Source organism: Anticarsia gemmatalis, chromosome 4 (genome assembly GCF_050436995.1).
Source record: "Anticarsia gemmatalis isolate Benzon Research Colony breed Stoneville strain chromosome 4, ilAntGemm2 primary, whole genome shotgun sequence".
Lineage (NCBI taxonomy): Eukaryota > Metazoa > Arthropoda > Insecta > Lepidoptera > Erebidae > Anticarsia > Anticarsia gemmatalis.
This window is the reverse complement of record NC_134748.1, coordinates 10,113,194-10,185,282: the sequence shown is the minus strand read 5'-3', so window position 1 is coordinate 10,185,282 and position 72,089 is coordinate 10,113,194. Positions and strand designations below refer to the sequence as shown.

The window sequence follows — 72,089 nt, the reverse complement described above, 5'->3', positions numbered from 1 at the left end:
GAGGTATGAAGTAGAGAAGCAAGGCACCAACCGAATCAACCTGGGTGATATTTGCGCGCGCCTCCGGCTAGTCGCTCAGTCCATTCAGATAAAAGGGCTCGTGTTCCTCTTGTTGTGGTTCACTCTAGCATATACCATCGTGCAATTCCTATAAACACACGAGCCCGTCGCGTGTAACTGTGAAAAATGGTGAGCGCGTTTTTTCATGTGAATGTGTTAGTGAAGTGATATTAAGTGGTTTTTTTTTTCATTTTTTTTTCGACGAATATGTTATGGATGTTTTACTGGATATTTTTGTTAATACCTGATTTTTGTTGGTGTTCACAGGAGGAACTTGATAAAGACCAGATCGCCAGTGAGTACAATTCTTTTTCCTATTTCTTTTTGAGTATTTTTTAATTATTCTAGTAATATTCTATTGTTTTATTTAATTATTTACTAAAAAAATTTTTTTGGATCTAAAGTTTAAGTTCTAAATTTAAAATATTTCTGCCGCTGGCCAGTATTCAAAGACTTCTTTTATTAAATTGGAGTTCCACATTTCCAGTCTTGAAGAAGGCCTTCGAGGCTTTCGACCAGGAGAAGAAGGGATGCATCGGCACCGTGATGGTCGGCACCATCCTTGGCATGTTGGGTCACCAGGTCGGCGACGACACACTCAAAGAGATCATCGATGAGGTTGATGTTGACGGTCAGTAGCTATCCTTACTTGTTTAATTAAAAATAATTTAAAATTTTGCTGCTGAGAAAAAGTGACCTACTTTAGAAATGAGGTCAATCAAAATTATACTTTTTAATCATTCCAAAAAGTTAATATGCAACACAACACTACTTTTAAAATTTATATGAATTTAGAATCTACTCCGAATCCTTTTTTATTACACGTTACTCGTGACATGTAACACCACGTGGGAAGTGTGTGGGATGAGACATTACAGAACATTACCCACGACTTTTATATTTGATAATTCAAATTGCTTAATTCTTTATCTACCGTTAGCCGATACTAATTCTAGTTTATTTTTAACACGATTTATAAAACGTAGTAAAGTTTATTTTGCGAAGAAAATTTGAACTAGATTGGAACAGTTAAAATTATTAGGAACGCTCCCCGTGTTTCAGATGCCAATTTATACGAACGTTGGCTCACTAAATTACCTAAACATCTTAATTCAACGATCAATAAATTGTTTCTTTTTAAACACATTAGCTTTCCATTTGCGTTCCATTATGGGACAGTTAAGAAGTGGAATGTCAATCTATTGTTTCTTAACTCTTTTGTTTTGTCTCACTGATGCGGAATTCAAGAATATAAATTCAATGTTTTACGAGTTCGTTAGTTATTTCGTGGTCTATTTGGGATCAAGTTTTCACGATATGTTTTTCCAAAATGTTAGTAGAGATGTTTTCATACGTTTTTTACCGTAGTTACTGTTAAAAGTTTTGATTTTCCTTCTTTATATTTCAAGAGATGTCCTCCATTTGTTTGGCCGAAGTTTGGCGCTTACGGAACAAAAATGGGCAACTTAAACAAAACTCGTTACGTGTATTTGGATGATTTATTGGAATTTGCTGGAATCGTTGTTACTTCAGCCGGCTTACATCTGTTTGACGACATTGTTTGAGGATTGTCGCTTTGTTTGAGAAGTGTCGTTAAAATACAAACGAATTTCGTTCGTTCAAAATGTACGTCATTATTTTGAATTACTATGCGTAAAAATCAAATCGACATAGTAGTTCTAAAGTTAACAAAGAACGTAAATACTGGAGAATAGTACATTAATAAAGAAGACAAACAAAAATATAGTATTCTAAAGCAGTTTTCTAAAGGATATTAAGAGTCATATAGACAATGTTTTTCTCAAAATGCTATTGATGTACATACTTTGTTTGCAGGCTCCGGCGAGCTGGAGTTCGAAGAATTCGTCACCCTGGCTTCCAGGTTCATGGTTGAGGAAGATGCTGAAGCCATGCAGCAAGAACTTAAAGAGGCATTCCGGTTGTACGACAAAGAAGGTAACAACTCAACAACAAAATGCTGGCACTCCATTACTTTAGGCCCTTTTGGAACTGGGCGTATTTAGAGCGTATACTTCTTTGCAATAACGATTGTTTAGTACTGCATTATACACACAAAGAATCGCTGTAAAGACGCTTAGTTTCAACTCACTATTTTCATATGAAAGTAAACATTGAGCATATACTCATTATTATTTATTCCTCGTTCTAGAATATACAATTCAATTAGTAGAAAGCAAAGCTAATACTACATTATAAAGCTTACGCATGTCTATAGTGGCCTAAGTACTAAAGGCATTATCATATTAAGTTGGTTTATTTCTCTTACTGGTTTTGAACTTTGATTTTCGATGCTGAAATTCTCCTGTCAAAGCTTTGAACGTCCAACATCTAGGTTTTTACCGCAGGACAGTGGGTTTCCAGAACCGGTCGAGTTTTTCCCGATGTTTTTCTTTTGCCGGTAAACTGAACGTATCTTGAAAAAACAAGCAAAAAATCACTTTTCATCAAAAGCGAAATAGAAATAGAGAGGTTTGGGATCGAAATGTTGGTTCGAAAAGCTTAAGACATGTTTCATTTTATAATACAAGAGCATAAACAATATTTGTTTATATATTTCGTTGCTTAAATTCTGTGACCAATGTTAATTAATACAAGTATTTACAAACAGCAACAAATAACTCTGTTAAATAGGATCAAAGAGACATTTTCAGTAAAAGTATTCAATGAACTGAGACAGAATTTAGTGAGCAATTTCTTTTAGGATTTAACATCGTTATGAAGATTAGACTTTCAGACGTTCAGTCATATTTAAACACTAGCTCTTGCCCGCGACTTCGCCTGCGTCTACTATAATCATATGGCTTACTACCCGCAAAATTCCCCTACGGGATTACCGAGAAAATGAAATCACTGCATCCGTTCGAGAGTTATGATGCCACAGACAGACACACAGACAGACACGTCAAACTTATAACACCCCTCTTTTTACATCGGGGGTTAAAAACTATAGAATGTGGTTTTTAAGGTACAATGTTTAAACACAATCAGTTCAATGTTTTGGGCATAAAGAATAGACAAACAGACAAAGGTTCGCATTTATAATGTTAGTAAAGATTAAGCTGTAGTACAGTTTGCAAATAGTAGAATCTTGTTGTAGCAATTTCATTAGTGTAAGTCGGGAATGGAAGTACATTCTCGGTGAATGCGTTACAGTTCTCATTTACCCAACACCTTATGTGCTCGCTTGTTTCTTGTTAATCAGATAATGGTTTGTTTTGTTTATAAAAGAAGTAATTAAATTAGCGCTGTACTGATTAACTTAATAAAAATAAATGTATTTGTAGTAATAAACTGTTTATTCAATCCATTAGCAGCATAAAAATAATGAATATCTTAATTGACTTTTGCTTTACACCGGAAAAGCTTTCAGTAAAAAAATCATTTGTATGTAGTCAATAAAGTAATATTAACTCGGTACACTTAGTGCACTAATGATTATTTTTACAATTCTGTAGCGCGATTCTCTACCACTACCGACTTTTGCTACCTGGCTAGCTATCGATAAATTTTGTATTAAAATCTGATCAGCGCCTCTAGCGGGCACCTTAGGAACAATTTTGCAGTACATTTTAATTGTCAAAATCTCGACACTCGATAGTACTGACAGCAGAAAATCTCGCCACTGTATTTGGTTATTGGCAAGAAATTTTGCTATAAAAATGATGTTATATGATTTCAAAACCAAGGTAGACACGTGGATTGATTGAGCCAGTGGCCTGACCTCCCGACATGACGCAAGCTCGCCAGACAAGAAGTTACCTTTGTCTACCAATTATGTATACTATTTTAAATGTTGGCAATGTACTTCATAATAATATGTACAATTTGGCAATGTTAGATTTTCTTATCTGGTATAATACAATAAATCGTTGCGTTGACAGTCTAATGGGTGTCGGATCAATCAGAATTAATTTATCGTCTATCAATAGTGATGAAACACGTGTAGATTATAAATATGGCTAAGAGAATTGAGTCGAATATGTTACCGGCTGCTCTTGAAACTTTCGATAATGTTTACATGTCAAGTATCTATATCTATATGACATCAAAAAACTGATTTTATTGAAAATTATCATGATACGTAATAACATACATATGTATAATATGTACATAATTTGACTCCTGTTATACCAGATGGTGTAGGCAGAGGTATATAAAATACACACGCGTTTTGCGATTAATAATTATAATGTAAGTCTCGTGTTATAGGGAGCGAGAGTATTGTACATACATATATTATTATGTGTATTTCAAAAATAATTATATTGATTTCTAAAGATAATAAATCGAAATCCTGAGACATGCGGTTAGAATTTTAGATTAGAGACCGGTAGACTTTTGTTAAATTTGACTAATGTATGCTCAGATTTTATATTTTAAACCGGGCCTATAAATATTCGGAATAGTAAAAAAGACTTTCCTTTCATTCCACGTCAGTGAACAAAGAGCTGCCAAATTTTTGAAGTCATAAATCTTACTTGCGATTACCAGGAAGGGTTTGCTTTATTTACAAATTCCTTTTATGAGCTACTGAGAACGTCTTCAAATTGCTTCCACGTGGATAAGAAAAGCTCAATTATTTATTATTTTTTCGTTAAATATTTATATACAACAATATTTATTGCTTGACTGACTTTTACCATAAGTAATTATAATCATTGAATGACATGCCTATAGTTAAATAGATTATTTCTAATATTAATCAGAAGTATTGTCACGTGCCCGGTGTAAAGCTAAAGGTTCGCCGCCTTTTACATGGGATTAACGTTTAAAATGCCAAAACGCGGTTGTATTAATCGTATATATACACATTTGCCTAGATCTTACAGTATAACAGGCGTCATATTATATTACTAGCTGACACGCGCAACTTCGTTTGCGTCACATAAGAGAGAATGAGTCAAAATTTTCCCCGTTTTTGTAACATTTTTTACCGGTACTCTGCTCCTATTGGTCGTAGCGTGATGATATATAGTCCATAACCTTCCTCGATAAATGGGCTATCTAACACTGAAAGAATTTTTAAAATCGGACCAGTAGTTCCTGAGATTAGCGCGTTCAAACAAACAAACAAACAAACAAACTCTTCAGCTTTATTATATTAGTATAGATAAATTATATACTTTTTATACTTAATGTTGTCAGTAACAATGTATTAGGGCCAATTTTGCTGGGTCATGGGCTCGATGACATTACCTTTTGCGGGGCTTGCGAGTAAATCTTTTCCGTCGGGCGACCGACCGTGTAATAGATCTGTATTGAAAAGTACTTTTTTAAGATAAATTTCCACCCTGTATCGTCAATAAGAATGTCCGTTTTTTATTTACGAACTTTATTATTAGGAACAAATCATTTACTATTTTTTTATCGTAAATTAGGGCTAACTAATGACTTTTAATCTGAGTCACTATTGTTTTATTAGTATCTTTAGGAATAACCTTCCTTGCAAGTAGAAAGTAAAACCGCTATTTGTAGCTTCCTACCCGTTATGAAGCCCTTAATCGCATTTGTTTAGAAACATCAAACTCACAAAAAAAGTGAATGTAGAAACAACTCAGATAATATCTAAACCATAAAATTTTCACGCACAAACCATTTCGACATCATGTAAATAAATAATTAATTGGCACCGAAAATCTATTCGCTTACAAAATATCTCTACCTATCATATAAAATTCAAGTGAGGTTGGATCCACGCGGCTGTAAACCTTCAGAGATACGTTATAAATATGAAATTAATACAGGCAAGGAGTTTTACTTCACAGCCCTATAAATTAATTTTAGACAACCTTATTATTATTGTAACAAGGTTCAAAATTACCAAAATTTTATATTATGTACTGTACTAATATTGTTACTATTTACCTTTTTGACCGTCAAAGAAACAAATTGAGTTTTGAAAGCATTTAGTCCACAAATGTCCCTATAGGTTAGGGTCAGATGTTGGAACGTGTCTGGGCATTACCTGCGTCCTTATATGAATTTATTATGTAGTATTAGCTATCTGACCGTATTCTGAACATGTATTTTCATTCAATTTACTATTTTTTCTTAATTTTTACAAGGTCTAGCAACTCTAAGCAAATATTGAGAAGTATTTCTGTTGCTACAATACACGTCAAAATTTAGAATAACGAATACAACACTATACTATACTTTTTAATATCTACCAGATGACTTATTGTGTGGAATTTGACAGTCTTTATTTAGTAGATAGATTGTCCTATCTAACACTAATTTAACTGTGAAACAGATCCCGAGAGTTGCATAAAGCCATAAGAAGTTGTTAGATAAATAAATGGAGGAAGTCTTAATTTCGTAAAAACTATAAGCAACTTGTACTTAAGGTTGATTATTTTATTCCAGGTAACGGTTACATCACAACAGCCGTGTTAAGAGAGATCCTGAGAGAGTTGGACGACAAGATCAGCGCCGAGGAACTCGACATGATGATTGAGGAAATTGACTCCGACGGCTCAGGAACTGTTGACTTCGATGGTATGTACCCAATTAAATATTTTAGAACAATCTTTCATAATTTACGTCTAAAACATTAATAGAATCTTTTAAGTGATTAATGTTTCATAGTTTTTTATCTTTCTTGAGTTCGATTATTTGCTAATTTCACTATTTAGTTAGAATTTCAGTTATTATTTTAACGGTTTTCATGTGTAAGTATTTTATGTCATTCCGCAAGTTTCTATTTAATTCAAACGGATCTAGATATCTTTTGAGAGCTTTTATTTATGTAGAGTGCTACTCCCAAAATATATGCGAAAAGATAAGGTTTCTAGTATCATTCGTGTTGAACTAATATACATATTTTTTTAATTTCATATATCAAATATTGTTATTTAGTTAATCTATTATCTATTGTTATTAAAACAATAGTGATGAATCATTGAACAAAAAATCATTTCGACAGTTTGGTAGTTTAGTTGTATTTATTGTTTAAATCCGATGAAATATATTTATCTCTTAATTTCTATTAACATTCCCGAATTTAAATAACTCTAGTTTTTAACAGAGTTCAGTGAATTGACACTTTGATAGATGATGTTTATTTTATTTTATTAATGTGATAGACGCGTGTGGACACATAAATTTGTATACGCAGTCACATTTTGAAAACGTACATCAATATAAACTAATGTGCTTGACTCAGAAGCAGAGGAATTTTTGAAAACTACTTAAAGATGTAATCAGTTGAAAACTCTATCAATAAAATTAGTTTAGATTATTACCTACGATAGCGAGATAGAACAAAATAACTTTAGAAATCATAATTTTAGTATGAATACCGACATAAAATAAAAGCTTTGATATTACTCGGTTTAAAAAATAATCGGTTATTAGAAACACATAACTATTACATTTAATTATATTAATGCATCCAAATTCACTAATAAACAGATATAAAACTATTTACGCGTCTCCAAAGAAATAATTTATCAGCAAAACAGTTTTCCTAATCGTTTTATGAGTAAACATCCGTTTTAAACGTGACAGTGTCAATTTATGTTCGCCTCTGAACATTCAATAAATATAAAGCGAAATTAATTTTAATAGAACCGTTAGTTCTAAACCTAGTGGTAATTGGAGAATTTAGTTTAAATTAGACATGATTCGTATTTTAGAAAAATATATGAATATAATAATAATTTCTTTCATAATTTTAATATGAAAAAATTTAGGCATCGATTTCATAACTTTTGAATAAGTATTAAAAGTGATTTTCGTACATTCCCTGTCACTTTATCTATAGGATAGCTTTGCCGACACTTATTCGTGATCCGTAAAATGGCGTTAAAATCCCAATAAACCACTAGAGTACCTACTTACAATAGTTATTTCCAACCATATGTTCAGTTGTGATCCCGGTCATACTGTACGTAGCTGCGACATGTCAGCATTACAGCTAATGCTATTATCGTTCAATGACAACAAACTAAATAAATCATAAACATTCACAAATGTTGCTGCTCATCACTTGTCTCACTAACTTTTGTCCCCGACTTCGTTCACGAGAAGAGATTTCAAACGATCTTACTTCTCGGAATAAAAAATGTTTAGAAAATCCTGATATTTTTCAGAAATTTATTTGCATCGTGTAGTGTATTATGATACTAATGACAGTTATAGAGTTCCCAGGATTCGATTTTCGTAATACACAAATATTGGAGCATAAATTATAGTTTTTTGTCGGGAGATTCTTGTTTGTATATTTCCCTAATTGACTTCCGCGTTGCGATCTAATATATTTTATCGCAGGAATAAACTACAATTGTTCTTAATGCGGAAGTATTTTCTATATACAAACATTAGCTACGACATTTATTATTAGATGCGTCTTAGAAACAGCTATACTTGAACTCATTAAATGAAAGTAACTGTAGTACTAAAATAAACGAGTAGTGCATGCTAGCGACAGATACTCAGCCAATCCTATAAATAGTGTGCTATTACTGTTCATGTTACAAACTTGTTGGTTTGTAAATAAATTCATTAATTCTTGTTAATTTGCTGGCGAAATTAAACATGGCAATAAGCTTAGATTTAAGGAGATACGACGTTCGTGTCGAATTATCAACGTGGGTTTATATTTGAGGAAATTGTAGCTATAACAGTTTGTTCTTATTAAGGAGATAATATGATTAGTTTTTCCTGGTCCTTATTTCTATGTTTAGTAAAGAAGTCAATGCAATTGATTTAAACTCCTGTGTTGTTATTTTCCACCGTTATTTGACCAGCACGGTAGATCTAAAACAAAATCCCTCTCTCTTTTCAAGAGTAGACTTTGAAGGGCACAGATATAATAGCAAGCGATATTTCATAAATTCAAGTAGTAAATTTTTACAAAAACAATAAAAAATATATCGATACTCAACATTTAGATCCAAATACAGCTGAGCGAATAACCTCCAAACTTCCTACGAAAACGTAGGATATATTCTTACATGTGAGCACCCCTTCTTTCTATATCTCTCCTTTAAATGTTTGTACTAAATACATAGTATGAAAGCACACTCATTCAGGTCACAGGCCACCGTTTAACTTTGATAACCTGTATAAAGCAACTGGAACTACTGCACCGCGGTAACTAACTTTCGATGTTATCGTATTGCCCTCGTATTGAACGTTTGGCTTCTGCATTTACCAGTTAAACACAGTAATTTTAAGTAATACATTGCCGGGACGTCTGATTTCCGATCAAACAACAGTTTTATCATAAACACGAAAGTTACTTCGTCTGCAACCTTTGAGGCAAGAGTGCTGAACCGATTTCGTTGATAGTTATAGGTAGATAGGTTAACAAAGTGATGAAATAAATCCAGAGGAAATTCTACGCGAATATTTTGGAACGAAAACCCACGTACGTGCAGCTGCAGGCATAAACTCCTTTCCAGTTATAAAAGTATCGATAAAACTTGAATCCCAAAAAGACGATAGCTTATAATCACATCCGTAGACCTTTCTAAGGACTGTTTGCCGTAATATCTTTGTAAAATGTGTACTAAATGTTATATTTTCTTTGTCTACAGAATTCATGGAAGTCATGACTGGCGGCGATGACTAAGCGACTGACTACCACCTAAGGGTTTGCTCATCCAAAAGAAAAACATATCTTCAAGGAATTTGACATGAATCAGGAACCATTTTGACATGTCACCGGTGCTAATTACATTTACTCTGTGAACCTACAACATCTCCATTCAAACTATTTTCTAAGATAATAATAAATACTTTTTGTTATAAAACTCCTCGTCATTCTACCTATGTTTATGTCCTTGTGTTTTTAATATAAGATTGTTATGTTTCATTGTATATTTATTGAGCAACTTTGAAGCTGAAAGTTTCGGAAAGTAATCGAAATGACACGAAGCTTTGAATTTTAAAATACTTATGATATTAAGGACATGGTTAAAATTCTGTTTAAAAATTTCGTAATGCGATTAAAAACAATACAGTTTCATGACCGATAGAAAACTATGAACATTTTATGTGACAATGAATAAATTTAAAACACGAACAAATAGCAAAGATTGTGAAACGTTATATACGTCTGAATACAACTTTGACACACAAATCTATTTATACAAGAAAAAAAACAAAGACATCAAGTCTATACAAAATCTTTGTAAATGAGTGTTAAAAAAACTAATCTACGAATTTTGTCAGCGCCTCAGCCGAGGAATACATAATTAATTCGGTAGGTATCGTTTAAAAAAAGTCTTCGTTGCCAACTTATCTTTTATCTGAATACCCGGGACGCCCTAGAAAACGGTTTATATTAGAATTGACGAAACGTTGATAGTTAGTTCCTATTTAATTGTGAGTTTTCCACCTGTCACGTCATTTAAAACTGAGAGATATCACAATACTGTTGGGTGGTCTTACGCTACAAGTAGGCCAGTTTGAGTTGATTGTTATCAATGAATAACTGAACGGCATATAATATAAAAGTATAGTAATTAACGATGTAAATATACTACATTAGTAAAGCTATTTATTATAAAACACGACGTCCTCATAGTATTTTAGTGACGGAAACTGTAAACGTTTCATTACGCACTGTCGACAGTCGGCGGAAAATTCGACGATCGTACTAACATTATAAATGCGAAAATTTGTGAGCATGGATAGATGTATCTTTGTTATTCTTCCACGCAAAAACTACTGAATAGATTAAAATGAAATTTTGTACACAGGTAGTTAATAACCTTAATAATAATATGTGGGCTTTTTTTTTCCGGAAAATGTTTTAACGCGGAAAAAGTCGCGGGCAGAAGCTAGTTATGTATAAAGTATTTTTGCTGCTATATTCGTTGGAATTCTTGTAGATAAATTGATTGTAAATACATTTATAAATGTTATATTAATACTACTAATTAGACGAAATTCTACGTTTTCAACTAGGCTTTTCCAATTGTTACTAATGTACTTAGTGTTCTCAATAATGTTCACGCTCTATTAGACCTCAATCAAACATACTGTTATGTGTTTAGTAGCGTAAATAGGTCCAATGTGGAACAATTATTCTATTAAATAACTCGTAACTAGCATGATATTATTAACAGGTTTCACGAATCACGAAATGCAATGCGCAAACAGTTAATATTACTCCCATCGCTGCATCGGTCCGTAAGCGATCAATGGGTTAAGCAACCATAGATAGGTGATGGAGACGCCCAGCTCAAATACCACTTTAACTAAGCGTTTCATTGCTTTGGAGGGCCGGTGAAAATTCGATCCCGATTGTATTTAATAAGACATTAGTCGCTAATCCATCTCAAACGCCCTCGAAAAGCTTGAACAACTTTGGCACTAGATTGACCACTAACTTAATCATAAAAGTAAATAAATACAGTTTTTAAAGTACTGTAAAAACCAAACTCAAGTAGAGACGAAACCATAAATCCTTAAAACAACATCACACGGTTTTTGTAGTAGGTATATAACATCAAAAACTTTATTTATACACAAACACGGAACTACTTGTACCTCGTAATGTAGGTAAACCCCATGGGACGTCTTTACGACTCCCCTGCGACGAGGGGTCCCTCAACAAAACCATAACTATGGCTATGACTGACATGTTATAACTATTTAAATTATTTTTTTGTGTTTGTAACGGCCAGTGTAGACTGAAAACTTTTTCTGACGTCATATGTATATTTGCATACTATTCAAATTCGTTGGTTATTCATTTAAAATGTGTAAATTTATTCTTTAAAAGTAAAATGTCTTAGTGCTGTTCAAAGATTACAATAATTTATGATATTAAAGCCAGCAGCTATGTTATTAAGTATTGAATTAGGTAAGTAATTAAATTCTCTTAAAGTCGCCTGCCTGGCCGTTTCAAGACAAAAGCAGGAAAAATATCTTAGAAATAAAACACTGTGCCAAAATATATTCAACATTCGGATCTTAAAGTAAACAAAATTCCCACATGAATGCATCCACAAACGAAGATGGAAGAAGTTTCGATATATTTCTTGAAAATAATCCTTTCCGAAACACAATACCTAATATTACTGTCGAGCAATAACGTAAACGGATACCCAGGCGTTTTCTTTAATACAAAACCGACAAAACCATATACAATGACATACATTGCGGGATTACTGAAATGTGGTTTCAGTCTTCTTTGTAGTAACGCAGTAATGTATGCGAAAGAAGTCATTTTCTTCAAGTTAAATTTGAGTTTCTCAGTACAAGAGCAGGTTCTTCGAAGACAGCGCAGATGCTACGTTTCCACGGCAAGCATCGAAGCAATTATAACAAGTTTGCAAATGGACGCAATGGGCTATAAACATTACGAATGTACCGGAACGCTGTACTCACTAGTGGAGAGACATTATTAATGGTTCGTAGATGGACTGTTTACGTGGAAGTCCTGGGTGGTTAAGCTTGGCCTCGTAGTATGTTATTTTGTTGAAATGTTTAATGTGAGTGTTAATGATTACCTGTACAATTACGAAATTACAGTGAGGGGAAATTGCTTATCAGTATCAAGTTGCTATTGTATGGAGCTCAACAGCGCCTCTACCGTGTTCCAGAGGAACTAATTTTCATGTAATATATTGAAAGTGAAACTTTTGATATGGAAGATTACGAATTTTAGTTATAGGAATTTGCACTACATAATATAATAAATGGAAATAGGTACCTATACATACGTAATATTACGCCTGTATTACCCGAAGGTATAGGCAGAGTTGTATGAAACACGCCCGTACTTAGCCATTCTAATGTTAGGTCTATCCAATAAGTATTGAAATAGGTATATCGATCGAAATAACGAAAAAGAGATACAAATGCATGCGGAAATTGTGCCTAAAAGCTTAATCCAACCATCGACGTTTGGAATTCAAAACGTGGCGTTGAAATAAAACCTAGTCGATAGTGTTGGTACAGTGCACGTGTAAATTTATCATTCCATAGTTTCATACCTTTTGTTAAAACAAATATTTTCATGTTTTTACAATCACTCATAGTTCTTTGTTGACTCAGTTTGATGGGTGTATGATACAAGATAAAATTGCGTTTTATTCTTGTTTTCTCTGGGATAAAAATAGTGCTAAGTTCTTTATCTAGCATTTATGGTGATAGAGGGGCAATAAATTAACAAATAAACGACGATCCGGTAAGGTAATGGGACACTCAATAGTTCTATCTAAACTTAAGTTTGGAACTGTATGACCTAAAAACTAAGGTAAAAAAATACTGCAGAATACAAATTAACAAACATTTAACCAAGTGAGTAGTAATGCAAAATTCGAGAGAAACTATAAGTATGAGATTTTTCTCGTCTGTTACTAAAGGTTGAATAACTGAAAGTGCCTAGAAAAAAATTATGAGCAAAATAATGTTCGTAAGACAAGCTGTAAAAAAATAGGAGTCTTAATTATACATCTGCTGAAAACAAATAAGAAAAGAAACACTAAAACCGGTGCACTTTTGTCACAGCTTTTAAGTAAACCTTGGTGTGCAGTATTGGGGTGTATACGTGCGCTTAAGAATTGACTTTCAAGCACATAGGCATAGTTCCTAAGCGTGCTAACAGTCACAAATTCGCCGCCTAGACCAAAGCAAATGTTCAAACCGTTTGCTGGCTAGTATTTCAGTTTCTTTTTTCACATACTGGAGTGAAACAACATGTGATGTTCCTTTTGTAAGCTTTAACAGTTTTCCATTACCCTGTGTCGATTTACTAGGTACTACTGTCAACTGTCAACAATCGGCTAGCTATCCACAAATTTGTTTGAAACCGGCTGTAGAAAATCGCGCTATTATTATTAAAAGTAAAAGTACGTAATTTTTACTATCGTAAACTTAATTATAATATATATTGTAAAAGTAACGGTATCTAGCAATGAACAAAGTAATCCCATGTAGCTCCAGTTGGTATGAAACTTACTAAACATAATATTATATGAACGGTTATTCTGTTTTATTTTTGGTATATATATCTGATTTTATGTATACAGTACATTAAGCGCCTCCTTCCTAGAGAGGTAAACAGAGACTAAATAACGCCTCTCGTTACGATCCTTAATTATTTATTATTTTTATTTATTAGTTACATATAATTTACCTATTACCAAAAAATATCGTTCAATTCGATAGTTTCGTTCAGATTGAATCTAGGTTTCATAATAAAAAGGATAACTGTGAAAATAGCTTTGTGATTTAGACGTTATAGCAATTATGTTTTAACGTCTGAATCACGCGACGGCATTGATTATATTCTAGGAAGGGGACGAAAGCTACTTTTTGCAGAATTAATTTTATGCCGTCGAGCTGCGGACAATAGCTACCATTAATACAACAAGAAAAATAATGTCAAAACAACAAATTAATATGACATATGCAGTTATTGTACAACTTATGACATGTGGTATGACAATCAGCGCCTCTAGCAGGCGTCGTAGAAAATATTTTTGCAGTACATTTTAATGTCAAACTTTCGATACTCGATTGTTCTAATTGTAGAGAATCGTGCTACAGTTGCATAGACCAAAACAACAATACGATAATCACCGCCAACCTTTTACCTTTGTCCAATAATATGCACAACTTTTGGCTCAAGCGTCAACAACAGTTAGCGTTCTATCAAATAAAAAACATATCACAAAATATACAGAATCAGCCTGTTCTAATATCATACAACATTAACCGAGTATCGTTCACGTAAACGTAATATACACGACATCGGCGCTCAAGGAATTCCGACTTATAAATTATTGAAGCTTCCTATAATCTGATTGGAGCAGACTTAGGCTCACTATCTCTCATCTAATTTAAGATAAGCCTTGGCTACACGAAATCACGTTATTTAAGAAATCCGGCAAAAATTCGCGGAATTGCGATCGGAATTAGGCCTTTGTATTAAGTTCGTTTTCGTGATGCTGTTGTTGATCGAGATTTGATTGTTTTCTCGATTGTGTCTAAAAAGTTTCGCTGTGGTTGTAGCTTCAATTTTTCTTTCTAAGAAATTAGATTTATGTTTTACTAGCTGACCCACGCAACTTTGCTTGCGTCACATAAGAGAATCATAATTTTCCCCGTTTTCGTAACATTTTTCACTGGTACTCTGCTCCTATTGGTCGTAGCGTGATGATATATAGCTTATAGCCTTCCTCGATAAATGGGCTATCTAACACTGAAAGAATTTTTCAAATCGGACCAGTAGTTCCCGAGATTAGCGCGTTCAAACAAACAAACAAACAAACTCTTCAGCTTTATAATATTAGTATAGATGTCATAATGGTTAAACAGATTTGCATAATTTTGATGGGTCATGCACATACAAGTTGTGTGGCTGTGATTCAATAGGTATAGATTTATATTGGATGAGCTTAAGTCTCGATATATTACGCTAAATTAGGAACAATATACCGAAATTTGGTTACAAAGTGCCTATTTTCGTGTGGTAAGATATAATTTACACAAATATTTATTTACGAATTTATAAGAATATTTTTATAATATTTATATTAGTGACAGACAACGAATTGAAAATCCAGCAAAGTATCCAAAGTTATTTCTTAAATAAAGATATCATTGAAAAATCTCCCTTAAATCGGCTTTTCTTTTCAGTCAGTAGCAAAGTGGTCTGCAAAGCCCTTAATTTTAGAATACCGCATTGCATCGTGTTTATTCAGTCTCTCTAGAAATGGATGTCGATTGTATATTCAAATTAGTCCTGAGTAACGAATATTGCAACACTGCCCAAGGGAATACTGAAACTATGGAAATTGCAGTATAATTAATGGACAAAATAGTAAACTAAATTATATTTAGATGGTAATTACGCTTTGAAGTGAAAACTAATTAATTATCTCGTTAGACGGAAAATGTTACTGTAATTTTATTATCGATTTTTCTTTAAAAATACACAGCTGCATACACAACCTGGTTTAAATTAGTTTATTTACTCCAACATTTTAAAATTTAAAAGCAGAGGCAAATATATATTGAGTTTTATTTTGCTATCTTTCCATTTTACATTCAGTTTTCAAAATATATTTTGACCAAGGTATAAAATTCTATATGCACATTCACACACAAGAACCGAATGACTTATGCCCGGTTACTGAGGCACATTTAGCGGTAGTACATCTATAGTATACAGTAGCGTTTAAACTCGTATAAAAAGACGCCATTGAATAGATAAACTACCGCTAAATGTACTCAGAATCCGGGGCTAAATGGCTCAAGCAAATAATCCGAACTGAAAAACATTCAACATGAACACAAAACTAATACATACTAAGTTATAATAATGTCAATTTCCAAGCTCTCTATTCATTACCATCAATTATCGAGTTATGATACTACCTTGTCTCCACTGAGTCGGTGTACGGGAAGCGGAAATTACGTCATAGCAACCTAGCCACAGGCATCCGGTTCCATTGACTCTTCATTACCGACGCCGGTGTGTAAATGGCTTAATGTCTGGCTACAAAATTAGTCTAATCTATGCTAGGGTTATAATTGAGACAGTTTGTTTGTCTGTCTGTCTTTTTGACTCCATTCATGTAATGCTTTCGTGGTTAGGATGCTAGTTCGATTTTGATAAAATTTTACATTGAAAATGTGAAAGACTGGGGATCAAACACAAGCACTGATTTTTTTTTATCAGCGCATATTATTTTTGTTTACCCATATAAAACGCGAGAGGGAACTAGTGTATCATAATATTATCTGTTCGTCCGTCTTCTACACTTTTCTGGTCAAACAGAAAATACAGAATCAATTTAGTTGAAAGTCTCTGATCCAGCATAGGTTATTTTCTCAAAAAATCGGTCCCTAGTCAGCAGCTGAAATTGGAGTAGGTACGTCACAGTCGAAAACCTCGGATCCAATAAAGGAGACATAAATTAGGGGAAGTTTTCAAATATCAGTTGAAGTCCCTATTGAGCAGTTGCAATAAGGGATGAAGCGAGTTCCTACGAGTGAAGTCACGCGACTAGTCTAGTAGTATTACTAGTTCAATTATTCAAGGAATGTTATATTTAGTGTTCGTCGTGGGTTGGTAATGAGTCCGTGTGATGGTTGACAGATAATTGTGTGGATTTCCGCGTCGATGTTATATGTTGAACACAGACATTTGAAACATCTGCTAATGTATTAAGACTGTTGAGTTTCTCGCTTTTTAAATATCCTGTGATTATTTTATTCTTTACAATATAAAGTAAGTAGAAGTACCTATATAGGTATTTGTGTAACAAATGAAATTGTAAATGATGAATGAATTATACCTTTAGCCACCAACTTTAGCCCTTGAGTGGAGCGATCGAATCAAGCCTTAATCTCTCCTTCTCCCAGAGGGGTGAAAATACTTTAAATGTATTTATTTAAAGATGACCTATTCTTAGTCATTCAAGTTACCTAATGAGAAAAGAACTGAAGGTCGATTCTAAACTCAACTTAAGGCCACGCCAGGTAGGCGGTCGAAGAAAAAGGAAAGTGTACATTTCCTAGCTCTCTTTGAATCGTTAAGAATATAAAAGAAAACACATTTATGCAATGGAAATATGCTTAGAATCAAAGGAAACACGATAGTACAAAGGTTAGAGTTAAAACACCTACATTCATAAAACGCTTGTGTTAGCATGTAACGCTTCAATTAGTTTCTAATAAACACACACACATAATTGTATGTACGTTTGTGTCTTGAACTGAAAATAAAATAAAACATCTGTTGATAGTGCACTGTATGAACATTCTATTCCTACATACGTAATATCACCCCAATTATCCCCAAAGGTTTATACAGAGGTATGAAATGTACGCACGTTTCACCGTTTACAATCTTAATCCGCAATTAATTAATAGGAGGCGAGCCTATTGCCGTTACGCGTTATCAACTGCTCTGCTACTTGGATTAAAAAAGAGCAAAACTGGACCAATACAAATAATTGTAATCAATAACAATAGGTAATCAATATAACCTTATAATTAGTAGTCGTTCACATGATGGCCTAGACAGAGGCAGTCAAACTTGTCTAATCAGTTTTATTCATATGACACATAAAATATGTACATAGATCAACAGTATACATATGCATTTATGTATTTATGTGTGTATGCATGTATGTATGTTCCCAAGAGAATGTTAAGCCATTAGCTTCAATGGTCAGACGGACATCTGAGACAGTCGTTACACTGAACTTGAAGCAACAATGACGACGTACCTTTTGGTAACAGTAGTGCACATCTGTCTCATTCTAATTGGACTGATTTCAATCAAAGTCAAGACAAAGTATGGTATACCCATTGATTTCAGCGCCTTACGTGATGTTTGAGAGTCGTACGTTAAATATTACAGACTACAAGTCCCTACCACTATCCACTTAGCTATAGAAACATTTTGTATGGAAAATTAATCAGCGCCTCTAGTGTACTTTAAAGAAACTATTCTCTTTTATTTTCAAGTATTCAAATATTCGTATCACAGTTAATAACTTCTGGTAAGCGTTATCCAATGGTTAGCAGTGGTAATTAAAAATAATAAAGTCGAGTTGTAAGACATTTGCCAAAAGAGCCTATGCCAGGCATTTTGTTGAAAATCTACTAAAGATAAAAATGAAAGAAGCTGTAAAAACATGTTTCACACACAAAATAAACATACATATTTGATATTCATAAAACCTGAAATCGGGAGAGAGACATTTACTTCTAAAATCCTCCAAATATGAAATGAACAGATACTTAACTACACAAACGCAAGCATGAAATTTACTCAAGCTTGAAATTCAAAATAATGCCTGTCATTCGCTGTAAAAAACTTGCCTCTTCAAATACACTGCCTTATAAATAAAAAGAATGTGTTTTGTTATTTTCAGTTACAAAATAATTCAGGTGTATGTGAAAGTGACAAAACATTAGCTTCTCAAATAAAAGATTCTCGATAGCTAGCTGGTTGTTAAAAATACTAATAGTTCAAAACTGTTTTGTTTACCTTATGAAGTAAAAAAGGAATAAGTAAATGCTATAATTCATTATGTTGTTAGTGGTAACAAAACTTTTGCCATCTAAATGCCAACAGGTAAAAGTTTGTTTCTACTCGTGTTTCTCCCGTGTTTTATTGCTAGGAAAATGATTTATGTACATAATATTTGCAAGAAACAGTATTTATTAAGCAAACTTACTTGAAATTGTTTCATTCGAAAATCAATGTTATTAACTGAACTATTGAATTAAAGTATTACACTATACTTAATTTCCGTACATTTGATACGAGTAATAAAGTTCATGAAACTAAAATGGCTGCATTCGATTTTTTAAAAAGAACATGCAATCCTAATTCGAAAAAAATAATTTATCTACACAGTTGCAACCTCTAACAGAAGCGGTAGTATGCGGAAATGCAACTACTAATGGTTGAAAATTGAAACGCTACCGAAATTCAAGGAGCATTTATGATTCATTCTGTCGCTACAATTGACATGAAAATGATAGAGACAGCACGATATTAACGCGTTCCTTACAACGAAGTGACGTTTGGACGTCAACTTTTTTCTTCATAAATCAGCTACATATCTGACGTAATGAACTGTCATAATTTAATTAGAGTAACTTTATTGCTGGTTGTTAGTAAACAAAGTACTAATTAGAGTAATGCTTATGCGTATGATTTATTTATAGGATCACATACTAAACGCGGCCCTGTCGATAACATTGGGCGCCACGATCCAGAGATTCCTAGCTTCGTGAATGCCCGCATGACATACAGGTGTAATCAACATGTTGCGTGCAAAAAGGTTTTTATTAATTACTCCAAATTTAAAAAATACGGAATACTGGATGGAAATCGTGCTGTTGTTTGGTTTAAAAATAAACCGAAGTTGTTTTTTTATTTCATATATTGCAACAATCGGAGTTGGCACATGTTAAATATTGTGCCAGTGTCGATAAAAAGAAGAGTTCATTTGATGATCAATAGTTGAAGTTTCAAATTCTAAAATAATTTTACTTAAGGTTAGAATTAAGCAAAAATATTTTTAATTATTTCAATAAAAATTTTGTAAGTCCAAATATTTAAAAAAAATATATTTTCAGTAATTAATCGTATGAAACAAAAACAAGAAGAAATTAAAATAATGCCATTAGTTACTTACTCAATTTTAAATTGGGCTGATGTGAAAATGATAAACCATTAATAAAATTAAAGTGTGTGAAAAGTTAATGTTTAATTTTGGACGCTAAAAAGTATTAAAGGTCAAACATTTTCAGTTAAGAGATACGTGTGCTTTTAATGCATTATGTAATTAAACTTGTGTACGAAAATAGCCATTATATTACACCGGTGCTTTTCTTTTGCGAATGAAAGACCCACCTGATTTTTTACAGTGAATCATTTTCTCATCAATAGATTTTCATATGCCAATTTGGCAGTTAAAAAGGCACTAGAATTTTGAGGTATACTTAAAATAATTATTTTTTAAAAGTCGGATGTATATTATTGTTTAGTTTGTCTTGTATCTATAACTAGCTGACTCGCGCAACTTCGTTTGCGTCACGTAACAGAGAATGGGTCAATTTTTTTTCTGTTTTTATAACTATTTTGACTGGTGCTCTGCTCCTGTTGGTCGTAGCGTGATGATATAGCCTTCCTCGATAAATGGGCTATCTAACACTGAAAGAATTTTTCAAATCGGACCCGTAGTTCCTGAGATTAGCGCGTTCAAACAAACAAACAAACAAACAAACAAACAAACAAACAAACAAACAAACTTTTCAGCTTTATAATATTAGTATAGATATCAACCAACGCTCTTCATTATTTTTGCAAAAACTTGAAAGCACCTGATCATTTACGATGAAAACTAAGTACATATTTGGGGACGGAAAGTAAAATTAAATTAAATGTAAATAATATCGCTCCTTCAATGCAAAAGGGCCACAACTCAAAAAAAAATGAAAATCGTTTTATTGCAAAAATGACACCTGAACCGACTATATTTTATAGTAAAAAAAAACCCCCATCATTTTTGCTTATATTATGGCTGCACTGACTTACTGCCCTTTTTGCATTAGCTCACTTTGACAGGTAATGTCAGTGCAAAACAGCCACTTTGTGACTTGCGCCCGGAGATTCAACGCAAATGCTAGTCAGTTGCGTGAAAAAGTGCCACAATCCAAAATACGTCTGTGTTGGATGCGAAATTTCAAGTTAATGTGATTATATTTTACAATACAAAACTGCCATATTTTGGAAAACGTCCTTTTTGCATTCTAACTATAGTATTTGTTACCATATTTTGTAATACAAAAGTGCCATATTTCTGAAAACGACCGTTTTGCATTCAAACACTACTATTTGTTATTATATTTTGTAATATAACAGTAGCATATTTTGAAATACGTCCCTTTTGCATTAAATTATTGTGGAATAAATAATTATTTTTAGCATGCTAGAATGGGAAGGCCATAAATATGGCCGTTTGGCATGATATTAATTTTAGTTTTCGTAAAAACTTTCGAAATAAAATTTAACATTTTGATGCAGGGGAAGGCAAGGGGGGACCCTTCCCTTTCAAATCGCCCTTTTAGCGGCAAGATCCGACTAGTCCTTTTCAAATGCGTCTAGGACATCCCGCCATCTCCGTTTAGATCTCCCGCGTCTGCGATGACCATCCTCTGGCATCCAGTTGGTAGATATGCGGGCCCACCTTTCCGGATACATGCGGATAATGTGGCCGGCCCAGTTCCATTTCAACCTGGCGGTCTTCTTCCCTAAATCGGCTATGCGAGTTTGGGAGCGCAGTATAGAATTTTGGACGTGATCTGTTCTTATTACATCTGATATACTACGCTCCATTTCTCTCTGGTAAACCTTCGGTTTCTACTTTTGGCTTTCCGCAAGGGACCATGTTTGGGCACCGTAGGTTAGGACGGGTAGTATAAACATTTCGACGAGCTTCCGCTTTAATGACAGTGGAAGGTACCTTTCATTAGCTCTTTCATGGACCAGGAGCTCTTCCAGGCACTTGTGACACGTTTGTCCAACTCTTTGTCCCGTCGGTTGTTAAAAGAGGTTATCTCAGGCTCAAGTAAGTGTACTCGTCGACATAGTGTATGACGTGCCCGCCTACCTCGACCCTACGTTTTGTGTTGTTGGTCATAACCTGGATTTTTGTACGGTTCTTACTTAGTCCAAGTCCTCAGATCTTTGAGCATTGATTCGAGTTCCAATGCAAAGGAAGAGAAGAGGACAATGTCGTCTGCAAAACAAATGTTTGTTAACTGTTTGCCACTAACAACAATGCCTTTTGATTGCCGCCAGGCTCCTGAAAAGGGTGCTGGTAAGTAATTTGGGAGATAGCGGGTCTTCCTGTTTCACGCATATTGCTTTGATGAGTTTGATGTATGTAGCTTCGATTCTACATAGTATCTTTAAGAAGGTCTTGGTTATGGAGTGATGATTCTATGGCGGTATGACTGATGCTGCCAAAAGCTTTGGAATAATCCACGAATGCTAAATATAAAGGTTTATTAAACTCATAAAACTTTTATATTATCTTATTTCTTTAATACTACTGCTGCACTCAGTCTACCCGTCACGTTACCCATTGATTGATCATGATGATTGATGTTTAATTTTACTGAATAATGAAAGTTACGCACAAAGTTGATCTCTATTATATTACTTACTTAATAATAAGTAAAGATTTTTTAATTTAGATTGTTTAATACAATGTTTTCCTGGTGTCTATTCACTTATGGTTTTATATACTAATAAGATTTAACTTTTTGATACGGTTTTTTACCAAAAAATGTACAATAAACCATTTTTATTTGCAAAACTGTGTTTAATTTTTGACATATTTTTCATGATATTGGTTCAAATTTTGAATGCAAAACGGACTTATATGCTTTTTTTTCTTAATAGGTAACAGCTATTACAAAGTTTATATTGTAGATAGATAGAGCTAAAAAATACGCATCTAATGATATATTAACATCTTATATTTAATTAATAAATTTATAAAATATTATAAAAAAACAGTTTCAAAAATTTGTTTTGGCTGTCCTGTAAAATTTATAGTTTTAGATTTGTGTCCCTTTTGTATTCAAGGAGCGATATAATTACGTAGTATTTTTATTTCCACCTGCGTACTTATTAAAAAGATTTATTTCCTTACATAATGTATCGAGAGATATAGTATATTTAGTATTCACAACATATTTTACATAGATACGTGTTGTACTACATAATGCGAGCACACCAATCATCTGTCACGTCAAACTGTCTTCGAGAAAAAGGGCTCTGACGTGCGGACAGACATACGCTGAATTGGTTCCACAAATATTTGGATATTTCTTATTTTGTACTTACAAAGTTAATATTAACGTTTCGACAGAGGAAAATGTAAGGCGATGATGCTGATCACGTTTATTTTAAAGAAAAAATAAAGTATTTTTAAAATATCCCGAATACTCTCAGCCAGAAAAAAAATCCTTGTCATCTATTAACACAAAACGCTATAAGACGAAGCCGTCTGCTTGTGCAAAACTTAACAATGTCTGAATAGATTTTCATTCTGTTTTCACCAGTAGAGTAATTCATAAGTCGTAGTGGTCGCCATGGCCGAAATCGGTCGCATAGATTACCTATCTTATGAATTTGATGATCACGATCTTACAAATTGATGATGATGATCATCTCAAATCATAAGGATCGTTTGGGTTTCGATTCGTCTAAGTTTAGTAAAAATGGCTAGTGCGGCTACTATGTTTGTAGTACTTATAACAGCTAGCTGATAACAGCACAGCGCTAATAGGTAAATATATAATTTGTGGTGAGAAATATTAGCCGGAGATGCTCAATCCAAAATAAATCTTATATTATTATTAGGAAAATTCCTTGTAATTATAATACTTATGGATTATACAAAGTAAGGGACTCTCAATGAACTTTTTAATTCAATTCTCAAGCAAGTTAACTTTGTAAACTGCACTATCTATAATTTGAATAAAAACCACTATCTTCGTAATGAAGTTAGTAAAAACAAACCGTGCACCTGTTTATTTTCAAAATGTAACAACGTTGCAAAAGAAATGTGTTTTTTAAGTCGTTTTGTTTCAGACTGAACAATAATATCTATGGAGCTTTGTACAAGATGCTCTGTTGTTTCTTTGTTTGTACGTTTGCTTGTATTCAGTGAAATTTTAAGGAGCAGAGTATTATAGCAAGTTTTATAATTTTCTGTACTAAATATTTCTAGATAAGAAACGAAAAGATCTGGGATTCGGACGATTATTTTGTTAAGGAGCTCCATTATGATTGTTATGATAATTTGAAATCAGACTAAACACGGTTAAATCTTACTAATCATTTGCATATAATATAATTGCCATTGTATGTTTTGACATAAGAAATATTGTATGAGAAAATAAATCATTCTTCATCTTTTATTTAATTTTAGTAAGAATGAAAGAACCAAATTGTGGTGTTTGTATTTTCATGTAAGAAAATATAGTTATTAAAACCAAAATTGTATTTGTCTAATTAATGTTAAGTGATGTTGACAAGCTAAACGGCTTAATTTCCAACACGTCTTTAAACAATGGACATAGCATTCAATATTCAGGACAAAGCAGTGTGAGGTGTTTACCGCAATTTAAACAAACTTGTGCTTTATTGCTATGATTATAAAATCGTAGATAGTTACGCTCACCGGTTTGCAAAAAAAATGAGTTAAGCTACCTTTGGTTCAGACTTTCTTTAGACGGTAGGCCGCTTTCTGGTATTCGAGCTGAGCAATTCTGGAGGGCATGATTTGGATCAGTCATGGTTGTTGACTCCTAAGACTACAAAAGTCATGTTGAGACCCAAAGACGGGTCAAACAAATTTAACAAAAGTTAGTTCACAAGCTTTTATATAAGTATTTTTTTCTAATCTACTTAGTCTATCTCACAGGGAGGAGACTCTTGCGATAGGCAAGAGTCTCCTAAACGAAGGGCCTTAATAAATAAATAATAATTAATTATTATGTACCAAGTTGTGAATAAACAACAAAACTTAGTGTTAATTAATTAGGAAATAAGCTAAGTGAAGTAATTAATGCAAAACCGTGACCATTTTAATTATTGTGAAAATGGGCTAGGCCTTGAGTTAATAAAATGGTAGCTTTATGCCGTATTGTTGCATTTCCTTATCTAATCAAATACCGGTAGTATTTCTACATACAAAAATTTGGTTAAAGAGAAAGCCTTATTCATAAAATAATTAGATAACTTGCGTCTAATTTACATGAATATAAATAAGTAAAAAATTTTGAAATTAAAATGATCTTAAAATGAGAAATCTTTGTCTAACAGTGGACCGCTACAAAAATATGTTTTACACCAATTGTTTTTTCGACCATTATTAATAATTTAGTCAAGGGGTACGGCAATTGCCATGCTAATAGCAAAATTCACCCGAACGAAGCGGGGTTTTGTGACACGTTTGTCCAACTCTTTGTCCCGTCGGTTGTTAAAAGAGGTTATCTCAGGCTCAAGTAAGTGTACTCGTCGACATAGTGTATGACGTGCCCGCCTACCTCGACCCTACGTTTTGTGTTGTTGGTCATAACCTGGATTTTTGTACGGTTCTTACTTAGTCCAAGTCCTCAGATCTTTGAGCATTGATTCGAGTTCCAATGCAAAGGAAGAGAAGAGGACAATGTCGTCTGCAAAACAAATGTTTGTTAACTGTTTGCCACTAACAACAATGCCTTTTGATTGCCGCCAGGCTCCTGAAAAGGGTGCTGGTAAGTAATTTGGGAGATAGCGGGTCTTCCTGTTTCACGCATATTGCTTTGATGAGTTTGATGTATGTAGCTTCGATTCTACATAGTATCTTTAAGAAGGTCTTGGTTATGGAGTGATGATTCTATGGCGGTATGACTGATGCTGCCAAAAGCTTTGGAATAATCCACGAATGCTAAATATAAAGGTTTATTAAACTCATAAAACTTTTATATTATCTTATTTCTTTAATACTACTGCTGCACTCAGTCTACCCGTCACGTTACCCATTGATTGATCATGATGATTGATGTTTAATTTTACTGAATAATGAAAGTTACGCACAAAGTTGATCTCTATTATATTACTTACTTAATAATAAGTAAAGATTTTTTAATTTAGATTGTTTAATACAATGTTTTCCTGGTGTCTATTCACTTATGGTTTTATATACTAATAAGATTTAACTTTTTGATACGGTTTTTTACCAAAAAATGTACAATAAACCATTTTTATTTGCAAAACTGTGTTTAATTTTTGACATATTTTTCATGATATTGGTTCAAATTTTGAATGCAAAACGGACTTATATGCTTTTTTTTCTTAATAGGTAACAGCTATTACAAAGTTTATATTGTAGATAGATAGAGCTAAAAAATACGCATCTAATGATATATTAACATCTTATATTTAATTAATAAATTTATAAAATATTATAAAAAAACAGTTTCAAAAATTTGTTTTGGCTGTCCTGTAAAATTTATAGTTTTAGATTTGTGTCCCTTTTGTATTCAAGGAGCGATATAATTACGTAGTATTTTTATTTCCACCTGCGTACTTATTAAAAAGATTTATTTCCTTACATAATGTATCGAGAGATATAGTATATTTAGTATTCACAACATATTTTACATAGATACGTGTTGTACTACATAATGCGAGCACACCAATCATCTGTCACGTCAAACTGTCTTCGAGAAAAAGGGCTCTGACGTGCGGACAGACATACGCTGAATTGGTTCCACAAATATTTGGATATTTCTTATTTTGTACTTACAAAGTTAATATTAACGTTTCGACAGAGGAAAATGTAAGGCGATGATGCTGATCACGTTTATTTTAAAGAAAAAATAAAGTATTTTTAAAATATCCCGAATACTCTCAGCCAGAAAAAAAATCCTTGTCATCTATTAACACAAAACGCTATAAGACGAAGCCGTCTGCTTGTGCAAAACTTAACAATGTCTGAATAGATTTTCATTCTGTTTTCACCAGTAGAGTAATTCATAAGTCGTAGTGGTCGCCATGGCCGAAATCGGTCGCATAGATTACCTATCTTATGAATTTGATGATCACGATCTTACAAATTGATGATGATGATCATCTCAAATCATAAGGATCGTTTGGGTTTCGATTCGTCTAAGTTTAGTAAAAATGGCTAGTGCGGCTACTATGTTTGTAGTACTTATAACAGCTAGCTGATAACAGCACAGCGCTAATAGGTAAATATATAATTTGTGGTGAGAAATATTAGCCGGAGATGCTCAATCCAAAATAAATCTTATATTATTATTAGGAAAATTCCTTGTAATTATAATACTTATGGATTATACAAAGTAAGGGACTCTCAATGAACTTTTTAATTCAATTCTCAAGCAAGTTAACTTTGTAAACTGCACTATCTATAATTTGAATAAAAACCACTATCTTCGTAATGAAGTTAGTAAAAACAAACCGTGCACCTGTTTATTTTCAAAATGTAACAACGTTGCAAAAGAAATGTGTTTTTTAAGTCGTTTTGTTTCAGACTGAACAATAATATCTATGGAGCTTTGTACAAGATGCTCTGTTGTTTCTTTGTTTGTACGTTTGCTTGTATTCAGTGAAATTTTAAGGAGCAGAGTATTATAGCAAGTTTTATAATTTTCTGTACTAAATATTTCTAGATAAGAAACGAAAAGATCTGGGATTCGGACGATTATTTTGTTAAGGAGCTCCATTATGATTGTTATGATAATTTGAAATCAGACTAAACACGGTTAAATCTTACTAATCATTTGCATATAATATAATTGCCATTGTATGTTTTGACATAAGAAATATTGTATGAGAAAATAAATCATTCTTCATCTTTTATTTAATTTTAGTAAGAATGAAAGAACCAAATTGTGGTGTTTGTATTTTCATGTAAGAAAATATAGTTATTAAAACCAAAATTGTATTTGTCTAATTAATGTTAAGTGATGTTGACAAGCTAAACGGCTTAATTTCCAACACGTCTTTAAACAATGGACATAGCATTCAATATTCAGGACAAAGCAGTGTGAGGTGTTTACCGCAATTTAAACAAACTTGTGCTTTATTGCTATGATTATAAAATCGTAGATAGTTACGCTCACCGGTTTGCAAAAAAAATGAGTTAAGCTACCTTTGGTTCAGACTTTCTTTAGACGGTAGGCCGCTTTCTGGTATTCGAGCTGAGCAATTCTGGAGGGCATGATTTGGATCAGTCATGGTTGTTGACTCCTAAGACTACAAAAGTCATGTTGAGACCCAAAGACGGGTCAAACAAATTTAACAAAAGTTAGTTCACAAGCTTTTATATAAGTATTTTTTTCTAATCTACTTAGTCTATCTCACAGGGAGGAGACTCTTGCGATAGGCAAGAGTCTCCTAAACGAAGGGCCTTAATAAATAAATAATAATTAATTATTATGTACCAAGTTGTGAATAAACAACAAAACTTAGTGTTAATTAATTAGGAAATAAGCTAAGTGAAGTAATTAATGCAAAACCGTGACCATTTTAATTATTGTGAAAATGGGCTAGGCCTTGAGTTAATAAAATGGTAGCTTTATGCCGTATTGTTGCATTTCCTTATCTAATCAAATACCGGTAGTATTTCTACATACAAAAATTTGGTTAAAGAGAAAGCCTTATTCATAAAATAATTAGATAACTTGCGTCTAATTTACATGAATATAAATAAGTAAAAAATTTTGAAATTAAAATGATCTTAAAATGAGAAATCTTTGTCTAACAGTGGACCGCTACAAAAATATGTTTTACACCAATTGTTTTTTCGACCATTATTAATAATTTAGTCAAGGGGTACGGCAATTGCCATGCTAATAGCAAAATTCACCCGAACGAAGCGGGGTTTTCATCTAGCATTATATCTAATTTTAATTCAGATATATTTGACGGTTCTGTATATAATAGCCATCTGAGAGATAAAAAATAAAGGTATGGATCAAATTCGTCGTAATTCCACTTCCTGCTAGTAATTTTTCAGGAGTAGGAAAACCAGCTATAAAACTTTATATTTTAATATCTTGCTGGCATTCTCACCTCAGTTATAAGTAAAACAATACTAAAAGTAAAATTCATAAAGTAGAATTCTCTGAAAATTATAATTTTTGTTCAGACAAAGGCAAGTTCCTAGACGTTGTTCTACTTCAAAACGCTGACATTCGTAATATTGAAACTTTTCACGGAATGGGAACCGTAAAAGGTTCCAATTCTAAAATAGAACTGTGAAATGTACAATTTTTGTATCAGACGAATCTAGAATATTTGTTCTTTAGTGCCATTTTGAACTCGCATTTGTAACAGAAGAAAATATAAGCGTAAGTACCTGTGACTATTTTCTTAGGAAAGCTAGCACATAAACATTCTATCCAACAATGTTACTCTAATACTTTGTTTTTTCGTTACAATTCATAACTCTTTTTTCAAAACCTACAATCTTAAAAGTATTTCTTTAGCTTTATATATGTAGAGGCTTTATATATGTGTGTGTAAAAGAAAGAAGCGTCACTCATATAAAATACAGATTTCCAAACGGAACAATTATTATTTTGTGCAAAGTGTGATCCACAAAAAAAAATGTTCCGGGTCTTTGTGTCCGTCGTTTGTATGTTTGTTAAAGTCCCCGCGACGCAAAAGCAATGCCTAGTGCGGGAGATGTCTTTCAAACAAAACTAAACAGAAACAAATAAGTTCATCTAAATACGCAACCCTACATGTATCATTAGTAACTTTTGACACACAATTTTCAAAGCAGCACCTTGTAACTTAGAACAAGAGAATAGAAGCAAACTGCAATAAATAACCTTCATAACAATTAATAGAAGACGTGTGCAAAGACCTATTAAACACTAACTACTCTTTGATAAACCAGCGCTAACGACCTAAGTTTACAACTAACTTAGAATTTAGATACATATCAAATTTTACTTGTATTGTTGTACACTGAGGAGAGAATTGAATGTACTGAACTAGGAATGTTATAGAATCTTTTATGATTACGAATGAAGGGTATTTGATACCTATTTCTGTGAATAATGATTCAATTACATCGAAGAATGATATAATTTTAAGTTAAAATTCAAATAGAAACCTTTCAGTGATTAGTTTCTAAGTAAAATGTAATTTCTTTGTTACGGAGAGACAAAAATTACTTACGCTTTTATAATTTAGTTGATGAATAACATGGTCAAGTAACTTCATTACTTACCTACAGTAGTATTTAACTTGATTGGCGACGGATGAAAAAATGCAGTCATTATTGCAGACTATGATGGTTGCAGTCACTCTAGCCCAGAAAATGTAGAGCCGTAAAAAACACTTGTGTCCAAATATATAACTTAATAATGTTTAACAACTTTCTTTGATCTCCAATCACATAAATCATTTGTATTACAAGACGAAACAATACAAGCGAACGCATCTATCCCTGTCTCATTATTGCTATGATTACGAGCGGGTTGGCGACACCTGAGCTATTCCATCTAGGCGGAACTTTGACGATTCAGAGACATATAAAACTGACTACCGCTACAACTTCTGGATCAATCCCTGTTACACAGAACGTGATTTAGTGCCGTCAACGAATTAAAATGGTGTGTTTAATTTATTTGATCAATGATTTAGTGGTTAATCAGTAATTTAATACGATAATTTAGTGTTGATAGTGAAAATTGTGTTGTTTAGGATGTTGTTAGTCAATTTATTAATGTTTTTGTTTCATTTCATGCGTGGTGCTCAGGAGGAACTTGATAAAAGCCAGCTGCAACGTAAGTTTTTTTAAGTTTCATTTTCTAAGTTCCATTTTGATCACAATTTTCGCTATAGCGGAGTTTCAACATAGAAAATGCTTCTATGTTAAAACTCCCCTATAGCGAAAATATTACTGTTTAAGTAATTCTTACACATTGATTGACTATATTAATACATTGTCAATGATAAAATGTAAGCATTATGTAAAAAGAAAAATTAACAAAAATTAAGTTCTACTATTTCATAACTTATATCGTATTGAGGTAGGTCATGTTGGAAAAGCAACTGATTTTATCATTGAATACTTATTAAGATACTCATAAAAATAATTCACAGTATCTAAATACATGATATTATTATCTAACAATATTTTTTCCTTTAGTTCTGAAGAACGCCTTCGATGCGTTCGACCACGAGAAGAAAGGTGTCATCAGCACAGACATGATTGGCACCATCCTCGAGATGTTGGGTCATGAACTGGACGATGATACGCTGAAAGAAATTATCACCGAGGTCGACGTGAACGGTACTTTTTAGTGTTTTTTATTTTTTTTATTTGGTTACTAAAAGTGATAAGAGATGGCGTTGTTTGTACACTGTTTGCATTGAACAAATCATTAGCCTCAGCAGTTCTATTGTGTTACAATAGATGGCGCTGTTATAAAATATCAAAAAGTTGCTCTACACAGAAATTTCATAATTTGCTTTTTATAAAGAAAAAGTAGAGCTAATTATTGTTGTTTTTTACATAAAAAATTTCAAAAAGTATAAATTTGCAAAAATATAGTCTCACCGTGACAATGTTTGCACATTGCCGTGACCAGGATTCGAACCTGGGTTACTACGGCCACAACGTAGGGTCCTAACCACTAGACGATCACGGCTACTGAGACATACTAAACGAACGCCAAATATAAGTATATATTGAATGTTACATGTATATGACGTCATAACTTTGTATTAACAGCGACGGGAGAGCTGCAGTTCTCAGATTTCTGCACCTTAGCCGCTAAGTTCTTGACAGAAGAGGAAGAGGACGATGAGGCCATGTTGAAAGAATTGAGGGAAGCCTTCCGGTTGTACGACAGAGAAGGTAATCTTTGAAAATTATCTAAAAAATAGTTTTATACTCTTAATTAAGTGTTAGTTGGCTTGTCGAAACAATTTCGTCACCTTAATTTTTTTTAGTAAGTTTTACTCAAATTTTGTTATTACATTTTTGCTGTCATATTATTACTTCAGTAGCTTTTTAGTTTTGATATACCAAAACAAATAAGTTTAGTATATTTAAATAACTAATCTGATAATCTAATCTACTATTTACTCTGTAACCTTCGACTCATATTATACCTCTACAATCATATCAAAAAATTATACCGACCTATCGACCTAGCCTTTAATCCAAAACTTTGTCGGAGTCGGCTTCCAGTCTCACTAAATACCATTATTTTACATGGTACGACTGCCTATGGGACCTCCACAAAATCATATCAAAATATTAATAATAGGTAAAGGCGACTCTACATTACTGATTAAATCCTATTCCTTCAGGAAACGGTTATATCACGACAGATGTACTGAAGGAGATCTTCAGAGAGTTAGACAACACATTGTCTGCCGAAGACCTGGACACCATGATTGAGGAAATTGATTCTGATGGCTCAGGAACTGTGGATTGGGATGGTATGTAAAAGTTATTGAATTTTTTTTTACAGGGTTAGAACTTAGTTATTACTTATGTAAGTGTATATTGGTAGAAATTTATTTCTTTACTTAGTAATTTGAATTTATTACTATTTGGTTTGATAGAGTCTATCTTTATAAACTTTATTTAGTTTTAAAGATTTTTGATGAAAGTTTTATTAGTAAAAAATATTTAAGATATACTATAATATTTTATTATATTCTGTACAGTACAATTATTAGGGCCGTCGGAGAACTACACTAAACTGTTATTTTATTTTTAAATGGCTAGTAGGTGATTAACGTGATTATATTGTTTTTTTGTTTTCAGAATTTCTTGAAGTAATGACTGGAGAATAAACATAGCTAAATGAAATTAGAATAAATTATTAAATAAGGTAAAACCACAGAGTAAATGTAAAACATCACAATTTATCGACAGTCAAGAGTCCGGTGTAATTCGGAGACTGTAGGCTCCTACAAGACCCCTACAGGTAGATAATGTGATATTTATAAGTTAATTTTAAATTATAATGTATTAGTTAATAGCTGCGCGCAGTATTTTTCAATAAAAAACATTAATTAAAAATATTGTTTTATTTTGTTTCACGCCACCTGTTGGATTATATTTGAACTAAAACTATACATGACTCTACCATGGTTTTTGATAGTTAAACTAGATGGCAGTAGTAGCTAGAATTCTAAAAATAAAAATATACAGATCAGATAGATACACATTTCAGCGATTCTGTCGAAATTCAACTTGTATTAATAGCTCAAGTTATTTTTTAACAATGCTAAACAATAGAGCCAAAACTACGATTATTCAAAAGATTTGTAATAGAAACCAGAAAAAAAATAAAGGCCGTCTAAAAAGCCTACTGCGCATTTAACAAAAGAGTAAATTAGCGTTAACGAAATCTTAAACCGCAATGTAATTTATCTCTTGTCGTTTTTGCTACACGTTTCTACAAACAGTGAGCTATTTATTGAAGTAGAAAGGAAACTGCGAATTTATTTTCTAAACAAAACCCACTTAGGTATTGACAAAAGTTAGATTGAACGTAACCTGGTGAATTTCTTCACTAATTGTATAACGTTTTTGTTGAAATACTTTTACTTTTGTTGTTTTTAACTTAAATGTTTGCAACAACGGTTATGCTTACAAACTATCTTTATTTACTCATTTAGCCTTTTTCTTTTATACTAAAACACAAAAATTTTGCTAGTTGCTTAAATAACATACATTCTTACCACTTTGAGGTAAATATCAATAACTTTTAACGTACAATATTATAATGTTTTTCATACATCGATCATGGCTCTACCTTTTGCAGCCAGCACTTAAGGCTTAGTCCAAATTTTGTTTTCTTCCCATAGCTGGACAAGGTAATACGATACTCTTTCTGAAAATCATCAAAAGATATCTAACTATGGAAAAATTGGCTCTAGAATAAGCCGAGTGACAAGCATGTCGCATGCCGCATACCACATGCCAAATGTTCTATACTTAGTGAAGCAGGAACGTCATTCACACAATGTAACGACGCTATTACATTGATTGATGGTAACAATGACATTTGTTTGTGCCAAATTATAAATAGAAGATCGCGTACAATGTAGGAATGGTAGTAATTAGAATTCCTATGAGTAACACTGTCACATTCGTGAAATATAATGCTCGTACGTTTCCATGGAAAGTTTTAGTAGACAATAGTAACTGATATTTTTAGATCATACATATATATGTACATAACCGGTTCATGGTCCCGAAGGTGTAAGCAGAAGTGTATGAAATACGCCAGCGATAAAAAGTATAAGACCTGAAAAAAACCGTGAATATTTTTATGAAATCTCACGCTGAATCATCAGCGTGACACATGACCAGAAGGCTAGCCTTTTCATAGGGCAAAGAATAAGAAACTTGCTATTCAACGTGGTGGCGACGTGGAAAGATTTTATAGTGCCTTTTTTTAATTATATTTTCATATTTTTTCGACCATAATTAGATTTTAAACGTAAATTAAAAATAAATTAATACCTCAATGTAAATATTATATTTATTTATTACTACATTACACTAACAGAATCTACACATGTAAGTTACAGGTACATAAATAAATATATCAAATAAATCGTATATTGAACAAAGCATAACAAAATCTTACGTACAATAGTTACGTAAGTAGTGTAGTGTAAGTATCAAAACAGTCCTTAGTCCAAATACCGAGGTGCTCTATCAAGTTCGGCACAACAAACAAGTGCAGTCGTGTTAGCCGTAGGGGAGCTTACAACTTAAAGGTCGAGTGTTGACGTACATAAAACTAAGTACACACATACGGTACTACTCGATAAAGTTTAGCGAGTAACAATATATCAACTGTAGATAGATTTAGAACTATACACAGTGACTGTCAACTTAATAACTAATCAAAAACTACCGTCGATTGAGCAAACACTTCTTAACAATTATCACGCGTCCTGGCCACTTTATGGTGACTGTTGAAGGAACACCGTCAGGTTTTTAGTCGGTATGCCCAAATTTAAAAGCCGGAACGCCTAGCCGGCGGGATAGCCCGACAGACCCCTGCTTCCTCCCTGGATCGAGACATACAGATGCATTTTCCGGACGAAAAAAAAACAGTGGTAGAATCGATTTAACTACATACTACGCCACGAACTTTATCGTTTCCGTGACCTAAGGATACATACACTACCTATGAGATTCTACTATCGTTAATGATATTCGTAATAAAGATATCAAACATACATAAAAGTCTTTTCAGCGCATCATAGTAATGATTGCTCTGATGAATTCTTGGGCTTGAATGTATTTAAACTCTGTAAAAGGACTTTTATTAATCTAAAGCGGTTTATCCAAAACGTTTGCAATATATTCAAATTTAAATAAGGTAAAATGTGAGTTGGTTTCCGTGAAGTAAATTGGCAGCTCGTTGCGTTATCACATTACTAGCCCGTGATAAGAAGTCTTTATACTATTTCTATAAAATTGTAGAGTTTGATTGTTTGGTTGAACACGCCAATCTCAGGAACTACTGGTCCGAATTGAAAACATATTATTTTTTTATTTATTTTACTGTTGGGTGGCCTATTTATTGAAGAAGGCGATAGGCTATATAACATTACGCTACGCGTTATTAGACAGCCGCATTCAATATGTTGACCATTAAAGGATTCATTGCCGTAATGCATTATTATCTCTAGGCACTTCAGCTCATTATAAATAGTAAAGTATACGTTAAGCTCTCAAAAACTTATAAGAATCAATTCCAAAAAATCAGTCTCGATTTTGTTGTGTTATAACTGTGGCAAAATAATAACTAGATAATAGTTACTTTGTAGAGCTGTAGCTCGATTCTCTACTACTAACGATTACCGACATTTAGCTAATATTCGATAAATTTTACGAACTACTAATTGTTAGAACAATTTTGGCAGTACATTTTAAATGTTAAACTCTCGATACTCGATGGTACTGACTGTACGGAATGGCGCTACTGGAACTCAAGTCATCGCTACATTTGCTCACTTGCCATGTCAATGTCGTCAAAAGCATGCGTTTGTTGAGCTAAGAGTGCTGCTGCGTTGCGCTCTGAAGAACGTTGCGTCGAGAGAGATGGTGCGCGCGGTGCAGGCAACGCGGCGCGGAGCTTCTGCCAGAACCATGGGTCACCCCAACGCAAGTAATTGTTAGTTTTGAGGTAACGACGCAACCCATCATCCAACGTCAGTGATTCGGGATCGGCTAGCAGAACCACCACCAGACGTGGCTCAGCTGAACGCATAGCCTCCGCGTGAGCTTCGCGGAATTCCGCGCGAGCCCAAGCTGATTTCAAAAAGTTCTCCGACACCACTGCAATCGTGCGACGCGAGCGCTGAACCGACGCCGAGATAAGATGCGGGATCCAACCGCCCGGCACCCAGTCACGGCTGTGCACACACACTCGGTATGGCTGTGAGCCGTTCTCTAACCGCTCTATCATTTCTTGCACGAGCTCCTCATCGTAGTGAGAAAATGAAATAAAGGCGTCGTAAAGACAGTTATCGGGGCGTTCAGCGGGACGAGACCACCAGCCGAGTCCTTGCAGCACCACCATCAGGTTCCTGCGCCACCTAGGACGTGCCACACAAGAGGTTAACATAACAACTACCACCATAAGTGTCACCAGTCCAAGTATCAGTGACAGGTTGATGTCACAGTCGGGCAGAAAAAGTGGCACATTGCCAAGACACTTCACGTCATGAAAATCTATGACGCTCTTCTGATACATAATCAGAGCTCGGATTACAGAGGCAGTGCTACAGTCACAAACCAGCGGATTGCTACTCAGCATCACTCGACGCTCGTCTGCTAGCAGCGATGACACCGTTTCAAGGTCCAGCGTCGACAGGTCGTTATGGCGCAAGTCCAGTTCCTAGAGCAATGAAATATAGAATTTTATTACGTAACGCAAAAAATATAAACAAAGGTAGTCATATGAAAGTACCAACCAAAAGGTTTGACGGTAGATGGCTGTAGTGGATGGCGCGAATGTGGTTGTGCGCGAGCTGCAGCTCCCACGCTACGGGAGGAACGGCAGATAATATTGGCAAAGCCGTGAGGTTCGAGTGCTCGCATGTCACCCGCAGCACAAGCGACGGCTCCTCCAAGCGCTCGCGCTTGTCGCAGCGGCAGGGCGGTGGTACTGTACATTCATCGGGTGGCGCGGCGCATACAAGGTCATCCAATGACACTTCACTAATCGGCATTCCAAAGCGGCAGCGTAAATCGAGCAGATGCACGTGAATAGGACAATCTCGCATAGCACGTATCCCCCACTGCGTGTGGCAATCACATTGAAGCTCCGAAGAGAGTTCAACACTAGCGCGTGAAGAGAAGCGACCTCCCGGCTCACAGTAGTGCCGACGGTTAGAGATCAAGTGTTGGTAGTCTTTGCGGTCGTATAACAGCTGTGTCACCTTGTTACCCGACAGATCGAGTTTGATGTCATGTGTTCTCGTAAATGTCACGTCCAAATACTGCAAAAAAAAGCATTTTATATGCGGTGATATTTTCAAATAAAAACTACGCAATTTTATCTTTTTATTACCTTAAGCGTTGTGATAAGATTGTTACTGAGGTCAATCTGACGCACATTGAGCACTGGTGAAGATGACCAGTCGCTACATATGAACTTTGCACCAGTGTTGCGAAGAGAAAGCTTGTGGAGCGTATATTTCATATGCCATAATAACCCTGAAATAATACAATTCTCATACATAACAAACTAGTTATATGTGTATGAATGTTAATCCATTCCGGGACGGTAGTCGTAGAGCACATACACACACACTACATGATTGATTGATACTCACATGAGTCAGTGGACTCATCGTTCGGACAGAGATCTCCTAGCTGAACGTTGTCGTCAAGGATCAGCTCTTCAAGATAAAATATATTTGTCAGAGGTAGAAATACTTCCCTAGAAAAATTATTGCTGCTCATGTCTAGCTTTCTCAGCCTAGCATCGAGATCAAAACTGAAAATTAATAAAAAATAGTGTCACTGGCAATCAAGAAAGTAAGAAACAGTAACAGACAGTAAGATGGCCGCGCCGCGCCGTTACCATTGCTTCGGGAGGTTGTGGGTTCGATTCCCACACGGAGCAATCATTTGTGCGATATTACTGTGTATCTTTATATGTTTTTAAAAGTCCCCGCGACACAAGAGCATTTTTTGCTAGAGCTGTCTTTTTTAAATCTATACTAATATTATAAAGCTGAAGAGTTTGTTTGTTTGATTGTTTGTTTGTTTGTTTGTTTGAACACGCTAATCTCGGGAACTACTGGTCCGAATTTAGCGTGATGATATATAGCCTATAGCCTTCCTCGATAAATGGGCTATCTAACAGTGAAATAATAATTTTTCAAATCGGACCAGTAGTTCCTAAGATTAGCGCGTTCAAACAAACAAACAAACTCTTCAGCTTTATAATATTAGTATAGATAGTATAGATGTGCCGTGAAATACCAGGTGTCCGGTTGTCCAACCGATAAAAGATTGCCAGTAACATACACACTGTCAATAGCCAGAAGTCCTATGAACCTAATGTTGTAGGAGTGTACATACTGAATTTACTTAGTTAAAATAGGAAACCTTTACCGGGGCCATTCTATCAGTTGATTTTGTCCCAGAATGAGGGTTTCGAGATGGGATACATGAAAGAACAGTTTCTCCGGTAGCTCTCGTAGTGCGCTGCGTCTCAACGACATGTATCGCAGGGCATTTGCGTTCTGCAGCATATTGGCATGTAACGTAACCAGCTTGGGCGCGAGATACACCGTTAGAGACTCCAGTCTACTGCAGCGAGCGAGCCAACCACTCGGCAACGCTGTCACCGCTGTGCCCGTAATATTTAGTTTTTTTTAACGCTGTGCATCTTTCCCAGGGCTGCGGCGTAACCTCACCCCAATTTTGAAGGTATACCTCCTCTAATGTATCTGGTAGCGTTCGGTCGAGAAACACGTTAGTCGCAAATAAGTAAAGAATCTTCAACTTCGATGCTCCTGCCTCCACAGTAATGTTGTTATGTCGTGTGTGAACATACAAATCACTTAAACTTGTTAAATTCATTAGTGCGGTGCGCGAGATGTATGTTATATCAGTGTCTTTTAAATCTAGTTTGTTCAGGTGTGCGGGTAGATGTCCGATGGATAAGTGATTCACAGTTTCAAATCTCATGTATGATACGTTAGGAGTCGCATCAAATGCGTCATGTGCAAGACGCAGCTTTAAACAATTAACAAAATGCATTGTTTCAACGTTCTGGAGTCCGATGAAATGTTCACGCGTAAGCTCGCCGTCGACGTCATGCAAAGTCAAAAAACGGATAGCGCGGTTATATACATTAAACGTTCTAAATATCTCTGCGAATGATTGTGTGAATACCGCACACTGCTGTACTGTAAAGCTGTCGATTTGTAAATCGTCCATCATTTCCACGCGCGGCAGCGCAGTTATATCAAGTATCATATCCTTTGAACATTCTATCCTAAAAAAGCTTAATCCAAAAATTAAGCTGATGAGTTGACCTGAATAAAAGAAAAAAAAATTATGATTTTTTTAAGAAACAAATATGTCAGTGACGTAACTATAGACCTGGGAACTTTGGGCTATTTTGGAACAATGTAAGACAGCACGTAGCTATGTTCCATGACACCAACGTAATAAATTTTATGTTTGCAATAATGAACAATGTACTTAGATCGATTACTTTTTATGAACAGGATAAACTAGTACCAAAACTTAGCGCAGCCCGAAAATCATCCAAACTCGAGGCACTTTTACGACAAGTTATTTTTTTTAGACAGTGAGATCTTTTTTTGCAAATTTCTCGTACCCTGTACAATTAACACCAGGTGTTCGTACTTTTTTAAATATTGTAGCGGTTAGAATTTTTTGTGTACCTCAAACATTTTAAATTGAGGGCGGTGAGCGCACAACCCTTCAGTGTGTATCCACCTGTCGCCGCGGTCCAAAACACGCCGTATATTGAAATAGTAATTAAAATATTCAGTTAGGTTAATTGCAGATAAGATTAACATATCATTGGTCGAAAGTTCTTTTTCGTCAATTTTTTTTAATAGCCTCCGTTTGTGTTCCAATAATTAGTTAATAAAAATACTTATAAATCTTTTGATTTTCGAAAAACCAAAGTCACAATACATAACTGTGTATGAGGATATTTCGTAAATATTTGCAAGTAGCGATAACTTATATACATATTTTATCGATAGGTCACAACAGAAAAAAATGTTGCGGGTAAATGTTATTAAGTTAATTATAGTTTTGTCGGTGCTTGTCAGTACTTTGTAATAGTTTATAACGATCTGTGAGCAAAATGCAGTAATAAAAATATTATAAAACTAATTCACCGCATTATAACAAGCGGAGAAGCTGAAGAAGTCTCATCTCTAATAACAGCCGGTTAGGGTTGAACTTTCCGTGTATAAGTACTCGTAAGATGCGTGTGCTATTTAGGTTTCACAGTAAACAACCTATATGTACATTATGATTATTCATTTATATACTTTAACATAATTAAATGTATGATTTTCTAACAAATAGTACCTATCAGTTTCGCTTTGTCTTTGTTCAGACATTGTGAGAAATTGCGATGTTACAACAAAGTTGTCGAAACGTATGAGTTTGCTAACTCACCATCTATTGTAACTTTGTATTCAGCACTGCCATGCACATTATCAACTCGACACCTGGAGCCGGCGGAGGCAGGACACACGAGGGCAGTCTGCGTGCACCGCCAGCACCACGCGCATGCCACGAGCACGCACCACACTCGAACGTTCATGCTTTCCACACAATCACTAACAACGACCTGAATATTAATACTCTAAATACTGCTACTTATAAATTAATTCATGAAATGACCTAATACAAGGAAACAAACCGTTTTAAACTAACAATACTGTATTGCTACAGTAACGTAAGTATTTTTCTTGCATATCGCATAAAATTTTACCATAACTGTATTTTTGTACGTGATAGAACTGGGCTGGGCTTCTCCGTTCTTCGGTGTACGTGAAGAGTCGGTTACGAGTAAAATACTTTAAGGTATTTTTTTTTAATAATTTTTTTTTCGATAAACTAACACTGTGTTAGTGTTTTTTGGATTTTACGACCGGTTGTTCCAGCGAATCTGAGTTTAATAAAGAAGTTTAATTAAGATGACGTCACTTATTTATCTGTTCTCTCATTGGGAATTACACATTTATTGTTATCCTCTTTACTCGCTTCTGTGGTCTGAACGATAGTGTGAGCGCCTGCTAATAACGAGGCCACGGGCTTTACTCCTAGATAGGGGATGGGTTGTTAGACATAGTACTTGTTCACGTTGGAACGCGCGGGCGCGGTGGCGGTCGCGAGCGCGGGGACGTGGCGATTTGTGTTCACGTTGGCCGCCAGGCGTTTGTTTCTAGCGACAAGCTCTAAATGGCTGAACTTGCTTGACGTCGCGAGTGAATCGCGCCCGCCACCGCTAGTTCGACGTGAACACACACGAACATCTTCACTCGTTTGATATTTTGCGACTGCAGGTTCCAACCCGAGACAACACACTAATGACTTTTCGTAGTTATGTGTGCATAAAAAATTATTATCACTTGTTCGAACGATAACATCGTGATGCAACCTTGCATGCCTGAGAGTTCTTAAAGCACGGGTCTTGAAGGTATGTAAAATCCTCAACCCGCAACTGGACAGCGTGGTGGACTCAAAGCCTAACCCCTCCCTCATTATGGGAGGAGACCCTTGCTCAGCAGTGGGACATTAATGAGTAAATATTTAAGTAATATCCATATTCATGACTTATGTTACTTAAATTTCTTTTTATTTTCGCTTCAAAGAAAATCTCGTCAGTATTTTTCGACGTCGTTCAAACATAATACTGACAATTGTTCAAAACATCACGTTCATTGCCAAATTTCTGTCCAAACACTGGCCGGTCGCCAGGAAAATGACACCAGAAGAAAACTAGTGCATAGTCCATTTGATTATTATTGTTTGCGTAATCATTGCTAACGACAAATTGCGTTGAATTGCTATGGACGTGACTTAGCCTAGGTTTTGTATAGTTGCATTGATGTTATTGAATCAGGCTTTTGATGAAACTGTCTAGACTTGATCTAATATTTCAAAATGGGTAATATTTTTTTCTTTTCAGTAACATGAATCAGAATTTCATGACCCGGCAAGAATCACAACCAACCTTTATAATTAAAAACCTCATTCAGGTGTCAATTGCTAAAATGAAGTATTAACAATAATTTCCTCCCGGTGAATATTCGATTGCAGCTTTTTAGAACGTCCTAGGATTCGAACCCATATACTACCAACCGCTTCACATAATTACTATATCCAGTACCTAACCGGCATCTATTTAGCCACATTAGCCTTTAAAGTTTTTATTACAATATGACTTCTAAAGCATTCAATGCCCTGCCCTGCAAAAAACATCAATGCCCTGATCAAACCTCAATAGAAAAGTTACTAACTACACTTTGATCAAATGTTTGATCACCGTATTTTACGATATTAGTACATTTTCCGTCATTTCTCCGCAACATAGGCATATTTAAAGTGCATAAAAAGTGTTACACTTCAGAATCAAATCGTTTGCGGTCGGCCTCGTTCACGTAGGTGTGTTTTGTTTCAATCATAGTAAAAGTTTGTATAGGAATTCTTATTTCTAAGTTATGTATTGTTACGATGGATTACGGTATAGCAGATGTTATTCAACTACTACGTCAAACATTGTGAGATCATCATTTGCATGATATTTATTGATATTATTGACTTATGTTGTGCTCAGCTCGATTAATATTTAAGCCATTCATATGATTTAAATACATTTATATTGTAAAAGCTTTTTATAAATCTTTAATATAATACGATTGTCTTATTCCTAGTGAAAAGACTCTCATGTTAGGGCTTTGAAAGAGACGTGAAAAGTACGCGTTGTTGTTAATTATAGGTGATTTAAAAATAATATAATTTGAGCTGATAAGGTAATTATTATATAAAACAATCGAGGAAACTTAGGCATATGTATGGGTATATTATGCATATGCCTAAGTTTCTTGTGATTACATACGCTTACAAACTTAAGATTAAAATTGTATTCTCTCAAAAATTTAGAGGAGAAATTTAAAGAACTTTATTTGTGGACTTAAAACTGTTACAAAGTCTACAGGGTGGTCGACACCACATATCAGATTACAACAATAATAACCATTACCTACGCCATTGCAGATTGCAGCTCACACGAATGAAAGCTCACTATACGTAGATTAATGGTTCATTACCTCCAACAACTTGTTCGTATTAGGCTCGTTTGCGGTCTGGCCCTATTTCATTTGATTTCTTCCTGCTGAGTGTGATTGATATTGGGACCAGGAAATTACTTGGTTACCAAATTGTTGGCGCAATTTCGTTGTGGATCGGAATGGTCGTGCGTATTTCTATGTGTTGTGTTGTTGAGAAAATTACTTCGTATTATAAAATGTTTGGCTTTGTGAAACATGAAAAACATATTGAATCTTTTAAATCAATGGATAGCATCGGCGGTCTATAACATTATCTGCGAGAACTGAATGCAATATCGATGTAAGTCATGGTCCTTTGATGTTCAAATAAGTTACTGGAACAATCAATCGCTTTTCGCGCTTGATAATTTCATATCAAAGTGTCCTAAAGACGCTCGCAGATAAGTGGCTAGTTTAGTTTAGTCAAGTCTGCAAATTAAATAAAATAAATAAATTTATAAAACAAATATACGTGAAGGTTTGTCATTAATAAATAGATCTCTGTGTGTATATCTCAATTGCCAACTAGTGAACTCACTATTCAGTACTTTGTTGCTTTAACGTAACGTGTTAATTGCAAAAATTTTAGGGGGAAAGCAATGTACAGCATAGTAGCCTTCAAATAGTTGTCAACTGAGATACATTACAGCCCTCCAGTAAGACAGCATCAAGAAAATACTTGGTGCTTTCACAGGACACTACGGCACGAACTACATGTTAAATAAAATAGGTGCCATAGATGACCCTAAATGCAGGCACTGCAATGAAGAAGCAGAAACCATGAAACACATACTGTGCGAGTGTGATGCTTTAGGAAGGAAAAGAATAGATCTTCTAGGATGCGGTTACCCTAAACCAGAAGACTACAGGCTGCTTCCGGTGGGGTGCATAGCAAAACTGATAAGTTTTGCCCTGCCCCCCAACGTCTAGAGCAGCAAAGGAGGGGGTGACACAAAGGATCAGGAATGGTCGAAGTGTCAGCCAGGCATTAACTGGCACCCCCACCCCTAAGATAAGATAAGATAAGTCAACATATGTATATAGGTAACGTGATTGAATTTATATCCACTTAATAAATTTAAACTCATCTTAACAAGCTTATTTTGAAACGAATCTTTATCGACAGTTAGTATTTAATAATATTAATGTATGTAAATTGTTACTGATAATAATTGTTTTAACTATTGACACCGTACTGGTTTGAAACCGTAACGAGATCGTGTCAAAATGCTCTTTATCGTATGATTTGCATTGTAATTTGCCTTGGCAATTATTTCACGGCGATCGTTAAATATTGGAATGTCAAGTATGTAACTTTAGCAGGAACAGGTCAAACTGTAACTCGTAGACCTATAAATGTAGCCCGCTGAATAAATAACAATAGCACGATTCTCTAAAATCGGTACTATTGTGAATAAGTCAGGAGCGCTAATCTCTTAATGCAATGCTTTCTATTTTATGGAATTTCTTTATAAAGAAATAATTTTGTAAGGCAGTGTCCAAATATTATCTATATCTATACTAATAGTAGTTTGTTTGTTTGTTTGTTTGAACGCGCTAATCTCAGGAACTACGGGTCCGATTTGAAAAATTCTTTCGGTGTTAAATAGTCCATTTATCGAGGAAGGTTATAGGTGATATATCATCACGTTACTACCAATAGGAGCAGAGTACCAGTGAAAAATGTTACAAAAACGGGGAAAATTTTGACCCATTCTCTCCATGTGACGCAAGCAAAGTTGCGCGGGTCAACTAGTAGTAACATAAAATGGAAATAGTAATAGTTTTAAATCAGTATACATTTGTCTTCGTTAAGGTAATACAATAATGCGTAATGTAAATCTTTATTAATCGGTTTTGGTTTTGTTATACATTTATAAAGCTTTATTTAGTTCAAGAATTCGGTTAAGAATGCTAAGTTTAACATAACTTACTTAACTTTGATTTTACACTTCAAATTCTAGATTCTAGATATTTGTAACAAGACCATAAAATATAACGTTGAGATTTTCATATATTTTCTCAAAAAAATCTTTAGCTTAACAGATAGTTTGTAAACCATAAAATAAAGTTTCCCTCACAATACAAATTTTGTACACAATAAATAATTAAAATTCGAGAGAAATTTGCAAAACGAATAAACATGTAAAATTACAATATTTGACTATGACTGTACCAATAATATTATTATTATGTTGAACTCAAATGAACTTCCTGCATGAAAAGAAACGGACATAATAGGCTACTTGTATTTAAATAGTCCTTCAGGCAGAAAGTCAATTCTATGACAAAAGGATATAAATGGATTTACCTACTTCAATCACTCAATTTAGGTACCAATTCTCGGAATATTGAAGGACGGCGGTCAAAGACTGCAATTATTATTTATAAGCATTTTTCTTTTTGTGGAGTTCGTAGAAATGAGGTTTATATTTACCTATCATATCCTTAGATTAACTTACTTAATATAATATATTAATATAATATATTTTTACCTTAATAATTGTTCCTGGGATTTACCAACTTAGTAAAGTTAAAAAAACTTATCGACTATTTGCTTCTCACCTTCCTTCTGGTATAAAGATCATAAAATTAGGTAGAGGCAAATCACATAATATTCTACAATTAAAGCCTAACTCATACAGTAAAATATTCTACGGCAATCACATTTTTTTTTATTCCATCTTTTCCATTAGTCACACTTCATATTTATACATAACATAATTTCGTGTTTACGTGTGTGTTGTTTGGTCGGTATAAATACTGTATCCAGGTTTAAGTTTTCCTAATTGAAAATAACTGTTGCTAAGAGATGTATTATGCCTTTATACTCACTGAGCCAAAGATTGCTCACTTCATTGATTTTGACAGCTGAGAGTAAGGCTGTTGACCGACTCGTTATAATATCAATATATAAAAAAACAATGAACTTGTACTTCACGCCTTGTTCCGGTACAAAACCCAGGTAGTATATTTAATTAATTCTAAAGCATTGTATAATTAAATACGTAATATATTTAAGTTTATGTTCACGGATCTGACAGAGAGGTCGACTGTTTTCTTCTCAAGGAAAACCCCTTGCCTCTAGGTAATTACTCGGAGTGACATTGAAAGGTTTTTGAAATCGATCGTTATGTTTTGTGAGTCACGAATGTGAGAAACCCCGGGGTATATTCGTCAGATTAAGATTCCTTGAAAAACCTAAATATTTTTGTAATTTCTTTGAAATAATTGGTAACTATAGTCATAGTCATACTGATATTTTCGAACCGCGCTTTAGTAATACGTTTTCGAGCTGTAACACTCGGCTATTCGGAATGTCCAGTATCTTACGGTTTTGAAGCAGCTGTTCCATAGATAATAGAAATGTCTAAGTAATCTCCTTTGTAGTAAAATATGCTGTTTCTATCCTAAGAAGCATGACTCTATGAAAAAGACTATAGCTATAGAGATGGGAGTAAATGTGCAGTTACTAGGCCTGACTATGTAAAGAACCCAGGTAAAATTAAAAAATAGGCCACTAATACAATAGTACCAAACCATTTTTTTAAAAGCCTGCTAATATTTAAGAAGATAACCTCAAAATATGTTAATGAATGAATGACCAGATAACATCTCTTTACCAATATCGGTAACAAATCATATGTTACGAACAAAATCACTTACAACAATCTTTCCGAACATAAATTAAATTTGAAACCCGAAACAAAGAGTTTGAAGCTCATGAGGCCAAGCGAAGGTCGAAAGCTGTCAACATGACACGACTTACAACCCTCAGAAGGTCACACCATGTCGCATCTTATAATCTAAGTAATAGAGTTGAAATTTCTCTAGCAGGTTCCGTTGTCTTGAGCTGACAAGTCTATTAGACCAGTGGCCGTATATGATTTGTTCTTTATCAGATTAGACATAATGTATGGCTGTATGTATGTGGTTCTCAACGTTAATCATGCATTACCGGGACAGTTGAAAGGGCTTTTGGCGGATGTAGGAAATTGTATCAAATCATACGTTGTTTTGTAGCTTCCGTAGTTTTTAGTGGTTTCTATTGAGGAGTTTTAGTAAGAGGAAATAGATGAGTGCTTCTTGTTGAATTTTATCTAAATTGTAGTCCATTTTCAGAATCTTTTTTCATTCCATCTTCATTCAATTGCTATTGTATCTGCAAGAACGTATTTGGCAAGAATGCATTATAAAGTATATAACGTTAAGATTATTTAGGAGTGGCAAAATCTAGCAATAGTGATCACGCTTTCCACTGGTTTAAGAGTGTATTTAATATTTTATTCAGTTGGAATTTAAAATGGAAAGAATTGTAAACTTGTACCCCGTTGATACTTCAATTCATTTCAATTACACAATGGTATAAATTAAATAGCAGTTTATTCTATTTTTCTCGAATGGAGTATTTAAAATCGATTAAAATTAACAACTTTTTTCAGTTTACAATTTACGATTTGCTTTGTGTTCATGACCAACAAATGGTACCGTTAAAAAATCTTTATTACGGTTAGTTATCGAAACTGATACAATAGAGAATACTTTGACATGTCAAGGTATTCATTTAAATAATAATTGAAAAATGAGAAAAAACGTTTGGGTCAAATTATTTAATGTTTTGAAGTTCTTGCGAAAGTTGCTTCGCGTCATACATTTAATTGTAGAGGTTATAATAATGATCAAAAGTATCGGTACCACGATTCTCACCTCTATCGACTATCGACAACCGGCTGGATATCGAGAAATTTTGTATGACAATCAGTTCAGCGCCTCTAGCGGGCGTCGTAGAAACAATTTTTGCAGTACATCTTAAATGTCAAACTTCCGATTCTCAAAAGGACCAACTGTACAGTACCTCGATTCTCTACCACAATCGACTACCGACAACCGGCTAGCTATCGAAATTTTGACATTTAGAATGTACTGCCAAAATGTTTCCTACGACACCCGTCAGAGGGGCTGATCAGATTTTCATACAAAATTTCTCGATGACAGGTCGGTTGTCGGTAGTCGATAGTAGTTGTGAATCGAGCTACTGAATAGCGCTACTAAAAATGTGATATAAGTTAGGTATTTTTTGTTGTTATAACTGTGTGTTTGTGGTCCATTGAGACTTTGTCATTTCGGCACGTGGAAGCCGATCGAAAACCGATGTACCATTCAACAAAATAAAATGATTTGATCCAACAACATAATGGTGCATTCTGAATTAAATGAAGTATGTAAGCCTCCGAGCCGCCGTTTAATATTGTTATGCACAAAAGTACCTACGATAATATAGCCTCAACACAGTGACTAACACATTCCTCTCAAACAAAATGTCTCTACAAAAGAATGCAACAAGATTATACAATGATAATAACGTTATGTAGAGTTCAACTTGCAGAGCTGTGTCAAGTCTGTAGAGTCAATGTTATTGCACGTTTCACAACTCTCTGACCTACAAAACTACTCTATGTAGAGTGTTTAGGGTTTTTTTTACAATAGCTCGGCTGTTTCGTATTGTGGGGAAGAGAGATTCATATATCTACGTTTATTGGTTTTTCATTGTCAAGTGGGAGAGGAGAGTGAACTTACTGGTATGGAGCGTATACTAGGAACGTTCATAACTGGGTTCCAAATAAAACCTTAATAACATTGTCAGACCCCGGAGCGGAATCTGAGACCTCATCGCGTTCGAGTACCGCCATTTGGATCGCAGAGGCATTTAGTAATATCAAACACAGTGAAGACTTTGTATGGTCTATCTGCAATCACCTCATAATGACTTAGACAACTTTTGTCAGGGTATTTTGAAACTGATAAATTATATGTTGATCCTTTTACTGTGGTTATGTACATGTACTGAGTCATTGGTGTAACAGAAATTTGTAATAAGTAAGGCTATACATACATTTATGGGTAAACCACAGTTTACCCATAAATGTATTGTTTTGGTAGGTACCGCCCCGTTAAAAATGATGAATCATACAAAAAATCGAATTTAAACTGGTCTGTTGAAACAAAGACTTGATTTATAAAAGGTAACTAAATATCGAGAACCATGATAAATACAATTTCATAATAACTTTCTTGAACAGACAAAAATCTAACCCTTAAGTGGCTAAAAGTAAATGGAGACGAGCAAGACTTTTTAGGCTTGCGATAATACGTAAGACTGTATTTATTTTTTATTACTTACATTATCTGCAAGTTGCTTGTTTCCCAAAGAGTAAAGGGATAGATAAATCTTGGAGGTTTCCGGCAACTCCATCAATTACATTTTATGACAGAACAGTTATAATTGTTGTGCATATAAGTGCAGAAATCATTTGACGCACGAGTAATGAAGTAGTCTACCGCAAAAAAACTTAAATAGCGCTTATACGGTTATGATTCCGATATTTTGCGGTATAAGGGCTTTTACCGATAAGGCGTATTTTACGGTGTGTTACCTTGTTTGTATGATAATAGGATATTATTATAATAGGATATATTAGAATGTTGGCGTAGTTTTATTTAATTATTGTCCCATGATTGGCAAACGATTTACCAGATAATAAATAATAGGTAGTACAGCACGTTAGACACTTATTGAATTATCATTTCAATTTGAATTGTAGAACTAACCGAACCTTACTAGCACACTAGTAAACATGATCGAAGTTTTCCTCATGTCTACTGTACGTTACTTCCCATAAATCACAAAAATATAGAACAATAGAATATGTATATTCCTAGAATTTGATCACAAACTTGAGATGCGACACAGACTCAAGAGCAGCTGCCTCCACACGCTTCAGAAAGTAAATCTATACTAATATTATAAAGCTGAAGAGAGAAGTACTGGTCTGATTTGAAAAATGCTTTCAGTGTTAGATAGCCCATTTATAAGGCTATAGGCTATATATAATCACAATGCAGGCAATAGGAGCAGAGTACCAGTAAAAAGTGTTACAAAAACGGGGAAAAATTTTACCCATGCTCTCTTATGTGCCGCAAGCGAAGTTGTGCGGGTCAGCTAGTCTGTTATAAACAGTTAGTGAAATTACAAAAAATACGCTGAATCTGTAGGTGCCCTAAGTAAATATTTTCAATCCGGCACAAATATAATATGCGGAAAGAATTTGAAATACATTTGTAAACAATACCGCAGTGACCAAGATATGTCTGTATTTGTTATATAGGAACTAGGTAATGTATGTTTTTATGTTTCTTTACATTGTTGCTAGGCTTTATTGGTACTGAAGTGAATGCTACAAAATCATTGAAACATTCGTCAAACAGTTCCTAATCACGAATGGTATTAGTTTTATAGGTCAAACCGAACGGATTATAGTCCTTTTCGGATAGCCAGCATACTTTTATTCGACTATGTGTGCGTTATAGACAGGTAAAACTAAACGAAGTTTATCCATCGTGAATTTAATATCATAACCTTCATTGGATATCCTTACGAGGAAAGTTGAACATGACCTATTGTTGTTACTTCTTTTTCTTTGTTTTCTTCTTGTTTTTCCAATTACAATAGCCACCCTGCCTTGATCATCCTCTCATCTATTGAAGGATCAAAAATAAAAACTTCATAATCAAGACCTTTCACTCATCAGCCGCCTTTAGAAGAACTGTACGGAATTAATTAATGTGTAGCAATATCACGATCATTTGCAATGTTATTTTTTTATTACTTCTGGTCTTTAAGTTTAAAAAAATATAAAGAAATACGAACCGACCAGCTATCGCTGGATAAAAAGCTACAAAAATAGTCTACAAAATATAAAACAAATCAAAATGCTTAAGATGAAGATTACGTCCGCTACCTGACTCTTCTATTGTAACGATTAGACAACAAATTAACTAATCATTACAGAACATCTTAGACTGAACCTGACCACAGATCCATAATGTCGTATCTAACGTACCGAGGCATAAAATAGGGTTACCACTCAACAATGAAGTGTATACAGAGCGTTAAACTAAACTCTAGCACCAAAGACAAGGTGATGTTACGACACGCACCTAGGGTTGCCAATCCCCATTGTGATCGTCGAATGTTGAAAATTGTTTGTACATTTTATAAACTGTTTTCAGAGATAAAGGAAACTATTCCTTTATCTCTGAAAACAGTTTAATATCTTAAAGTGTTTTGTAATTTGTTGTTTTTTGTTTAAAGATATTAGATAAGATTAGAAGTTGGTTTAAGGCAATATTTCGCGATAGCTGTGCTGTAATTTTCTAAATTATAATAAGACACAAAAGCTAAGATACTTTTTTTGTATTTTTTTTTTGAAAAATCATCTGAACATGTACAATGCTAATCTGAGAGAAAAAAAAGATTCAAATCAATACCCGGCTGTGCAATGGGCAGTTAAGTTAATATTGGAAAGCAAATTTGTCAGTACATACGAAGCAAATAACAAATTTGAAGTAACTCCATATTTTTATCCTATTCAGCAGCAAAATCACAAAAAAGTTTGTGTTAACCCTAAAATTGCGAATTGGAAAACATAACCTAAATAGCGGGCGATTATAAAGCGGCTTTGTTATGCTTTTTATCAAAGGTTTTGTTTCTGGGTGCTGTGTGCTAATGCTTATTCGCTACACTACAAACCGTTACCGTTACTGAAGTGCAAAAAAATTGGCGTTATTTTATCGTTAAACGCCGTTCGTTTCGTTTGTTGAACTAGTTTGTGGTAAATATTGATATTTTCTAGTTACAAGGTCCATTTTTTGTGATAGGCAGTGCTCGAACTAACTTGCAAAAATTGGTTTGTTTTCAGTTTTCATTTGGACTTCGCGTATTTGATTCATAAGTTGAACGATTGCATTCTATTACTCGTTCAACTAAACATACATAAAATTACGCCTATTTCCCCATCAATAGATTAAAAAACGCCACTTGCTACGATCCCTTCAAACTTAACTTTTTTCAATACATAACACATTTTTGATAAACCAAGTAATTTGGCTAGTTCATTACCATAAATTATTTACACGAACTGTTTCACATTGATTTATCCGCTGCTAAGACCACACACGAAACTCACCATAAAACCTTATACGACCAATCATTCCGCGATAACATATTTAAATTCTGAATGTTTAGTAATTAATTTACTGCTTTCCAACTTGTCAGATAAAGTACCTACAGAGTTGGAGATTTACGACCTTTTTTATTACGAGTAATTTGTTTTAAGGGACTTGACTAAGTAAAAGAAAACTACTCGAGCCGTGGTTTTTGAAAAAGCGATTATATTTTATTGAAAATATCAGTCAGTAACATGAATATTTTTTAGTGCACTTTCATGTATCCTTAGATTCATTATGCCTTAAACTGATACATACATAAAAGGGAAGGTGATAGTCCAATCAGCTACTCTCTATGAAATGTCAAAAACACATTGTAGTATAGAAATATAGCGAAAAAACAAAACATAGCATCAGCTTTAAACTTAGTGAATTTAATGAACTCCCTGCGATATAACTGCCTAGCCTGCGGTATAATTGTATTTAAAAAAAAGTCTTCAGCCGAGCCAACCCAATCAATTACCGTATTTCTTTTTTTTCTTATTTGTATCTCAATTCTTATGTTCTATTCTGGGTATATTAACAGCTTTTACCAAATCCGTTTTACATAATTTGTAATAACCACAGAAACTCGTGTTAACGATTACTTAACATGTCGTGTTAGTTTAAAATAATCATTATTTAACATTCGACTGATTAATGTATTGATTTCTAAATATTAACGAGCGATTCATGCATATTCAAAAGAAACCCTTTTGGCGAGGATGTTGTTTATATTCATGACTAATTAAGAATGTAATAAAATTCAATGTATCCAATACTGTAGGACACGAAGGCTCTAATTAAGTTATAAATCTTAAGTACCGGTACATTTGTCATTTTGTTCTAAAACTAATTAGAAATGTTATATTTTATCATTAATGATTATAGTTTAAAATATTGGAAGTGGTTATAGCCGGGAGATATGAGCACTGGCTCCACACAGAAGTGACTGAGAGTAAAACAAGTATTTTTGTAACATTGGTGATTATTTAAAACCATTTATTAACGGGTGTGCATGACTGAAAGTTACTTATGTAGTTCTTGAGGTCTATGGAGGAGAATCTGAGGTTTACTTCTCCCATTTGGCTAGAGTGGTTAGATTCGAAACCTAGTTGCGTTCTAACAAATTATATATTAGTCCAGTAGAAATATTTTATGATTATAATTTCAGTTACGTTTTGATTGAAAGGAACTGTAAGTAAACAATTGACCATACATTAAACAAAAAGCGCATCATTGCCCTATAAATACCACGTTTAATGAAAAATAATAAACAATACGATTTATACCTCAGGCAAAACAACTTAATTCAATATTAATTTCACCACTACAACTTAACTACCACGCTACGAAAACATGAATAATTTTATTTTCAAGAAAACTTACATGAGCGGTAAACGTCGCTCCATACATCATTATAAAAGAATTTGATTGAATTATAATAGACATAAATCAAACTAATGATCATTAGATCATTGGACTGACAACGAGACTCACGCTTACACCTTTACTTTGATCAAACTTTATTTGCAGATATGCCAAGCTAATTTCAACCTTAATAACACGAAATAAGGACTGCAAGTGGAATTTTAGGTGTAGTTTAAAATGGTTCGTGGTTGCACCTGATTTGTGAACGGTCATAGTATTTGTTCGCGGATATCTAGAGGTCTACTCTTGATCTTCGAAACGATAATTTAGCTACAAGACCTTACTCTTATTAAAATTTGTTTTCACACATAGGATAGATAATGTTGGATGAACATTTCTTATTTTTGCACAACGATTCGAATTCGAAAAATTAAATTATTTTATCAAATAAATGGTATCGAATATCAAATAGCATATGTGCAGCCCCGTCCGCGGGAAACGTAGCTAATGTTCTTTCGTGGGATAAAATCTATTAATTGACAAAACTGTTATCCACTGCGCTGCAATCGTATGCTAAGAAACAAATACGCTATTTTCAAATGAATGCCAGGGCATTTATTATATATCTGTTTTCTTATAAATAAAGTAGACCTCTCACATGTAAGCGGTCAAAGTATTTGTTTGCGGGATATCATTGTGCAAGCTTAACGGCCTTATTGTTATGGACATATAGGTCAGCTGAGCGCTGAGACTAGAGCTCGGAAAAGCTCGCGTAGAACAATGGCCTGTTACACTAATCGACAGTCTGTTGGTATCGCATTCAAGGATTGTAATTGTTGCAATATAACTGTTTATGTTTTACTATCAATTATAATAAAGCATAAGTCTGGGTATTAGCTTCAGCCCGAGATAGTCGGGATATAAAACAACCTGTGTGAATTGACTACTTAGTTTGACTTTAAAACTAGTTCATACCTAGTTTATGAGATTATCCTAGGCAATATTGATGTCCAAAACAAACGAAGACGTTATCTCAAATCACTTTCTACTATCGAGAAGTATTAAAGGTGTTTGTGTAAAATATTGATCAGCGCCCCTAACGTATCCCGAAAGAACGTTTTTTTCTCATTCATTTGAAATAGCGCTCACCGCTCAATATCTTTACTACAATATTGAGTGTTAGAAATCACGCCACTGCTGCACTGAACCAAGTTATCGAACACTAAATATATCCATTTATCTAATTGCTCTATAACAACTAATTTGCACATTTCACTTTTATCGCAAAACAACGAATCTTTTTATTGATTTAATGAGTAGATATTACTTAATTAATTACAGAGTGCATTTTCCGCATCACGGACCATTAGACTTCGTATTAAAGCGACTGATAGTGTATGCATTTAAAATAAAACCTAGCTTTACATAAACATATTATTATGTCGTATAATTTTACATTTATTACATTGAGTAAAACAATTGACTGACTGATAGATTCATGTAGCGCGATTCTCTACACTCCGTAGTTTTTTAGTTGAGAACCGAGTTTTGGTATTTGAAATGTACTGCAAAATTAGTTCTAAACAAAAACCGCTAGAGACACAGAATTTTTTTTAATAAAAAAATTCTCAATAGCTAGCCGGCCATCGATACTAGATAGTGGTAGAAAATTTGCAGCACCTATGGTTCAGCAACTTAACTACTAACTTTTTTCCAATTCCTATGTACAGATTCTGAAAGATAAATACTCTAAAAATGTCACTGCTCTTCTTAAAAGGCTTAAAAAGTCCCAAAGTGCTATGGTCCCTACTTAATTGCATTAATACCGAAACGATACCCGTGCCCGTCAAATTATTTACCACAAAACCTCACTCTTGACCTATTGCGGTATTTTATTATCCATAAAACGTAAGTAAACAAAACAAAACTAAAACTACTTTGCCTACAGCACTACCTAATACCTGTAATCATTTGCATTCCACAGCTAATAGCGGCTCGCTACTCAACATAATAAGGAGTATTTACTTTCTTCGATCGAAACAGATTATGTTTTCATTACACGCGTGCATAATGCGATGATTGGAGAAAGCGGCCATATTGAGGCATAGAGCATAGAATGTCGGAAACAACGGACTTTAGTCTATGTGTAACATGTTTTGTAATGAAGGAATTGCTACTTATAAAATTGAATAAACATTGAAGATACCTACGTGTTTTTAGGAAGGAGATATGTGTATCAGGCTAAATGTTTTTTCACTAAGTCATAACATAATTCATTACTTATTGAAAAAATATAAAGTAATTCAAGACCAAGTGGCAATGATGTGAACAGGCATCGTTTAAGTGCGAGTTTTTGAGCTTGACATCATCATACAAAGGTAGCTTCAAGCATTTCTTTCTTCTGCATTCTTTGGTCATGTCTTTTGTCATTCTTTTTTTTCATTGTCATTTGTTTTTAAAGATCACTGGTTTGCAATGCGTATAGGCAAAAGGTTAGATATAACTGTATAAATACTACTTCTTATTATTATAATAGTCCAAATTAATTAAACAAACACATTCAACAATTATAATGATGTAATACTAATCCTTATCCTAAAGATAGCTGCAGTATTTCCATAAACTACATAATAACATCACTTTACACGTTTAGAAATGTTTGTGTACATTGTATTGAAAGTAAATAGAAGCCGTTAACTGGCCCGCGGTACAAATTGGCCCAGTTTTGTGAAATCGATGACATAAGGTGCAGACAGGACTCCGATAACTTTGGTCCGAGTGTCAGTAGGGTTGACACGATGAAACATTTTAGATTCGTTTTTTTTTCTTCTGAATAGTTTGCTTCTATGTATTTTGTAATATGTCTTTAGCGTTTGGCCTTCGCAGCACTAACTTTAATTGATACCAATCGGGACTGAGAATATTAATCTGGTCTCTTAAGGTACTTAGGTACTTTTACGTACCAGCAGAGAGAATCACATGCACACTGAAAGATCGGCACTCAATAGGAACCTGCATTTATTTCAATTTAAAGAGTCAGTTCAAAAGCCAAGGATATTATTTTATCATTAACCAATAAACTAAACAAAAATTTAAAAAGTCCAAATAAACAAGCAAATCTCAAAATAAAAAATCCGTAAACGCCTAATCCTAAGGACGAGAACGACTTTCTAGCAGTGTCCTAGAGCGTTTAAGTCTTATTACAGAACAGACAGTTGTTTCCGCTGCACTACTAATTAACACTCAATCAACATGATGGATTAAAGTGTAGAAAATCTACGTCCAACACCTGATATTTACGACCTTATGAAATGTTGTTACAATGTATTAAATTCTTTACCAAATATATTTTTAAAATTTTGTTTTAAACAAAGGTTAGGTACATTTATTGAGGGCATGCAAAGTCCCCAGCCCGCACTTGGCCAACGTGGTGGATTTAAGGCCCAAATCAATACAGTGGGGTAGTAATGGGTTAAAAAAACTTTTGTTTTGAACTTATGACTATTATTTGTTACCTACACTGGAATTTAAGTAATTAAACCTATGTTCCAGATTTTCGCCTGACGTCTCGGCATCGGCTAACCTTGAATTTTAATTAGATCGACAAATACCCGTTTAATAGGTAATTGTGTACTAGGAGAGATTACTATTTTATTAAAGGAATTTCTAAATCGCTGTAATTTGTCTTTTACGTGGTATTTGTTCGTATAGTCATACGAAACGTCTAAAAAGAGAATCTGGCCTTGACTCCCTATGATTACTATCAAACGATTATTAGTATCGATTTCAAAGCAGCGATGCAATAATGGTGATACGTCGTAATCACAGCATCCTTACCGTCAAAACTATTACCAAATTAAGTCAAGTTGCCGAATTGCATGAATGACTTAGTTACAAGAACTAAATAATGCCAGCTTGATAGCCTGTCCTTAGTACATTGCTACTTTGACGTAACATATTAATAACCAAAATTCTAACCACAATATCACACTTGTTACACCTTAGGCTGTAAGTACATAGGAGGTAGATGTAACACATCTTTGCCGTTAGCAATGTTAGTCAGATGTAATATGTGGCGAACCTATCGCCATATACCAATAGCATTTTGTTCGACATGGGAATCAAACTCGAGTCCTCGTGATCAGCAGTCAATTACACTACCGACCGCATCAAAGTGGCACTAGTAAAATAATAATGTATAGCACAATGGCTATCACATCGAAGATAGTAGATAGAGATAAACAATAGTTCCCCAGGAAGGGATTTCTTAACAGTAGCAGCCCTGTCAAAGTGCAGTTTTGCAATCGCTGGATTCGTGACCAAACACGAATGCCCGGAAGTCAACGACCCACTTACAACTCATTTTTCGTGGCCACGATCACGTTATAGTCAAACTAATTCATTTACGATCAATAAAATTAACGGTTTTGTAATAAAGACTGTGAATCTAATTGCGTAAAGATGAGATGACCAGATTTTTGTGGGAAATAAACTTATTTGGACAACACACAAAATGACTTCAAATCCGATTCCATACTTCATCTGATTTCGATTTTGGGCAACTGATGCTCATATTTTCTTGTGCGATGTTTTTTTTGGTAACAAACTTATTTTTCAATGCCAAAAAAACCGTCTGAAGTGGGGCTCGAAACAAATTTATTTATGATAGTGCTAATAAGTATTAAATAATATTCCCTTTGCTTTAAACGAGCGATTCTGTGACATGCACTACAAGCAGTGTGGTTGTGTGTGATCCATTTTTAAATGTATTCCATTGTAGCATTTATGTAATTGGACGATTACTTTCACCCATTAAATCTAAACTATACGTGTCCAGCAAGTAAATCACGTAGAATATGTCCATAATAGACGCTTAGATGGTCATGATATTTTATAGCAAATATAAACAAAGGAAAAGAAATCGGAACTGTCTTTATTCTACGCAAACACTGAGTCTAGTCTGTCCTCTTCGAATGATAACATTTAAATATAACATTTCATATCATAGATGAAAAAATGTAAAAAAATTTTTTTTTCCTTAAGTCGAAATCAAAGAACGCCAATTGGTACGGTTCTTCCAAACTTCTCTTTCTTCATCATTTATATACACATCTAACTTACTGTAACCAAGCCACTGAGCTAGATACGTTCTAGTTCTGCATAGTCAGCAGCCTAGTTACTAAGTTTTCAACCTTATCCTACGATACCCTATGTTCCTATTTCCTATCTATATGAACAACCATCCTCGACTAATCACATACCTGTAAAAAAACAATATACACATTACAAAGTTAACTATAGAATACTAGCTGACCCGGCAAACGTTGTTTTGCCATAAAATTTAAAAAAAAAGTGTCACTTAGGGGCATGAAAAATAGATGTTGGCCGATTTTCAGACCTACTCAATATGCTCACAAAATTTGATGAGAATCGGTCAAGCCGTTTCGGAGGAGTATGGTAACGAAAACTGTGACGCGAGAATTTTATATATTAGATTAACAAAATCTCAAGCTTGACTGAGCAATTGTCATCAGCATTGTGCAAGTTTTTCACCACAGTACCGCAGGGTCGTATAGATCTTGACATAATTACTCGGCATTCGTACCTATTATAATGGTGTTACGTTAATTACTCAGAAACTCTTTATATTATATGGCACGCATTATTTTAATAAAACCATGTTATTATCAAGGCTTCTGTGTGATAATTGTCTTTTGTTTTCGTTCTAGTGCAAGGTTTAATAGTTTAATTTAATAAAAACTTTGTTTTTTTTTTAATGTGGAGAACAGACGCTTTAGTCCAACGACTCAGTAGAGAGCCTTGTATGCATGGTTCGAGGTTTAGTGACCCACAAACTTGTGCAGCTGACGGTGGCCCGTTTGATACAGGAGCGATATTTTAGAAAATAACGAAAATACTAACTAGAATCTACATAATTCGTGCATGCCAAGGCTTTCTTCTAAATTGTCATACTATATGTAGCAAAAAACATAGACCAGTGCCCGTAGATATGAAAATAGTCATAAGCAAAAAAAAGTTTAACCTACCATTAAATCAGCTAATTGTTAAGTCGTTTGTGCTGTAGTAAATCACTTTTTAACTACTCTACGACTACGTCTAAATCCTTTTGTGGTCGACGTGAAATCTAGGCTTTGATTTCTACAACTTCTAGTCAATTCGTAGTACAATACCCTTTTGTTATCGATGTACAAACCAAGTTCAGTGACCTCTGAGTTATTTTGGCGATCAGACAATATCCGTCGATGTCGTAAATCGTTTAACTCAAACTATTATGTGCGAAAATGACAAAAATATAATCTTGTTTAATTTTAGTTGAAAGGATTACTTTGGCTGAATTATAAACCTTTTAGAAGGTAACGAAGTGTGAAATTAATTTTGTTGCTTCTTTAGAACAATACTTATGTAAGTTAGCACCGATCTGTATCCTAGATAAAATAACAATATCTAGCCAATTAAAGTCTTTTTTACTTTTCAATAACCGCTTGGTAGTGACACTCTGTAATTACAAATGTCTGAACAGTAATAGATAGTATAATATTAGCACCATGTCACAAATAATAGAAAGGCCACAAGCTCAGTCACATAACCTAATGAGAGGTTTTCTTCAATAGTCTGTTACAAACACATTTTGCATAACAATACTGGCAGTCTACACAAACAAAGAAAAGCGCACAAAACAAACGAAACCTCTTAGGATACAATAAAATATCACTTTCGAAATATCGTTCTAAATACAAATTAGCATACGGAGCGCCGGAGTTTTTTTCCCACGGTGGCCGATGAATGCCGAAGCGTATTCGGAAAACGTTCGGGCACGTGAGCGCGCGCGCAACAAATTGACATGCCACGAGACACACCGCCTGATTTATGGGCCAACATTCAGTTTCTCAGGCTTCTTGGAAATATTGATAGAATACTTATGTTAGAAAATTAAGATGATTTATTTTATGAGGCTTAGTTTCGTCGTATGTGACATTGACCTCTAGTTTTAAGGAGTTACAGTTTATATTTGCTTAAGTTTATGATTATCTCATCTTATGTTATTGCGTCCGCAAGTTAGAATCAACATCTACGGAACGTGTGAGCCTAGTTTTCAAAATAGACAGTGTCTACGTTCTATTAAACTTGACCATGGTAGAAAAGATCTTTAGATAAAATATTCTAATAAATAGACCTATTGATACACTGTTGAAAGTAATTTAGGTCACAGAAGCCAATATCTAGATTTCCATTTGTGTGAACATATTTCTATAACAATAATATGGTAATTAACGTTTGACATGTAATTATTTTGTGAAAGTTCAATCTAATATGGTACAATTCGGGAGTGTTTTCATTATACCTATGCTATAGGGCGTCACGTTTTAACTGTTAGTACGTACTGTACCTACTTACATTTTTGAAATACAGACAAGGCAAATGAAAGTATAAGTACGCGCAACTTTCCAAGAGGTATCGCAGATAGCTTGTAAATATATTAATTGTAAATATATTCATTCATATACATTCAGAGCAAAAATAAGCATATGTTTAAATTTTCCTGTAGCGCATAACTTTGTTTAACCAATAAACATTATCGTAACGTACCAAAGTCATACAGCAGCTGGATTCTCTACTACTATCGACTATCGACAATCGGCTAACTATCCAGAAATTATACACGAAAATCTGATAAGCGCCTCTACGGGACTCCGTAAGAACTATTTTGGCAGTACATTTAAAATGCCAAAGTCTCGATACTCGACAGTAACGCCTGTCAACAATTGCGCTACAGTAAGTATATGATGCTACAATGGACATGAACACTCGTACTCTTGAACATGATAAGATGCAACATTACACGCTCCGCTGGGCACTAAATAAACTATACAATCTTTTTTATGGCGAATTGACCGATATTCTCAATTGAAATGTCACAAAAGAAAGCCGTTACAATACGTATAGTGGAGATATGTATGCGTGTAACCTAATTATGTCGTCTGAGAGTGAAGGTGACTAGATTCAGATAATTTTCTTTTCGTTTTTATTGTTGTTTGCTATGCTTGCCGAGGTTGTTCTGTGGATGGGTGACCATCTTATACGTCATATGGAGTTTCTCCGTGTTTTGGAAGGCTCGTTGTATTGTCAGTCTGATTTAAAAAGAGCCCTTGGTAGAGTTAATAAAATCTTAAAATATAAAATTTCTTTGGCATTTCTGATGGCTTGTTGACGCGTACAAATAAATAAAATATATGCTTCTGGCGAATACAGGTTAATTATAAGAATATAATATAATTATAATTTATAAAGAAAAAGTAATATTTCAACTTAGCTTTGGGATTTAACAACTTTGAAGTGTGTGTTCTTAACGACAAATTTAAACAGAGTTTACGATTTTCGATAACCGTCTATTAACATGAATCTAATTCAGCATAAAAAAACTGAATGTGTCTAGACATTATACAGAAACTTTAAAAAAAGATTTAACTAAATTGTGGTCAACAAATTCACCTTAACACCTTACAGTAAATCGAGATCGTAAATAAGCTCATTTCTTAAACATTACCGTGTTGTGTATATCCAAACAAGGACTTTTACTTTTTGCTTCTACTCACGGATACGGGCTAATCGCGACTAAATAAATACATTTTGTTACCCTTTCATTCGGCCTCTGAGAGCTGTAAATCTGTCAAACAAAGAATTATAGTTTATTATACATTACTATAGATAATAATAAAGGCACCAAAGGCTTTCTGTTTGACTATATTTGAATGTGATTTCTGACATTCCCAAAATTACCTTAAATCCAAAAACAGCCGTATCCTTGAAAAACAATATACCACCACAGGCCGAAAATGTATTCGCTTACACTGAACATCGGCTATTAATGGTTTAGCTACTTTATCATAATCAACTTCCAGTTCGGCACAATAGCAACTCCAGCGCTTATACCTATTTTTTCCTTTCTAATGAGGTTTTCTGTTAAATTCAGTGGGACACTCAACCAGGCTAAGAAAAAAACCTTTATCGGGAGCAACTCCTATTTACATCAGGCATTTCAGCTCTTATGCATCTTTTCATACCTTCTGATGACCTACATTTTCCAAATAAAAACCGCAATTTTACGGCACAGATGTTTGATTTCGAATTAAAAACTGGATAAGTTCATTTGCACAATTCATTTAAAACAAATGAAATGTTACCCAATTAGGTCGAAGCGATGTCGCGGTACATTGCAATGGCAGATAAGATTCCCCGTCGATTCACCATTAAGATTTTGAACAGAACACAAAACCACTCTTAAGAACTATTATGAAAAATAGATTAGTTATCTTTTTGATCCAGTTTTATGCGATTACTATTGTGTGATTGAAATGAGGAACATTTTGATTGACTATTACTTCAAATAATACAAGACGTATTCAATCTTATATTTTTGTGAGGAGAATTGACCAATTAAAAAAAAATTCCTCACAGTAATATGTTAATAAAAAATACAGATACCTACGGCATTGTGTAATTGAAAAGTGACTATTGTCAATACAATTCTTTATGGTAAAACAGTAGCAGTCCAAAAAGTATTCCTCTTTTTGCAATGTATTTTAAATGACTACCCATTGTTGCTTTGAAATGCTTTGTACGTCTTACCTTTCTTCTATCTATACTAATATTATAAAGCTGAAGAGTTTTTTTATTTGTTTGTTTGTTTGAACGCGCTAATATCAGGAACTACTGGCTTGATTTGAAAAATTCTTTCAGTGTTAGATAGCCTATTTATCGAGGAAGAGTATAGGCTATATATCATCACGCTACGACCAATATGAGCAGAGTACCAGTGAAAAATGTTACAAAAACGATGAAAAATTTCGCCCATTTTCTAATGTGACGCAAGCGAAGTTGCGCGGGTCAGCTAGAACTTTAGAAAATACAAATCTAATCTATATCAATTACCGATCAACAGTATTGATTTAGAGATCCTTCCACAAGCGCTTTGATAAACAGAGCTTAGATTATTAGAATTTTGAAAACACATTCTAATTGTTTTGTAAACAGCTTAAGCCTTTATTAACTTAACCAACACTTTTACGATTCTAATAAACATTTTTACAGCGTTAAAGATAAGCCGTTTAAGCAACTACCGGCCTTGGTATCGGCTTGTTATCAGAGACTTATACATAAATCTTAGTTTATCTTATGTAAATATCAGTTAAGTACAGAGTCGTTTGAGCAAGCGCTCTGAATTAGTCAAATAGTTCGTTGTTTGTTATCGATTAATTATAACGTTGCGACATGCAATTATACCTGATATCGGATTTCCTTTAGGTTATATTATAACATGTTTGTAAGGTTATTATTAGATGTGCCAATTAGGACAAGGTTTTGTCAACAGCCCTTGTTAGTTTTTAAGATAAGCGTGTTTGCTTATATAACTGGCCCGGACCTACAGATTGATATTGTTCACAATTATAAGATTAGAAAGGAAATTTATTTTTTTTAAGAGAAAGAAAATACTATGAGGAATATGTGGCAAACAATCAATAGTAGCGGGAGTTATGTATTTTATACCTTTCTATATTATTTTATTTAGTAAATGTCTTCTATCTTCTTGAATTGCTTAGTTAAGTTACATTAAAAAATAACTAACACTATGTAATTAATCTTATAATAATAACAATTACCTAGTCAGTCGGGTGTATTATTAGGTCTATGAAGAAAATATGTAGTATTTATTACCGTCGTTAATAATATGCAATTGATATTATTATAAAGTAGAATAATAATATTTAGTTAAATCTAAAGTCATTATTTTACACAGTAGTTGACATCGTGAGTAAATGTGTTCAGTATTTAGTTTAATCGGAAACATAAATAACACTTATGTAGTCAAGCCTTTGTGTATTAAAAGTTATTAAGATGATGACGTGAGTACTGACTCAGAACCTCGATAGCAAATCTTGAAATTAACTTACAAAATAATTAATAAAGTAAGAAGGTATATACCTAGTGTCCAAAATACATTTGTTGCGTATTTGTGTACACAGGGCGTTACAATTAGTATTGGATCAACAGTTTATCCGTAACGGATGTAAATTTTTTTAAAACTTACCTAAAAGTTATATTTTTTATAAACATACGAACATAATAAGAGGTATGTAAATTAAACAATTTATTTTCTAGAGGTACATAGTTAATTATTGTTACTATAATTATTGACGGTAAAGCCTGAAAACTTTCGATATCAAAGCTCTTTTTTCTTCATCGATTATTTATTTCATTACTTATGCAGTTCTAGAAATGGCGCAACAACAAGTAAGTATACTATCATCAATTCAAGCGATGAAGACTAATTCCATGCAGTTTTTTAATGCTTTAAAAAACTAACTTGGCGATAATATCAACATCATTGCAATCGGAAGCCCTATATAACATGTCACCTTTCCAGTATTCACGCCAACACATATTCTAATAAATTAGATGTAATTTCACATAGCGCTTATCAAAGACATGTTCTTTAATGGTGTAAGTATCGGAAACGGATATCGTAGTACTAATGGCGTATTTTGTAACAGAGAACATTTATTCTGCATATTATGGAGTTGGCTAATATGTGGTTGTAAACGATAAGTAGGATATAATGTTGATAATGTTGTTTTAAGTACTGAATTTCTGGTTTTATCTGTGTACTAAAAAGCATGGTTTTAGGGTGATTACGTTTTTTATTTCCATTGAAAAAAACCTGTTCTAATCTAATTGTAGTAGGATTGTCACCCAGTTAATAAGCATAACATCTTTGAAACGATTTCACTGAAATACAAAAATCTTAAAAACTAAATGGATGACCATAGATTTGACATTTTACTATTGACAATCAACAACCGGCTGGCGTTGGAATTTTTTGTATGAGAACTGCTAAGTACTACGCTTCTATGGCTGCCGCGGGAACTAATTGCTTAGTAGGTACATAATTTTAAATGTCAAACTCTCGATACTCGATAATATTGATTGTAGAAAATAGCGTTACCGGTAACAAATTAACAACAAAGCGCAAACCTTATATTTACCAGACTAAAGATTTATAATTTCTCCGGAAATCTTATTTACAAGTTAGTACAAGAGTCCAGACAGTTTAGAAAAGGAGGAAATGAAAGAGGAACTAACCAATTACTCTTAACTAATGTATAAAAATAACAGTTATAGAGTGGACGGATGAATGGATAACAACTAAACTTATTATAACACAAAATAACTAATATTTAACACTAATAAACGACACTTAATTATATGCAAATTAATGTGAAACGGAAGTCACTCAATTTTATTTTTAAACAGCAGCGGAACTATTTTTTGCGTAAGTTATAGGCATCGATCTAAATCAAGGACAAAAAAGTCATATGTTAGAAAGAAATGACATAATTACACAAAGAGAGGAACCGTGGCATAGCCTGATTCTCTACCACTATCGAAAATCGATAATCAGCTATCGAAAAGTTTTGTATGAAAATAATCAGTACATTACAAATGTCAAACTCTGAATACTCGATGAATCGTGCTACAGTACCGGAGACCTAAGACTTTAAGATAATTTAGAATTAATTTGATAACAGTTACAAATAAGTTACCTGATAACTCGCACAAAAATCCAATCACAAACTATCCAATTTTTGGTAGTAATCACCATAATTAATAAATTAAGTCATTTAAAATACATAGTTCGTCAGGGATGTATCCACATTTGAATCAATCCCATCATAGAATGCAGAATGCAGTCCCAACCTTTTCGAGTCACTGCACCATCAACTACTTCCCCACAGCTGCAGCGTCCCATGCTTTTGGAAAAGAAAACACGCTGTACCACGTTTCGTGGGATAAGCACAAGACAAAGAATATAATTTTAAATATCAAGAACAATTTTTTTGACCTTAAACGTAATGCATTTGTTACTATTTTAAAAATAGCCTTTGTATTTAAAAGTTACTCCGTATATCCGTACCTTTATATTTTTTAACCAACATAGAACACTATAAAATAGTACTCAAATACCAGGGGTGCCTCGACCTATGGATCTGTCCGACCATAGGAAAGAGGCATACGGGCATGCGATCCCGTCCTACCCGAGCCACTGCAGCTCCTACCCATTCTCCCCTCCGCAGCTGCAGTGTCCAGTAACCCCCCCCCCCCGCTTTAATCCCATATTCCTCAACCATTACCCCGCATCCTTCACCACTACCTCAATTTTCCTCCCGTACTCCCGTTGTACCGTAGGATTCCCAAGGAGGGTTGACGTCAGGCAGGCGGCCGGTTATAAAATTATCAGCCAAATCCCTTCAACATGGATTCAATGTATGACAGATGCGATAGGACTAGGGCGTTCCCCCGAGGCGACGCGCAAGCGCAGCACCCGGCGCCTGCGAGAAATGGACGAGGGTTGTTGCATCAGGGACGGATGCAACGTAAGAAGCGAGTCCGTGGCGATGTAAGAATGAGGATTGCGAGTTGGAATGTAGGAACGATGACTGGAAGAGGTAGAGAGCTTGCCGATGTTTTAAACAGGAGGCGAATAAATGTAGCGTGTCTGCAAGAGACGAAGTGGAAAGGCACGAAAGCTAGAGAGATTGGAGAAGGATATAAATTTTATTATACTGGAAGTGATGGTAAAAGGAATGGAGTGGGTGTGGTGTTAGATAGAAAACTGAAAGAATGCGTGACGGATGTAAAGAGAGTGAATGATCGAATTATGTTAGTTAAAATTATGATAAAAGATGTAGTGCTAAATGTTATGAGTGTATATGCGCCTCAAGTGGGATGTGATGAAGTAGTGAAAGATAAGTTCTGGCAGGAATTTGATATGGTAGTAATGAGTATCCCACAGAGTGAAGAAATCTACATAGGAGGTGATTTTAATGGACATGTAGGGAGAGCGAATGTAGGGTATGAAAGAATACATGGGGGGTGGGGTTTTGGTCAACGGAACCGTGAAGGGGAAACACTGCTAGAAGCTGCTTCTGCTTTTGATCTGGCCATAGCAAACACCTTTTTTCAAAAATTGGACCAACATCTTATAACTTACAAAAGTGGTCCGCATAGCACCCAGATCGACTACTTCTTGCTCAGAAGGAATAGCTTCAGCACGGCCAAGGACTGCAAAGTCATACCTGGGGAGCCACTTGTGTCCCAACATAGGTTAATGCTCCTAAAGGTATGTATAAAACTGAAAACAGCAAAAAGTAGACCAAAACCTCTACAGAAAACGAAATGGTTTATGTTAGAAAAGAAAGAATGTGCGGATGAATCCCAGAAGAGAGTGACAGAAAAGATGATAGGCATGGAAGATGGTATACGGAAGAAATCCGCTAATGAATGCTGGAATGAAATGGCTTCTTGTGTAAGGAGTGTGGCGAAGAATGTTTTTGGTGAGAGCAAAGGGAAAAGAATGATTGATAAAGATACATGGTGGTGGAATGAAGAGGTACAAAGAGCACTGAAAGAGAAGAAGGATGCATTTAAAGGCTGGAAAAGTGTGGACATATGTAACCCCATTATGAGAGAGGAAAAACGCAAGGTGTATAATGAAAGTAAGAAACAAGCTAAGAAAGCTGTGGCTATTGCAAGGGGCAAAGTCCAAGACAACCTATATAAATCCTTAGAAACTCCCCAAGGACAAAAGCAATTATACCGGTTAGCTAAAGCTAGAGAAATGAATGGAAGGGATATTACGAAAATAAAATGCATAAAAGATGAGAGTGGAAAAGTTTTAACTGCCGATGAGGATATAAAAGGACGCTGGAAGATGTATTTTGAAAAGTTAATGAATGAAGAGAATGATTGGAGCAAGGAAATAGAAGAAGTACCGAGGAACTTAGGAATGATAAGGGAAGTAAGTATAGATGAAGTAAGCAAGGCTGTAATGAGCATGAAAAACGGCAGAGCAGTTGGTCCAGATGGCATACCATCTGAAGTATGGAAGTTTCTGAAAGAGGATGGATGTAAGTGGCTGACTTTATTCTTCAACAAGTTGTTACAGGAAGAGATTATACCAGATGAGTGGTGCAACAGTACACTGGTGCCTATTTACAAAAACAAAGGGGATGCACAAGAATGTAACAACTACCGAGGAATAAAGCTCATGTCACATAGTATGAAAATTTGGGAGAAAGTGATAGAAAGAAGAATAAGAGAAGAGTGCGAGGTAACCCAAAACCAATTTGGTTTTATGCCAGGACGGGGCACAACAGACGCAATATTCGCATTACGCCAGTTGTGCGAAAAATTTAAACATGCGCATAAAAACCTACACATGGTCTTCATCGACCTTGAAAAAGCCTATGACCGAGTGCCTCGTAAAGTTTTGTGGTGGGCTTTGAGAAAGAAGAATCTGCCTGAGAAGTATGTAAGGATTGTATGTTCGATGTATGAAAGTGCTAGTACTCACGTCCGGTCCGAAGCTGGGTTAACTGACAAGTTCAGTGTGGCTGTAGGCTTGCACCAAGGGTCGGCTTTAAGCCCATTTCTGTTTCTTCTTGTCTTGGACGCTTTAACCGCCGAAATCCAAGGAGAGGCACCTTGGTGCATGTTGTTCGCCGACGACATTGTACTTGTTGGAGAAGATGCAGCCGGGGTACAGAGCAGACTCGAGCAATGGCGGGAGAGGTTGGAGAAGGTTGGACTAAAGATCAGCCGAACTAAGACCGAGCACCTCTACTGCGACTTCGGTGGTCCCTCAAACTTCTCCCCTATTGCTCTAAATGGCGTTTCCCTGCCAGTTTGCTCCGATTTTAAGTACCTTGGCTCCCTCATTCAGAGCGACGGCGAAATTGACCGAGACGTGAATAATAGGATAAATGCTGGCTGGATGAAATGGCGACAGGTCTCTGGTACAACGTGTGACCCCAAAATGCCTCTTAAGCTCAAGGGGAAAATCTACAAAACGGTCATCAGACCTGTTGTCATGTACGGATCTGAGTGTTGGGCAATGAAAAAGACGAATGAAAGAAAGATGCATACAAATGAAATGAGAATGCTAAGGTGGATGTGCGGTGTGACAAGAGTGGATAGGATAAGGAATGAGTACATTCGAGGAAGTTTAAAAGTTGCGGCAGTCACAGAAAAGCTAGAGAGTAGGAGGCTATCATGGTATGGACATGTCATGAGAAGAGAAGAAAGCCATGTTACGAGACGAGTGATGAATATGAATGTAAGCGGACATGTAAGTAAAGGAAGACCAAAAAAGAGATGGATGGATTGTGTGAAAGAGGATATGAACAAGAAAGGGGTGAATACAGAGTTGACGGCTGAAAGGGATGAGTGGAAGAGGAAAACATGTTGTGCCGACCCCACCTAGCGTGGGACAATGGTATAGAACATATATATATAAAATAGTACTCAAATACAGTATTAGAAATAAATAAAGATGACACTTTACCGATCACTTTCGACATTATTAAATAATATTGTGTAATATACAGCGAAAGCTTTACACGTGTCACCTAAAAATAACTTGACCCAGCAACCTCCAAATACTTCCTATTTTCCTAATGATTTAATTTACAATCATTTTCTAACTTACATCACATAACTGTCTTTAGTAATAAATTAACATTGAATAGATTTTTGTTTGTTAAAGCATACTAAACTGTGTAAATCTGAATTTAAGTATAAGTATTTTATGTTTAGATTTTACTTTTAGAGACAACTTCCGCACCAAGCAGTGGTCTTGTGTCGCGGGGACTTTTACAAACATACAAACAAACGGACACAAAGCACAGCCAGACCCGAAAAAAATACAAACAATTGTTCCGTGTGGGAATCGAACCCGACGCAATGATAGCGGTTTATTAGGAAAGTTATAGAGTATCTAACACGACGGTAAAACCTACGAGAGCTATGTAATCTTTTCAAACGTGAGTGAAACTGCAAGGAACAGTTAGTATTATTTATTATTCCAAATCGAAGCAGCTTTCGATTTCATCAAACACGAGAATTCTTAGCTTGTAATCTTGACTTTGAAATCTTACTGTATTGCTGCTAATTGGCTGTGTTTGCCTCAAGCCACGTCCATTACAGAACAGGTTATAAGATAAAATCTCAGTCTTGAGACGTTTCAATGGTGTGTTTAGATTTTCGTATACACATGGGCTCACTATTAAAACAATTTAAAAGTCCCTTCAGGCATTTTGTATGCGTATTACGGGAAATTATGTAAGTGAAATAAATTTTACGATAAAGATCTTATAGTCAATATTTGGACGTAATTATAGCTAGTGTAGATAAGAACGAGAATATTAAAATTTAATGGTGACAGCGTGCCCTAGAAAATGCATTGACGTCAGTTTTGTTTTGGCCTAATTATACGTTGATTTATGTTAAAGATATCGACACTTTATTGACCCGCTCCCGGGCATGGAAGTCATCTTAAGAAAAGTGTAAACGTAAATCAAAATATTTGTTGGCTGTTAACAAGCATGTGTTTATCATATGGAACATCAATGAGATTAATTTATGGGTAGCCGCTTGCAAAACGCTTTATTATGTAAACGGTATTTTCTCTAAAATAAGTATCGAATGGCGTCTTTAGTTAATACTAACTAATGATGGTGTGACTTAATATTAAGAGAATAGCGTGTATTTTTTGTTTACTTTTAACTATAGATAGATAATCCTTTTCTCAATCATTTCATAAAATCATCGTGATTTACTACCCGTAGTCAATTCCTATATAAAAAATAAGTTCATCCAACCAGACCCAAATTTTTCCAATCGCCGTCCAATTTAAAATAGCATGAATCTCCATGAATCGGCATAACATTGTAATATTTAAGTTAGTTTTATTTCAACAGTGTCGTGTATCAGGATGCCTATGCAGATCTTTCACCATACTAGGAATTTTAGCAGCTCAAACCACCGTAATGGCTGCCTCGTCAACTATTTCCGCTCAGAAAATACTCTACGAAATTCTTTATAGCTAATTGCTATTCCTAAATTGGAAGTGTTGATTCAAAGATCACATTACTGGAATGATTGCGATTTTTAAATTTGAAATTCAATTAGGGTTCAAAGGAAACTATTATTCGGTTGAATGTTTCTTTTAGATTGCCAAATCTGAGCGGACTAGTTTTTTAATTCGAGCAGTTTTACTCGGTGGTCGTATTTTGACGGTTAAATAATAATAAGATCGCTGGGACTTATGCATGTTTTTTAGCTCAAACTTTTACTGACATTATTT

The 72,089-nt window shown here is 34.4% G+C and overlaps 3 protein-coding genes and 1 non-coding gene across 4 annotated transcripts; 2 read left to right on the top strand and 2 right to left on the bottom strand.

Moving 5' to 3' along the window:
* Nucleotides 1-30: 30 nt before the first annotated feature.
* Nucleotides 31-9,839, top strand: LOC142972509 (troponin C, isoallergen Bla g 6.0101-like). The gene is made up of 6 exons (XM_076113710.1): nucleotides 31-189; nucleotides 328-355; nucleotides 548-691; nucleotides 1,897-2,016; nucleotides 6,448-6,579; nucleotides 9,624-9,839. The coding sequence occupies exons 1-6, from the start codon at nucleotides 187-189 to the stop codon at nucleotides 9,656-9,658; spliced, it is 462 nt and encodes a 153-aa protein (XP_075969825.1). The 5' UTR covers nucleotides 31-186; the 3' UTR covers nucleotides 9,659-9,839.
* A 20,745-nt stretch (nucleotides 9,840-30,584) lies between these two features.
* LOC142987805 (troponin C, isoallergen Bla g 6.0101-like) lies at nucleotides 30,585-33,153 on the top strand. Its single transcript, XM_076136741.1, has 6 exons — nucleotides 30,585-30,732; nucleotides 30,879-30,906; nucleotides 31,272-31,415; nucleotides 31,857-31,982; nucleotides 32,441-32,572; nucleotides 32,904-33,153. Exons 1-6 carry the CDS (start codon nucleotides 30,730-30,732, stop codon nucleotides 32,930-32,932), a joined length of 462 nt encoding a protein of 153 aa, XP_075992856.1. The 5' UTR covers nucleotides 30,585-30,729; the 3' UTR covers nucleotides 32,933-33,153.
* Nucleotides 31,702-31,773, bottom strand: TRNAH-GUG (transfer RNA histidin (anticodon GUG)). The gene has a single exon. It is a non-coding gene; the product is annotated as a tRNA-His (tRNA).
* Nucleotides 33,154-35,768: 2,615 nt separating the features above from the next.
* LOC142987804 (protein toll-like) lies at nucleotides 35,769-38,214 on the bottom strand. The gene is made up of 4 exons (XM_076136740.1): nucleotides 37,949-38,214; nucleotides 37,684-37,829; nucleotides 37,085-37,612; nucleotides 35,769-37,008 (listed from the first exon to the last, which is right to left on the bottom strand). The coding sequence occupies exons 1-4, from the start codon at nucleotides 38,076-38,078 to the stop codon at nucleotides 36,109-36,111; spliced, it is 1,704 nt and encodes a 567-aa protein (XP_075992855.1). The 5' UTR covers nucleotides 38,079-38,214; the 3' UTR covers nucleotides 35,769-36,108.
* Nucleotides 38,215-72,089: the final 33,875 nt, after the last annotated feature.

Excerpts from the sequence above, each read along its gene's own strand:
- LOC142972509 (XM_076113710.1), top strand. Across the intron at positions 356-547 it reads TGATAAAGACCAGATCGCCA|TCTTGAAGAAGGCCTTCGAG; the intron begins GTGAGTACAATT and ends CCACATTTCCAG. Across the intron at positions 692-1,896 it reads CGATGAGGTTGATGTTGACG|GCTCCGGCGAGCTGGAGTTC; the intron begins GTCAGTAGCTAT and ends CTTTGTTTGCAG.
- LOC142987805 (XM_076136741.1), top strand. Across the intron at positions 31,416-31,856 it reads CACCGAGGTCGACGTGAACG|CGACGGGAGAGCTGCAGTTC; the intron begins GTACTTTTTAGT and ends TTGTATTAACAG. Across the intron at positions 31,983-32,440 it reads CCGGTTGTACGACAGAGAAG|GAAACGGTTATATCACGACA; the intron begins GTAATCTTTGAA and ends CTATTCCTTCAG.
- LOC142987804 (XM_076136740.1), bottom strand. The coding sequence starts at position 38,078 with ATGAGCAGCAATAATTTTTCTAGGGAAGTATTTCTACCTCTGACAAAT. Across the intron at positions 37,830-37,948 it reads CGATGAGTCCACTGACTCAT|GGTTATTATGGCATATGAAA; the intron begins GTGAGTATCAAT and ends GTATTATTTCAG. Across the intron at positions 37,009-37,084 it reads ATCTACCGTCAAACCTTTTG|GAACTGGACTTGCGCCATAA; the intron begins GTTGGTACTTTC and ends TCATTGCTCTAG.